At 42.0% G+C, this 69,046-nt stretch overlaps 4 protein-coding genes across 6 annotated transcripts in view; 3 read left to right on the plus strand and 1 right to left on the minus strand.

Moving 5' to 3' along the window:
* Positions 1–4,527, plus strand: part of LOC106589532 (zinc finger CCCH domain-containing protein 7B) — a 23,257-nt gene extending 18,730 nt beyond the window's left edge. The window contains 1 exon segment of the mRNA XM_045710329.1: positions 2,802–4,527. The gene's annotated coding sequence lies outside the window, so the exon portion shown is untranslated.
* Positions 4,528–12,452: 7,925 nt separating this feature from the next.
* On the plus strand, positions 12,453–32,736 carry LOC106589531 (thyrotroph embryonic factor). 2 transcript variants are annotated; one of them, XM_014179631.2, is made up of 5 exons: positions 12,453–12,707; positions 20,097–20,420; positions 21,628–21,848; positions 29,652–29,863; positions 30,343–32,736. In XM_014179631.2, the coding sequence occupies exons 1-5, from the start codon at positions 12,632–12,634 to the stop codon at positions 30,362–30,364; spliced, it is 855 nt and encodes a 284-aa protein (XP_014035106.1). In that variant the 5' UTR covers positions 12,453–12,631; the 3' UTR covers positions 30,365–32,736. The 2 variants fall into 2 exon arrangements, with proteins under 2 accessions (XP_014035106.1, XP_014035105.1); XM_014179630.2 differs by lacking the exon at positions 12,453–12,707 and adding an exon at positions 18,449–18,887.
* A 262-nt stretch (positions 32,737–32,998) lies between these two features.
* On the minus strand, positions 32,999–39,532 carry phf5a (PHD finger protein 5A). Of its 2 annotated transcripts, none has more exon segments than NM_001141840.1 (4): positions 32,999–33,188; positions 35,081–35,247; positions 38,857–38,880; positions 39,266–39,348. In NM_001141840.1, coding segments are annotated over 4 exon segments (333 nt in total). In that variant the 5' UTR covers positions 39,318–39,348; the 3' UTR covers positions 32,999–33,098.
* A 175-nt stretch (positions 39,533–39,707) lies between these two features.
* Positions 39,708–58,288, plus strand: LOC106589533 (aconitate hydratase, mitochondrial). Its single transcript, XM_014179633.2, has 17 exons — positions 39,708–39,812; positions 41,034–41,176; positions 41,515–41,773; positions 42,914–43,006; positions 43,226–43,384; positions 43,514–43,664; positions 43,906–44,010; positions 44,252–44,343; positions 44,431–44,536; positions 44,742–44,899; positions 45,176–45,249; positions 53,579–53,690; positions 53,811–54,092; positions 54,261–54,452; positions 54,743–54,875; positions 56,073–56,194; positions 56,368–58,288. The coding sequence occupies exons 1-17, from the start codon at positions 39,777–39,779 to the stop codon at positions 56,497–56,499; spliced, it is 2,349 nt and encodes a 782-aa protein (XP_014035108.1). The 5' UTR covers positions 39,708–39,776; the 3' UTR covers positions 56,500–58,288.
* Positions 58,289–69,046: the final 10,758 nt, after the last annotated feature.

The raw sequence follows: 69,046 nt of genomic DNA on the forward strand, positions 1-69,046 counted from the left end.
TGGAGCTGTGGCTAAGTGACCCTGCTCCCACTACACCAGAGACCAGCTACAGTACCTACCGCCTGTGACGAGAGTATGAATGCTAACACACGCACACACCCCCTTACAGTACGACAAACTGCTGATGCAACAGGCACCGCCATGTGCGACTCACACACAGAAAGTAATGTATAAGAAAATGCACGCCCATAATCTGAGGGGTTTGACTAAGGTTTGGCTGTTATTAACTTCAATCTGAACCTCATTGCATTTCTAGCACGCTGCAGATGTCACTGTACTGGACGTGTCTGCCCTTCCCCTATATTACAGCCCTCAAAGTCGCCCCTTTACAAATACGGAGTGGCTGCATGGCCGAATTCTCATGACGCCTCTTCCCGATCGCTAAACAACCAAACAAATTAGGCTACAAAATATATATATTTTTGAAATGTTCTTTCAAATCGCTGCAGGGTTTTTATTTCAGCTGTTCAGAAATGAGGCAGAGAAATGCACAGAACGTGTTCAGGTTGTTTAGCTCTGGGGAAGAGGTGTCTAGGGGGGTGAAACCGGGCGCTCACTCATCCTTACAAATAAGCCCCCTATATATGTTGCTAGGGACAGACGTCTACAACCAAATCCTACCCTCCTTTCCTTGTAGGAACGTAGAAAGATGGAGAGTGAAATAGGACAGAAATTGTGAGTACGCCATTTTGTTTGTCCATGGTAGTTAGTGCTTCACTCTATTTGTCTGCCATATCGGTAGAGGACTATGAATGTAAAGCCAGTCAATGCCATAATGAGAGAGCCATCAAATGATATATGGTTGTGGAATGTATTCGGAATACCCAAGACAAATCTTATATAACATTTAAAATGAACCCCTACCCCACCTATCCTCCCCTTTATTGATAGAAATTGCATGGCAGTCTTTTGGTTACACAAGCAAGCCAGGCAGCCCAACCTGTGGTCAGCACTGACATGTACACGCATTCACATACGTATGCACTGAGCAGGCTCAGAATGGAACAGTGTTTCATAATATGGCATTGATATTGGAGGACTATAGGGGTCAAAAGTGACACTAGCAGCTGTCTTCAGCTTCAGTACTCGCAGACTCTTCACTCGGACCCACTCAAACATACTGTGCCGTATGCTTAGAGCTTGAGTTTTCGTGGACCACATGAACAAGTCCTGGTTTGTCCTGGTCCGTAGGGCTGGCACAATTACAGCATAATCGTGAAACTGACGAACCATTGTTATTATTTCTCATAACCGTTTTCTTTTTATTTACGAACAACTGACTGAAGACGGGACAGTCGGTTATTCGTGCGGTTGAGTTCGTTTCTGTGGTAACATGGACTCTTCACAACGTGATGAATCTTTGTTGCTCCTTGCTGAAGCAAGCAAGTTGTTGTAGCAAACAAGTATTTGGTTGCCTAGGCAATGCCCCCCCACCCTGCGGTCGGGAGAGGAGACAACTTGCAGTCAGGAGGAGAGGAGAAAATGTGCATCTTAAAACCCCCCAAAAAGACCAATAACCATCATCCAAAATTCCATGACTGTCACAGCCCTACTGGTCAGGTGACGTGGCTTCATTGGCATGTCGACCACCAGTTTAACAAGGATAATGTGAAGTTACCCTTGCCCCATTAGCCCTCAAATGTAAATCTTTGCTGATTCATCAAGGGAAAACTGATTGTCTGGGATGTGTCAGAGGTCATGAAAAGATGTTACGCACAATATCAATGAAGACATAAAAAGTAAATGAAAGTAAAATAGGACTACCCATAATTTAGGCTTAAAAGGTACGTTTTTAGCCTAGTCTTAAATTTTGACGTGTGTGTATATACATGTACACACTGTGTGTGTGTGTGTGTGTGTATGTATATGTACGTACGCACGCACGCATGCATACATTCTTAGGCTGCGGTAATACAACTTTTTTTTTTTACTAGAATAAATGCATTTTCTGAACACCTCACAACATTACGTACATATTAAACCTTCAATCATTTTTTTCCCCCACATCAGGTATTAAAGCCATTGTATTATTGTCCATTTTTGTCTGATATGGACACCATTTATCTTCAACCCCGTCACAGACAATATGGAAGTTGTCTGAATATGATTGTAAAAGATGCTTGTTATAAAATCAACATGTACCTAATGCTCATATGTCCCCTAAACCATTTATTTTATTATAAATATAAAATGTATGTAGAGTCTCAGAATTTTGCTATATTAAACCCTGAAATAGACATTGTCAGCGAGTCATCATTTAAATAAAAAAATGCTTTCAATTCAGAATTATAACATGAATCTAATCTTCTTGGGATTGTCCTTAACATTTCAGACTGAGCTCAGAAAACATCAAATTCATCTTTCATCTTTGCCATTTTATTTTATTGTAATGTGATGGGGTTGAGACTAGGGTGACCGTTGAATACTGTAACGGGGTTGAAGAGACACATCCGTTTCCATTTAAACTAGTTTAGTTTACTATCAAACTCCTGCATTTCATTTTTATGTAACCATGTAATAAGGACATTAGATATATTTAGAATAATCTGGGTTTTATTAACCGAACTGCAGTAAATATCGCAACATATAAAAAAACATCAGGCATTAGGTTAATTAATAACATTCAACAGGTTTCATCAGTAAAGTTCAACGTGTCATCAAACTGAACATTTTCCAAGAGCATTTAGAATGCTAGAATAGCTGTAACTACAGCACTAGTGTCAGTATGACGATCCTTCTTCTCAGGAGCACCATATTCATTCATTCATTCATTCATTCATTCATTGTTTTCTTCCTGAGAGTCTGGCCAACACAACTCTCAACGTCTAGGTGGCGGGATGTCACACGCTGTGGGGGTGGAATCATCTCAAGGACTTCATCAAACTGATACCAGTGGATGTCGTCTCGATAGAGACCAGTGAAATCTGCCCAAGAAGACCTGCATTTCCCACACTGGATTTCATCCACAGGTTGTGGATTTTCCTCATTTGCTGGCTGTTCTTGAGCAGCCAGGACCTTCTGCCTGAAACTGAAGTGCTGTGTGTTAAAGCATGCACAGTTTAGGTCCTTCTTTGTTGAACAAAGGCTGCTGACATCACGAGACATCAGCTCACCAAGAGCAAGGGTGATGACCTGGTGGATTCTCATGGTGGAGGGCACCGCTTTTATCGAGCTTGGCATCATCTCCATCGCATGTTCAACATCTGTACTTTGTGGAGGAGTGGTCAAGTTCCTCAGTGCTCCTTTCCTGTCCTTGCTTCTTTTGTATGCTGTTCTGTACTGTTTACGCTTCTGACGCTGGTGTCTCACTTAAATCACTGATATTTTTATTTTTCCCTGCTTCAACATTTTCTTTTCCATCTCTGACCCTTTCTCTCAAGGTATTGTTCCCTTTTTCCTCGACACTGCCTTTCTCTTTCTGCTGCTGATGTGGGTGCCATCATTCCCTAGATGTTTAAATGGAGAACGTTAAATCAAAGATTCTTAGAATATACATGTCTACACTATAATCAGAGTAATTTATGATCTAGAGTGACTTAAAGGAACAACTGAAGTTAAGAGCCTTGCCTAACTCTCCTACCACTAGGCTACCTGCCTTATTATATATTTTTTGCTCACATGGAACACATTACAGCATGTTTCATAAGTGAATATAAACAATGTATAATATATTGATTAATTCATTAATTTAGATGCTGTAAGTAACTCAACCCTGGTTTACAGCCCCGTTACAATGAAAAGTGATGGTTTTTGGCTCAAAATGGCCTCTGCTCCTCATGTGAAGGACAAGAGACCACATGGTGTGCATGAAATTAATAGATTGTATATTTTTATGGGTTAAAGTCTAATTTTGATAGGTACTAGTTTTCCATGTTTATTTAATGTAATGGGGTTGAGTTGTTCAGGTCGACGATCCCCACCTGACTTTAAAAAACAAAAAATACAGATATAAAAGGTGATTACTTGCCTGTTTCTGTACCATGCAGTTGAAAATTGTTCAATGATGTCAGTTCCTGTTAATGATGGCACATAAGGGTGGACTGACCTTTTTTTTTTTTTATAGGCAGAGTTTGGTTGGCATGACGGGGTTGAGTGTAGACTGACGGACAGAGCTAAATTGTGTGATTTTAATCAATAATCATGCATTTATTTGATAAATACTTTTTCAACAAAAGAACACAAATATATATGTTTGCATTAATGGCAAAAGTGATTAATTATGTGCACATTTTAATATTAATTTCCCAAGTAAACATTCTGTGAAACGCCTGGGGTACATGGCACAGTTCTTAGTCAGTTAAAAAATAAGATTTTTTAAATAATAAAGTTAAAATGAATGCTATATTTATTTAAATTCATTATACTGGACATTTCAATTTATATACAAAATCTTTTAACATTTTTATTTTGGTGACCCAATACTTGAAATATAATATAAAAAGTTAGAGGCAATATTACCCGAGGCCAAGAATTTCCCATATAAACTAAGCAAAAAAAAAAGAAACGTCCTCTCACTGTCAACTGCGTTAATTTTCAGCAAACTTAACATGTGTAAATATTTGTATGAACATAAGATTCAACAACTGAGATGTAAACTGAACAAGTTCCACAGACATGTGACTAACAGAAATTGAATAATGTGTCCCTGAACAAAGGGGGGGATCAAAATCAAAAGTAACAGTCAGTATCTGGTGTGGCCACCAGCTGCATTAAGTACTGCGGTGCATCTCCTCCTCATGGACTGCACCAGATTTGCCAGTTCTTGCTGTGAAATGTTACCCAACTCTTCCACCAAGGCACCTGCAAGTTCCCAGACATTTTTGGGGGAATGGCCCTAGCCCTCACCCTCCGATCCAACATGTCCCAGATGTGCTCAATGGGATTGAGATCCGGGCTCTTCGCTGGCCATAGCAGAACACTGACATTCCTGTCTTGCAGGAAATCACGCACAGAACGAGCAGTATGGCTGGTGGCATTGTCATGCTGGAGGGTCATGTCAGAATGAGCACCACATGGGGGAGGAGGATGTCTTTCCTGTAACGCACAGCGTTGAGATTACCTGCAATGACAAGCTCAGTCCGATGATGCTGTGACACCGCCCCAGACCATGACGGACCCTCCACCTCCAAATCGATCCCATTCCAGTGTACAGGCCCTGGTGTAACGCTCATTCCTTCAACGATAAACGCGAATCCGACCATCACCCCTGGTGAGACAAAACTGTGACTCGTCAGTGAAAGAGCACTTTTTGCCAGTCCTGTCTGGTCCAGCGATGGTTGGTTTGTGCCCATAGGCACAACGTTGTCAGTGATGTCTGGTGAGGACCTGCCTTACAACAGACCTACAAGCCCCCTAGCCCATCCTCTCTCAGCCTGTTGCGGACAGTCTGAGCACTGATGGAGGGATTGTGCGTTCCTGGTGTAACTTGGGCAGTTGTTTCCATCCTGTACCTGTCCCGCAGGTGTGATGTTCAGATGTACCGATCCTGTGCAGGTGTTGTTACACGTGGTCTGCCACTGCGAGGACGATCAGCTGTCCATCCTGTCTCCCTGTAGCGCTGTCTTAGGCGTCTCACAGTACGGACATTGCAATTTATTGCCCTGGCTATATCTGCAGTCCTCATGCCTCCTTGCAGCATGCCTAAGGCACGTTCACGAAGATGAGCAGGGACCCTGGGCATCTTTCTTTTGGTGTTTTTTCAGTGTCAGTAGAAAGGCCTCTTTAGTCTCCTAAATTTTCATAACTGTGACCTTAATTGCCTACCGTCTGTAAGCTGTTAGTGTCTTAACCTGTTAGGGCTAGGGGGCAGTATTGACACGGTCGGATAAAAAACGTACCCGATTTAATCTAGTTACTACTCCTGCCCAGTAACTAGAATATGCATATAATTATTGGCTTTGGATAGAAAACACCCTAAAGTTTCTAAAACTGTTTGAATGGTGTCTGTGAGTATAACAGAACTCAAATGGCAGGCCAAAACCTGAGAAGATTCCATGCAGGAAGTGGCCTGTCTGACAAGTGGTGTTTCATCTTGGCTCTTTTTATTGAAGACTGAGGATATTTGCTCTAACGTGACACTTCCTACGGCTCCCATAGGCTCTCAGAGCCCGGGAAAAAGCTGAACGATATCGAGGCAGGCTCTGGCTGAAACACATTATCGCTTTTGGCAAGTGGCCGATCAGAGTACTATGGGCTTAAGCGCGTGCCCGAGTTGACCGAATGCTTTATTTTCTTTTGTCTGTTTACCTAAACGCAGATTCCCGGTCGGAATATTATCGCTTTTTTATGAGAAAAATTGCATAAAAATTGATTTTAAACAGCGGTTGACATGCTTCGAAGTACGGTAATGGAATATTTAGATTTTTTTTGTCACGAATTGCGCCATGCTCGTCACCCTTATTTACCCTTTCGGATAGTGTCTTGAACGCATCGAACAAAACGCCGCTGTTTGGATATAACTATGGATTATTTTGAACCAAACCAACATTTGTTATTGAAGTAGAAGTCCTGGGAGTGCATTCTGACGAAGACAGCAAAGGTAATAACATTTTTCTTATAGTAAATGTGACTTTTCTGAGTGCTAAACTTGCTGGGTGTCTAAATAGCTAGCCCTGTGATCCCGGGCTATCTACTGAGAATATTGCAAAATGTGCTTTCACCGAAAAGCTATTTTAAAATCGGACATATCGAGTGCATAGAGGAGTTCTGTATCTATAATTCTTTAAATAATTGTTATGCTTTTTGTGAACGTTTATCGTGAGTAATTTAGTAAATTCACCGGCAGTGTTCGGTGGGAATGCTAGTCACATGCTAGTCACATGCTAATGTAAAAAGCTGGTTTTTGATATAAATATGAACTTCATTGAACAAAACATGCATGTATTGTATAACATAATGTCCTAGGGTTGTCATCTGATGAAGATCATCAAAGGTTAGTGCTGCATTTAGCTGTGGTTTGGGTTTATGTGACATTATATGCTACCTTGAAAAATGGGTGTCTGATTATTTCTGGCTGGGTACTCTGCTGACATAATCTAATGTTTTGCTTTCGTTGTAAAGCCTTTTTGAAATCGGACAGTGTGGTTAGATTAACGAGAGTCTTGTCTTTAAAATGGTGTAAAATAGTCATAGTTTGAAAAATTGAAGTTTTTGCATTTGAGGTATTTGAATATCGCGCCACGGGATTACACTGGCTGTTACGTAGGTGGAACGATTTGATGCCCTCTACCCTAGAGAGGTTAACGACCGTTCCACAGGTTCATTAATTGTTTATGGTTCATTGAACAAGCATGGGAAACAGTGTTTAAACCCTTTACGCTGAAACCAAAAAACCCAGATGTACTGGATCTACAATGATCCTAGAATTCGAACCCAGACTCAGATCCCAGCCTAGAAGTATGACCTTGCAAGAGGTCTCCATGGCTATGACTACTCCTATATAACATGGCTGAAGTTGACTGAAATGAAATGTTTTTTTTTTTTTTTAACTACATGTGCCCAAGATAGGACAGGGTGCCATCCGAAAGGGATGCATGAGATCTATGGGTGTCAGAGTGTTTGAGCGGAGCGTGCCCAATTTGACTTGAGCGTGGAGCGAGATTCCGAAAGGCTGGAGCATCAGCCTTCTCGCCCGCTCATATTTCGCTCCATTAGCGCTCCACGGTCTCAGGGCATGCCCGCCCCAGCATGCATTTGTAGTCTACCTGTGTGCTGCTAATAGACTCTTCCTTTAGCTGCTGTCATGGAGTTGGCTAAATATTTTCATAAAGAAACTGATAAACACACAGGTTATAAATCAAGTTGGCTTACAGAGATGAGGACCAAGGAGGGAGTGCAGTGATGTCCACAACTAAAGAATCATTGTGGAATCTAAAAAGACTCTTATACCAAAATTATGATGGTTTACTTGGCTACTATGTGGACATGCTAAAAGAAATGAATGAGGTGGGTAGATAACTGTCATTGTAGCAAAGTATTTATAAAGTAAATATCAGATATCTTAAATGTGTAGTTCATTTTCGTTCTAGTATCTATACAATAGGCCATAATTGATTTTGGCCCAATAAACCTGGCATATTCCCACGTTAGGGAGTTTTCTGTTTTGATTTTGTTTTTTTGCCTAAAAATCTTTTACCTTACCAATAGAAAAATCAAAAAACAACACTGCATCTCTGCCCAGCCTGGCAAGAGTGGCCAAACGGGTGTTTAGCATTCACTGTGGCTCTGCAAGTGTAGAGAGGACATTATCCGCTGCTGGCCGGCTATCCAGGCTCCATCGCACTCATGTCATTTTTCGTTTAATTTGTATATAATTCTAAGTCACAGCCTATTTGCGCAATTTATAGACTAATTATTTAATACATTAATACAACGAATGTGTTGAAATGCTGCGCGCTTTATGTCCTTACAAGCCTATTGTGTCGTACTCGCAAATGCTTCACAATGTATTTATTTGTAGGCTATAGCCTTGAAATAATTTAAATTAATATAGACTAAATAATTAATTTTCTTTCCTTCTTAGGCTCCCTGTCTTGACCTATTTACTGTTTATGTTCTGTTTAATATGACATGTAGCCTATTTGAAATTTTGTTCGCTTCTTACAGTACATTCACCTTTTCATGTTTATTCAAAACTTTTCATTCAAATCCACGTGGTTTGGTTTCAGTACTTAAAAACCAATTAGTAGGTCCAGGTAGTCACAAAATAGATTCTCTGTGAGAATGGAGCGGTTTTTAGCGGAGCAAAAGGAAAGGAGCGCTGGAACGGTGAGCGTGATTTCCAACCGCTCAACTCCGCTCACATACTCTGATGGGTGTGGACCAGTGGCGGTTTTAGCATGTAAATCTAGGTGGGGCAACAACAAAAAAAAGTGGGATGCATGCCAGCAAAGCCACAACACTAAAAAATACATTAATTTAACTATTAATGCTGACAAACGGTGCCCACAAACTGTTAGGGCCTACATAAAGCTGTCCCAACATCTTACTACTGCTACACCTGGCTATCAGCAGCGCCTTGTCTGGCAGCGAAACAGTTAATTCGGCTTCATTTAATGCCTTTAAAAAAAACATAGCTGATATGGCTGACTCGCTTAAACAAATGTGGTTTCTACTAACAATTGAGATGTACAAACTATGGCATATGGGGAGACAAGTGGATCAGTGGCAATCCTTAATTTCGATTAAGACATTAATGAGGTGCTAGGACTTTTGCAATGTACTGCAACAGAATTCAGAACAAGGGCAGTTCTTAGTGTTCTCCCTGTACACCAAGTCAGAACCGTAGGATAAATAAAGGGGCCATATAAGCAGACAATGAAAGCTCTTACAATATTCGACGATTACATTTCTCAAAAACAGGTTATAGGCTACATGTGCACCACCAAGTAAGAACAGTAGGCAAAATTAAGAGGGGTAAATATACCAAGTGATTAGGGTGAGGCACATGGGCTACTAACATCTTACGGCACAACATACACTTCGTATTACTTTCTTAGCTCCAGTATACTTATCTCCCTGGCATATTACATAATTTATGCAGCAGCATACAATACATTTTTGGACTCATTTGAGCATGAATGTGGTGCGGCGGTCCTTCGTGGGCAAATTTTGTCATCAAAGTCTGGCATTCTCTGGATGTATTGTGCTTTCAAAACAACTGGAGGCCGGATTTACAATTTTGAGTTGGATGACCGTTGAAAACGTATTTTTCCAGTCGGAGCTTGTTTATTCCCAACTTCCCAGATGTCTTGAACTTACTGAAGTCAAGTTTTCGCAGTTTCGAGTTAAGTTGTTTTGACTGCGGCACAAATAATGCTTCATTGACAACATGGCCAATGTTGAATGTTTATCATTTTAAACTTGGAAAAGAGCTCCTTAATCCCAGATTTGAGACCACACAGCGACTGTCACTGATTCTTTCCAAACCACTCATCGTTGAATTTGGTATTTCCAATAGTTGTGTAATGTCCAATGGCCGATGAGCACCAATCCGTTTTATCTATAATTTCTCTTCATTATTTCTCTTCATATGACAAGGATAAAAAAAAAAATAGAGTAGATTGTCTATTTGATTCGTGATGACTGCTAGCTAAGATTTTGAAAGTAGGATGTTGACATGATCAGTCCAATCAAAGCTATTGTACATAACGTGATTTAACATTTTATCTGTGGCCAATGACCTTGAGCCTTCTTGGATGGGCACTTGTAATGTACAGTGGGGGGAAAAAGTATTTGATCCCCTGATGATTTTGTACGTTTGCCCACTTACAAAGAAATGATCAGTCTATAATTTGAATGGTAGGTTTATTTGAACAGTGAGAGACAGAATAACAACAGAAAAACGCATGTCAAAATGTTATAAAATGATTTGCATTTTAATGAGGGAAATAAGTATTTGACACCTCTGCAAAACATGACTTAGTACTTGGTGGCAAAACCCTTGTTGGCAATCAGAGGTCAGACGTTTCTTGTAGTTGGCCACCAGGTTTGCACACATCTCAGGAGGGATTTTGTCCCACTCCTCTTTGCAGATCTTCTCCAAGTCATTAAGGTTTCGAGGCTGACGTTTGGCAACTCGAACCTTCAGCTCCCTCCACAGATTTTCTATGGGATGAAGGTCTGGAGACTGGCTAGGCCACTCCAGGACCTTAATGTGCTTCTTCTTGAGCCACTCCTTTGTTGCCTTGGCCGTGTGTTTTGGGTCATTGTCATGCTGGAATACCCATCCACGACCCATTTTCAATGCTCTGGCTGAGGTTCTCACCCAAGATTTGACGGTACATGGCCCCGTACATCGTCCCTTTGATGCGGTGAAGTTGTCCTGTCCCCTTAGCAGAAAAACACCCCCAAAGCATAATGTTTCCACCTCCATGTTTGACGTGGAGATGGTGTTCTTGGGGTCATAGGCAGCATTCCTCCTCCTCCAAACATGGCAAGTTGAGTTGATGCCAAAGAGCTCAATTTTGGTCTCTTCTGACCACAACACTTTCACCAGTTGTCCTCTGAATCATTCAGATGTTCATTGGCAGACTTCAGACGGGCATGTATATGTATTCTTGAGCAGGGGGACCTTGCGGGCGCTGCAGGATTTCAGACCTTCACGACGTAGTATGTTACCAATTGTTTTCTTGGTGACTATGGTCCCAGCTGCCTTGAGATCATTGACAAGATCCTCCCGTGTAGTTCTGGGCTGATTCCTCACCGTTCTCATGATCATTGCAACTCCACGAGGTGAGATTTTGCATGGAGCCCCAGACCGAGGGAGATTGACAGTTCTTTTGTGTTTCTTCCATTTGCGAATAATCACACCAAATGTTGTCACCTTCTCACCAAGCTGCTTGGCGATGGTCTTGTAGCCCATTCCAGCCTTGTGTAGGTCTACAATCTTGTCCCTGACATCCTTGGAGAGCTCTTTGGTCTTGGCGATGGTGGAGAGTTTGGAATCTGATTGATTTATTGCTTCTTTGGACAGGTGTCTTTTATACAAGTAACAAGCTGCGGTTAGGAGCACTCCCTTTAAGAGTGTACTCCTAATCTCAGCTTGTTACCTGTATAAAAGACACCTAGGAGCCAGAAATCTTTCTGACTGAGAGGGGGTCAAATACTTATTTCCCTCATTAAAATGCAAATCAATTTATAACATTTTTGACATGCGTTTTTCTGGATATTTTTCTTGTTATTCTGTCTCTCACTGTTCAAATAAACTTACCATTAAAATTATAGACTGATCATTTCTTTGTCAGTGGGCAAACGTACAAAATCAGCAGGGGATCAAATAGTTCCCCCCCACTGTAACTCTATGGCGGCACCCAAAGGGCTAGAATTTGTTATATCTCCCCATGGGGGTGACGTAGTGTCCCCATGAGTGACCGATTACTGAGCCAATCACGGCGCAACGCTCCGTATTTTCTGATGGCTTGCCCCACCACAGAAAGCAGTAAAGTTGGCTGAAACACCTGCATTTTGGAGCTACCTTACTCAAGAAAACAAAAAAAGAGAATGTTTGTATGTAGCTTTATTAACGCAATGATATATAATTTTTTACATTGTTTGCAAACTGATATGTGACATGTATTAATGCAAAACATGCAAGCCCCCCCCCCAACCATAAAAATGCTATGCCCTATAATCCTCTGCATATTTTCTGTGCAGAGAACAATCCGATAGCCAATTTAATTTACCGTTTACATTTCTATAGATCAGTGACCTATTTAGGAAAGACAAACGGTAAGAGGCAACTAATTCGTTTATTTTGTTGCCGAGCACGTAGACTTATTTCGTAACAACGTATTTTTGTTTCTTAGGTAATACTGTAAACGCTTCCGATTGGCTTTCCCTATTTTGTCGGACAACAGGAGAAACCTATCACGACTCTTTCCGTAGGTTTCTAGCAGTGATTGGCTAGATCAGCTAGGCATCATTGGGGAAAAAAGGCTAAGGGGCGGGATACAAACCTTGTGGTCATAAAAACGAGGTTTAAATTTTCCACATGACCATCAATCTCGTTTTACATGTGGATATTTTTTCTGCTGTTTAACTTGGAAGCGTTGATCAATCTTGTCAATTTCATATCTGCTCCAGTTTTTAATTGATAGTCAGACGAGGTGATCTTTAAAAACTTTTAGAAAAGATGTCTTCAGAGATTCCGGAGATTTTCAAAGCTCTGCTAGAGGACCCCTTCACTGTTCCTACATTTGATTACAACGGTAAGAAGAAGCGAAATAATCGTAATTTCTTTGTGAATATTGTCAATAAATTGCGCTGTGTCTGAATGATAACGAATGTTTCCCCAGCGCTATAGTAAACCACGCGCGACCCTATGTTCCAACCATAAAACGTATTTGATACATTTGTTGCAAGCATAAACAATGTCCTGTCTGTGAACACTCTTCGACTATAAATACAAAATGTTGGACTAATTTCTCACTGCATGTCCTATATATTGCGTAACCTCTAAAACCCTGGTGCCATTTTGACAGCGTCTTGGTTTAGTTAGCCGAGGCAATTTGATCACAAGATTGACCTCCGATTTAATCAACATGCCAGCATCATGTGGTGTGGGGGTTGTAGGGAGAAGTAGGATTGCGGTTTGTCATCGTTAGAGGGCTCTATTCACTAGTTCTGTTCTGGATATAGTTGTGAGCTGTCATTTGTGAGATTGGATTGGATGTGATTTATGTAAACTGTCCAAGCAGATGTTGGTAACACTAAACCAGATTGTAAAACAAGATTAGAGTAGATTTGATTTTTCACTTAAATTCATGAGACAATTAAAACATGCACTGTTGCAAAATGCATGTGGTGTCTGGTACTCCTAAACGTACTGATCACACTCAGGATACAAATTACTCAGGGCATTCACAACACTTGAACCACTGACATCAACTCCCAATAGCCAAATACCACTGGACAGGACTTGGCACCTAAAACCTAATGATGCAACCTGTCCAGATAAGTGCTGTCTGGTATGCACTTGGTAAGGAAATGCTGGTAGTCTAATAAAATGAAGTGTAAACACAGAGCCCACTAATCTTGTGATATCCTCTTCCCAAACCAATTGCTGATAATTAGACACATTCACACAAATGTTTGTAAAGCCGTGGGAGACACTTAAGTATTGGTGCCCTTGGCTGCGTAGTGGGATCAAAGCCAAGTGCGTCATAGAGGAACTCACACACAATCTTGCCCAATGTTTGAGCTGCTGCCCTGAGGAAGGAGATTAAGGGCCCCACTGTTAAGCAATAATATAAGCCAGGCGAGTTTCATTCCATCAGCCATCAGACTGCTGAACAGTGGGACATAGGACAGATGAATGCCCAATACAAGGTCGGAAAGTAGGTCGCAGAGGCTTTGAATAGGTGAAAATGTAAATGTGTGACTTGTGTACTAAACTTTCCAGTTTTCTGTACTGCATGTGTATTTATATAAAGTATATCAGATCGTATCTCACACACGAGGGGAGGAGGACAAAGTGTAAGGTCATGCTGGCAGCGCCAGTAATTCCCTAGAGGTCCATCCCCTCTTCTTCATGGTGACCGATACACTCTTGTCTCCTTCATACCATATCACCCCTTTTGGATGGACTTTTTTTATAAGGCCTTCATAGATGCTTCACAAATTATTCAGAAGCAAACATCCAGAGAGTGAAAAAAGGTGAAGACACATTTGGCAAAATTCCAGATGTAAGGAGGACCTGATACAATAGCTTTTATACTGTATAGTAGGCCAATCAATAGCTTTTAAATTTGTGAAGCATCTATGTAGGCCTTGTAAAGAATTTATGAAGGTGTCATAAAGACAGTAATGGATGGCATCTATATTTTCACCTCTTACTATGGTGAGGATGCTAGACTAGCTCTGTATACAGACAAAACAGCACACTCTGTACTCTTGCAGTAATGCCCCCTAAAAAAACTATCTTACTTCTCAGATTACAATACAAGAATGCTGTGTATGCCTCTGCTTGATCTGTAGAAAACAAATGTTTGACAACTTGTATATCATGTCTATCCCTATATCTAAATGTTTTGAGTAAGGGCTTAGTATGTTGTGCATTTGGCTGTTATGGAATATATGCATATGAAGGCCCATGTCTAAATAAACAGTAGCAGTCAAAAGTTTGGACACACCTACTCATTCAAGGGGTTTTCTTTATTTTTACTATTTTCTACATTGTAGAATAACACATGGAATCATGTAATAACCAAAAAAGTGTTAAACAAATCAAAATATATTTGACATTCTTTAAAGTAGCCTCCCTTTGCCTGGATTCTCTCAACCAGCTTCATGAGGTAGTCACCTGGAATGCTTTTCAAACAGTCTTGAAGGAGTTCCCACATGCTGAGCACTTGTTGGCTGCTTTTCCTTCACTCTGCGGTCCAACTCATCCCAAACCATCTCAATTGGGTTGAGGTTGGGTGATTGTGGAGGCCAGGTCATCTGATGCAGCACTCAATCACTCTCCTTCTTGGTCGAATAGCCCTTACACAGCCTGGAGGTGTGTTTTGGGTCATTGTCCTGTTGAAAAACAAATGATAGTCCCACTAAGCGCAAACCAGATGGGATGGCGTATCACTGCAGAATGCTGTGGTAGCCATGCAGGGTGAGTGTGCCTTGAATTCTAAATAAATCACAGCAAAGCACCATCACACCTCCTCCATGCTTCACGGTGAGAACCACACATGCGGAGATCATCTAAATCAAATTGTATTAGTCACATGCGCCGAATACAACAGGTGTAGACCTTACAGTGAAATGCTTACTTACAAGCCCCTAACCAACAAATGCAGTTTAAAAAATACCAATAAGAAATAAAAGTAACATAATTCAAGAGCAGCAGTAAAATAACAATAGCGGGCACCGGTTAGTCGAGATAATTGAGGTAATATGTACATGTAGGAGGAGTTAAAGTGATTATGCATAGATAATAAACGGAGCGTAAAGGGGGGGGGTCAGCAATCTGTTCGCCTACTCTGTGTCTCACAAAGACACGGCGGTTGGAACCAAAAAATCTCAAATTTGGACTCGTCAGACCAAAGGACAGATTTCCACCGCTCGTGTTTCCTGGCCTAAGCAAGTTTAATCTTATTGGTGTCCTTTAGTAGTGGTTTCTTTGCAGCAATTTGACAATGTTGGCCTGATTCACGCAGTCTCCTCTGAACAGGAGGAGAGATGTTGTTGACAACAGATGTTGTGTCTGTTACTTGAACTCTGTGACGCATTTATTTGGGCTGCAATCTGATGTGCAGTTAAAAAAGTGTCAAGGCAAAATGCCAGTTAATAAAATAGTGACATCTGTCTCAAATCGCACAGCTCCGTGCTTCCAGCAGAGCAGACCCGTCCTTCATGTGTTTCGAAAGTTGCAGCATAGGCGCTCATTGCGCAGTTTTCTTTGGTCTCCGTGTGTTTGGGACATACGTTGACGGCACGTGTTGCCATGTGAGAATGAACCGAATGAACCAGGCCAACTGGAGACAATGGGAACATTGTTTTTTTCTTTTGGCTCTATACTCCAAAAGTTTGGATTTCGAATCATACAATGACTGAGATTAAAGTGCAGACTGTCATCTTTGATTTGACGGTATTTTTATCCATATCAGGTGAAGCATTTAGAAATTTCTGCATTTTAGGGCACAATACGTATTGGGGCAAATTCACTTATGTGTAGTGAAAAGTTAAGTATTTGGTCCAATATTCTTAGCACGCAATGACTACATCATGCTTGTGACTACAAACAGATCCATTTTCTGTTTGTTTTGGTTGTGTTTAAGATTATTTTGTGCCCAATAGAAATGAATAGTAAATCATGTCTTGTGTAATTTTGGAGTCACTTTTATTGTAAATGAGAATAGAACGTTTCTAAACACTTACACCTTTAATGTGGATGCTATCATGATTACGGGTAATCCTGAATGAATCATGAATAATAAGTAAGAATGTTAGACTCTCAAATACTGTATCATATCTCCCTTGTTATTGTAATGGTAAGAGGTTAGCATGTCTTGGGGGTATGATGTGTGTGTGTGTGTGTGTGTGTCTAACTTTCTCACTTATCATTATTCATGATTCATTCAGGATTATCCGTAATCATGGTAGCATCCACATTAATGTACCCTAAAATGGAGGGACGGGGACGACTATGTACAAAAAGTGCTGCAGTTGTATACAGTTCACCCGATATGGACAAATAGCCTAAAATTAAAGCTGACAGTCTGTACTTTATAGTCATTGTTTGATTTCAAATACAAAAATGCTTCACTGTCTCAATAATTATGGAGTCGCAACAAAATAAAATATAATGTTGCGGATAAAGTTCGGAATGGCACAATTTCATGTGTTCAACATCTAAAGACCTGCATCACTATACTGAGAGCTTTGGCGTTTCTAAAAGGACACATTTGGGTGTTTTTGGAGCCTTTGTTCATGTTTTTTCTGGGGCCCCCATACTACACAACGAGGATGAGGAAGTGATTTGCTATTTGGGGTAAGTTTCTCAAAAACGTGAAATGACAAAAAGATGTCGGTACCCTTCTATAACATGCCATTTACATCAAAAATAGAGAGTTGGTTTTAAAAATAATAATTAAAAAAATCTCCTTTAACTACATTCATTGTCAATGCACAATATTTGTTCAACAGTTGTGAAAGGACTATTAGAAAATCCACTAGTACAGCTGTTAAATTGGACACGTATCACCACTTCATCCATGCTTATTAACATCAACAATGGGTTATCGTTTTTTTATAGAACGGGTGGGTCTAATCCTGAATGCTGATTGGTTAAAACCACATTCCAAACACTGTCTATTACACAAGTTACCACCAGATAAATCTAGGACGTTAAAATGCCTATTTACTCTATTCCATCTGTCTGTGCAGTCCACTGTTTCATTGGCCCAGCCAGGCAATTTATAAACTTGATCTCCACTATAAAAAGCATCCATACATTAACTCGCATTTCTTTTAGACTAACCTTTAGTTTTCAACAGTGGAGATTTGTTGAAACCTTGCTGTCTGTGTCTCGGATATTGGCAACATTGTTTAATTATTCAAATTCGATCTCAAACTGTCGCATAGTAATGAACTGGATGAGACAGACGGGCAGGCAGCTTTTCTCAGCCAGTCGAAATCATGAATCGGCAGCATATTTATGGATATACAGTAGCAGTCAAAAGTTTGGACACACCTACTCATTGAGTTTTTACTATTTTCTACATTGTATAATAATAGTTAAGACATCAAAACTATGAAATAACACATAATCATGTAGTAACCAAAAAAGTGTTAACCAAATCCAAATATATTTTAGATTTTTCAAAGTAGCCATCCTTTGCCTTGATGACAGCTTTGCACACAGTAAAAGTTTTAAAGTATTTGGTTTTAAATATACTTAAGTATCAAAAGTAAATGTCATTGTTAAAATATACTTAATAAGTATCAAAAGTTAAAGTATGAATGATTACAAATTCCTTATATTAAGCAAACCAGACGGCATCATTTTGTTTTTTATAATATACGGAAAGCCAGGGGCATGTTCCAACACTCAGACATCATTTACAAACAAAGCATGTGTTTAGTGAGTCCACTAGATCAGAGGCAGTAGGGATGACTGTGGATGTTGGTTGTCAGGAAAAACGTATGGAGTAAAAAATAACTTTTACTTTACTACATTCCAAAAGAAAATGGTCAAAATTATATAAATGGTAAAGTACCCTAAAAAACTAAAGTAGTATTTTTACTTAAGTACTTTACACTACTATTCTCAGGTGTTTTGAACGTGGCATTACCATTTTCCACGAGCACGTGAAGCTAGCAGAAGTCTAACAGTATGGAGATATCATTCGGGTTGCTCCCCTCTCCCAACAAGTTTTCCTCTAATTTATGCAGGGTTACAAGGGCTATATAATATTTTGTCAACCAATGGTGTCACGCCGTGCCTACGTCGCGCAAAGAATGTTAATATTCATAATGGCAGAGAAGATCCGGGCAGGGCTGGCAGTATATTTTCTACTCTACGAGGTGCGATTTCTCTTGACCAAGAAACGTTTGTTTTTTTTGGGATTATTTGGAGAATCGGTCAAAATCTGAAGAGGTAAACTAATGTCTAGTCGTTCGCTGTAACATAACCTTTAGCCTAATCTCGGTGTCACTATCTCTGAATTGATAGGCTACTTTTTTCACGGACAGGAGATTGTTAGGGTAGTCCAGGCTTCATTGTTGAAGTAGCCTGTCTTTAAATTTAGTTGTTGCGTAATTACCGGCGAAAATGTCTGGAGAGACGATCACCACTAAGACTGAAACCTTCAAGGGGTCACCGGGTGCGTTTCCCGTGGTATTGCAGAACATAATGGAAATGCCCCCACCGAATTTACTCGAGGGCGACGATGGTAAGTCTATATGCTTCTGTGTGGGGGTTACACGTACTGTTTGTTATAGGCAACAAACTGAGAAGAGGCCGAATTGTGCCGGGTGAAGCCGAATGCGAATACAATTTATGCAAAGTAGTAGCCTAAAATTGATAGGCTTACACAAAATCACATCCTGTCCGTTTGTTTCTATAGTGTTATGATCAACCAAGCATTCAGGTAACCCTTCATCAGAATTGTAACTAAAATTGGGTAGCTGCACTTCAGTCCTGTGGTTCTCAGACAGCATACACAGTTGACAGTAAATTCTTCTCTCCCCACTCCCTTCAACTCTGCTCCTCACCACTAACTAGGCAGGTTTCCATTTACTCGTCTCTATTCGACAAAAGCAATGTCGCAAAAAAGAAAATGCGACGCGTGTAAATGGAAATGGCAGATATAGTAGACATTTTGTAAAGATATACTTCCCCCCCTTCCGTTCGATGGGGGGGATTATTCTTTTGACGAACTTTATTTATTGCGACAAATGATGATTGAGACAGTGTTTTTCGAATAAACGATGATTGCCGAATCATTATGAAGGTATGCGGGGCGCTGTTGTCGTACAGGCTTAAGCCAATTTATTTGCTTAAATGGGTAATGGAAACACTCACACCACTACATTTTTATTCGATGCTGTACATTTTTGCGCAAAAAAAGTCCAGTTTTTTTTCATCCACACGAGTTGCATGGAAACGCACCCTAGCCGGCATTTTGTATGCGAACTTTATAAACGTCACAAAAAAAATCAATGGACAGGTTAATGGAAACATGGATAATGATTTTTCAGGTCACAAAGTCCGAGTTGGATGACCGTTGAAAACGATTTTCCCAGTCGGAGGTCGTTTCTTCGGGTTACCAGTGGTCTTGAATGCATTGAAGCAGGAGTTTTTCAGTACCCAGTTGTTTTGAAAACTGCATATATTAGAGGCTAGGTTACATATTCGTCTGGCTAGTGTCAAGTTCCCCTTTCCACCAAAAAGTGATGTAGGCCTAATATTTCATCATGTCTCTTCCATTGGTTGAAATATGGTGCTTGCATGATCAGATTTGTGGGTTTGGTTCTCACATGGACCACTTATATGGAATATGTCCTGAGTGTAAATAGATAAAACCATTTACTCAACTTGTTTTATCATACTTGCCATAATCCATAACATTAAGCAAGGCTCTTCTGTTTTGCTGCCACAGACAATGACAAGGATAAGCTTTTTACGGGGGACAATGTGGACCTTGGAGGAGGGAGCGGGATGGGTCCGTCGGCCGCCCTGACCCCCGCCATCTGGGACAAGACCATCCCGTACAACTTGGAGACCTTCCACCTGGAGTACATGGACCTGGAGGAGTTCCTCATCGAGAACGGCATCCCCACCTTGTCCCTGGACAAAAAGCCAACCAGCACCACGACAGCCCCAGCCGCCCCAATCTCCCTGCTGCCGGTCCTGGAACTAGACCAGTGTGAGGAGGAGGTGGTCACCATCACCCTCAACAGTGCTGATATCACAGCCAACACCGGTAGGCTACACTGTGAAATCATTAGAGCCTTATGCCCTAATGGTCTGTTAGTGTTATTACATAGAGAATTACCCTAGTAGTTACATGGTATAATACATAATTAATACAAAGCGTGACGCAAGTGTATTTAAGATCAAAGTAAACCAAGTAAGTTGTTCTTGGTTCTGCCATAGACAGTCAGACATGTCTGAGCACCAAGGGCACACATGGCACATGTACGGAGAAACACATACTGGTTTGTTTGAATGTCATTCAACGCTGTATGTACTGTTGTGTGTGCTGCTGTAGATGGTGGTAAAAATAGATCCTAGCTATGCTGAGTGGTCAAGACAACCTTGGTGTTTATTACGAGCTGACCAGCAGACTGGGCTGGGCTACATGAGGCCATCTTTATCGAATGTAGAAGCCTGGATTTATTTTAATATTCTCCAGTTCAGGATATAAACAGGTTAAAGCCAAATGTATGTTTCTACAGGAATTAAATGACTTACAGTCTCACCGAACAGAATGTTCCATTTACATTGGGAGCATTTATTTACCCTTAAAACTGATTGTAGCATTTGCCCATCAACCTGTTCTGAACAAATAGTAATGACTCAAACGGACGACTAGAAAAAGCTCAAGCCAAGTTTATTCATCCCATTGGGTCATACAGCTGAAAAGACAAGATATGAAGATACAAGTACATATATTTATAGCCTCCTACTAGGCGGGGTCAACTCCTTACACATCTAGACAGCCAATACATGTCTATTGCTAGGCAGGAACTTAATTGGTTCCTCTTACTGGTGTAGTCATGGCCCTGCCTGATGCTAGAACCTTTGTGGGCGTGGAAGTGTATGTGTGTGAGATAGGACTGTAAGAGGGTCGTTGTGGTGGGCCCCTCTGGACCCCTTTCAGAGGTTTCTTCTTTCTTCTTCTGCTGACTTGACCTCAAGCCAAATTCCTCGCTCCTCTTTAGTTCCGCAGCTGGCTTGCCTTATCAGAGATTAACTGTTGCCCTTTGCCTCCCTCAGTAAGTTTTGATACACATTCCTTATTCACCCTTAATTGACACAGAATATAAACAGTTATCATACATGTAATGAAATCCATATGTTCTTATATAGTGACAGGAATAAGTATATTTCAAGTTAGAACCCAACAAACCAAAACGGTATACTTGAAACCTTAACCTAATGCTTGGTCACCTGTATCTCCCCCACAGAGGTGGTGACGGACAAGGACAGGCTGACCCCTGAAACCATCGACCCGGAGGAGATTGAGGTGAACGTGAACTTTGATCCGGACCCTACAGACCTGGTCCTGTCCAGCGTTCCTGGAGGAGAGCTGTTCAACCCACGCAAACACAAGTTCTCAGAGGAGGAACTCAAACCACAGCCCATGATCAAGAAGGCCAAGAAGGTGTATGTACCTGAGGATTCTAAGGTAAGTCAGAGACATGGAGGTCGGAAACGAGGATAAGGGTGTGGTAGGTAGGTGTATACGTTTTCTTTTCAAATTCCAAGAAGAGAAATGGGATGTTTTAAAAAAGTGATTTAATTGTGGTTTACAGTACCATCAGTTAGTTCATAGAACAGTGGTCACCAACTGCGACTGGTCGATCTTCAAGGCATTCCTAGTCGATCACCAAACATTTCTGTAGAAAGCCAATGATTAAGGCTTGCTCCTTCTTTTTTTTTTTTGCCGCTGTTGGGAGATCTGTGGCTAAATCGAGTGTCACCGTGCCTACAGCTTCCAGCAAAGTTTGATACTAGCCTACGTGAGATTTCATAACTTTTAAAAACCATGACCTGAGAGAGACTAAAGAGCTGCTGTTTTTATGAGTGTGTTCATGTTTAAGTTTTTATTCAGCACTGTCAACACTGTTTTTATTCAACACTATTACACAACATAAAATGCGCTTCTTCGTACTACCACTCGCGCTGCAGCTGCTTTGAGTTAGTAGCCTAGTGTATCGATAGCCCTGCGTTTTTATTATTAGCAGCTTGCCGTGTCTATTTTAATATCGAAAAATATTTCACTTTCTCTGGTCATAGGAACAATGTGAATTTGTGCATGAGGCAGATGCTGATGCGGTGCGACTCGAGTTTCGCCATCAGGTGGAAGACCCGTGTCCGCTCTCTCTGGTCAGTCTCACCGTAGGAAAGGAAGGGAGAGATGGACCGAGAGAAGCGGACCCTCTGCTGCTCTCTCCCTCCCTCCGCTGAGACTAATGCCTTGTTCAAAACAACTGGAAACTCAGAACTTGGACATCTCTGACTTCAGTCTGTTCAAGACAAATGGGAACTCAGGGGGGGAAAAAACTAGATCTGGCTGGGGAAAAATCTTTTTGAACGGTCAGCCAACTCTGAATTCCAAGTCGGAAACTCGGGTATATTTCTAGCACTCCAACCTGAAGATCACTGACTTCATGATTTAACTTTTTTTCTTCTCCAGAGTTCCCAGTTGTCTTGAAAGCACCATGATCATCAGATGCAGGTACAAATTATTTCAATTTATGCTCAGCTGTGCCTTGCAAGTGCTACACAAACTGATCTATTTTGTTATCAAAGCTCAAGGGTTAAAATATACTGAACAAAAATATAAATCAGTCAATTGAAATAAATAAATTAGGCCCTAATCTATGGCTTGGGCAGGGGCACAGCCATGGATTGGTCTGGGATGGCATAGGCCCACCCACTTGGGAGCCGGGCCCACCCAATCAGAATTTGTTTTTTTCCAACAAAAGGGCTTTATTACAGACCGAAATACTTCTGTTTCATCAGCTACCCAGGTGGTTGGTCTCAGACGAAGAAGCCGGATGTTGAGGTCCTGGGCTGGCGTGGTTATATGTGGTCTGCGGTTGTGTGGCCGGTTGGACGTACTGCCGAATTCTCTAAAATGACATTGGAGGTGGCTTATGGTAGAGAAATGAACATGAAATTATCGGGCTACAGCTCTGGTGGACATTCCTGCAGTCAGCATGCCAATTGCACGTGCCCTCAACTTGACATCTGTGGCGTTGTGTGACAAAACTAGACATTTTAGAGTGGCCTTTTATTGTCCCCAGCACAGCTGCACCTGTGTAATCATGTTGTTTAATCGGCTACTTGATATGCCACACCTGTCAGGTGGATGGATTAACTTGTCAAAGGAGAAATGCTCCTAACGAGAATGTAAACAAATTTGTGCACAACATTTTAGGGAAATACGCTTTTTGTGAGTATTGAACTTTTCTGTTATCTTTTATTTCAGCTCATTAAACATTGGACCAGCAAACTACATGTTGCGTTTTTATATTTTTGTTCAGTGTATATAATATGGTCTGAGAAGAACAATATTGCCAGGCATATAGCTAATGTGCTGTGAGAATGTATTCGGCCTACCTACTGCACAAACCTAATTTCTACAGAACTGTTTTTATTAGGTTAATGTAAAAAAAAAAAAATCATGCAACAACAAAAAAGTAGGTAACAGCACCTCCACTTCGCTGATCCTCAACACGGGCCCCACAAGGGTGCTTCCTCAGCACCCTTCTGTACTCCCTGTTCACCAATGACTGCGTGGCCATGCACGCCTCCAACTCAATCATCATGTTTGCAGATGACACAACAGTAGTAGGCCTGATTACCAACAATGACGAGACAGCCTACAGGAGGTGAGGGTCCTAGCGGAGTGGTGCCAGGAAAATAACCATCTCCCTCAACGTCAACAAAACAAAGGAGCTGATCGTGGACTATAAATCACATCTTATTTGTCACATGCGCCGAATACAACAGGTGTAGACTAGAGGTCGACCGATTATGATTTTTCAACGCCGATACCGATTATTGGAGGGCCCCAAAAAACCTACGCCGATACCGATTAATCGGCCGATTTTATTGTTTTGTTTTATTAATTTATTTGTAATAATGACAATTACAACAATACTGAATGAACACTTATTTGAACTTAATATAATACATCAATAAAATCAATTTAGCCTCAAATAAATAATGAAACATGTTCAATTTGGTTTAAATAATGCAAAAACAAAGTGTTGGAGAAGAAAGTAAAAGTGCAATATGTGCCATGTAAAAAAAAAAAAAAAGCTAATGTTTAAGTGCCTTGCTCAGAACATAAGAACATATGAAAGCTGGTGGTTCCTTTTAACATGAGTCTTCAATATTCCCAGGTAATACGTTTTAGATTGTAGTTATTATAGGACAATTTCTCTCTATACGATTTGTATTTCATATACCTTTGTCTATTGGATGTTCTTATAGGCACTTTAGTATTGCCAGTGTAACAGTATAGCTTCCGTCCCTCTCCTCGCTCCTACCTGGGCTCGAACCAGGAACACATCAACAGCCACCCTCGAAGCAGCGTTACCCATGCAGAGCAAGTGACGTTTGAAATGCTATTAGCTTGCACCCCGCTAACTAGCTAGCCAGTTGATAGGCTTGAAGTCATAAACTGCGCAATGCTTGAAGCATTGCGATGTGCTGCTGGCAAAACGCATGACAGTGCTATTTGAATGAATGCTTACGAGCCTGCTGGTGCCTACCATCGCTCAGTCAGACTGCTCTATCAAATCATAGACTTAATTATAACATAATAACACACAGAAATACGAGCCTTAGGTCATTAATATGGTCGAATCCGGAAACTATCACGTTTATTCTTTCAGTGAAATACGGAACCGTTCCGTATTTTATCTAACGGGTGGCATCCATAAGTCTAAATATTCCTGTTACATTGCACAACCTTCAATGTTATGTCATAATTACGTAAAATTCTGGCAAATTAGTTCGCAACGACTCTGCGTGCAATGAACGCAAGAGAAGTGACACAATTTCACCTGGTTAAAATTGCCTGCTAACCTGGATTTCTTTTAGCTAAATATGCAGGTTTAAAAATCTATACTTCTGTTTATTGATTTTAAGAAAGGCATTGATGTTTATGGTTAGGTACATTCGTGCAACGATTGTGCTTTTTTCGCAAATGAGCTTTTGTTAAATCATCCCCCGTTTGGCGAAGTCGGCTGTCTTTGTTGGGAAGAAATAGTCTTCACAGTTCGCAACGAGCCAGGCGGCTCAAACTGCTGCATATACCCTGACTCTGTTGCAAGAGAAGTGACACATATTCCCTAGTTAGAAGAAATTCATGTTAGCAGGCAATATTAACTAAATATGCAGGTTTAAAAATATATACTTGTGTATTGATTTTAAGAAAGGCGTTGATGTTTATGGTTGGGTACATGTTGGAGCAACGTGTACCTAAGCGATTATATGCAACGCAGGACAGGCTAGATAAACTAGTAACATCATCAACCATGTGTAGTTAAATAGTGATTATGATTGATTGTTTTTTATAAGATACGTTTAATGCTAGCTAGCAACTGACCTTGGCTTCTTACTGCATTCGCGTAACAGGCAGGCTCCTCGTGGAGTGCAATGTAAAGCAGGTGGTTAGAGCGTTGGACTAGTTAACCGTAAGGTTGCAAGATTGAATCCCGAGCTGACAAGGTAAAAATCTGTCGTTCTACCCCTGAACGAGGCAGTTAACCCACCGTTCCTAGACCGTCATTGAAAATAAGAATGTGTTCTTAACTGACTTGCCTAGTTAAATAAAGGTGTAAAAATTAAATAAAGGTTTTAAATCGGCCAAATCGGTGTCCAAAAATACCGATTTACGATTATGAAAACTTGAAATCGGCCCTAATTAATCGACCATTCCGATTAATCGGTCGACCTCTAGTGTAGACCATACAGTGAAATTCTTACTTGCAAGCCCTTAACCAACAATGCAGTTTTAATTTTTTTAAAGTGTTAAAGTATTTACTAAAATAAACTGAAGTAAAAAAAAATAATAAAAAATGTATAATTAAGGAGCAAGAATAAAATAACAATAGTGAGGCTATATACAGGGGGTACCGGTACAGAGTCAATGTGCGGGGTCACTGGTTAGTTGAGGTAATTGAGGTAATATGTAGGTAGAGGTAAAGTGACTATGCAAGGATAATAAACAGAGAGTAGCAGCAGCATAAAAATGGGAGGGGGGGGGGGTGGACAATGCAAATAGTCCGGGTAGCCATTTGATTAGCTGTTCAGGAGTCTTATGGCTTGGGGGTAGATGCTGTTAAGAAGCCTTTTGGACCTAGACTTGGCACTCTGGTACCACTTGCCGTGCGGTATCAGGGAGAACAGCCTATGACTAGGGTGGCTGGAGTCTTGGGCATTTTTTTTTGGACCTTCCTCTGACACCACCTAATATAGAGGTCCTGGATGGCAGGAAGCCTGGCCCCGGTGATGTACTGGGCCGTACACACTACTCTTTGCAGTGCCTTGCGGTCGGAGGCCGAGCAGTTGCCATACCAGGCGGTGATGCAACCAGTTCGGATGCTCTCGATGGTGCAGCTGTGCAACTTTTTGAGGATCTGAAGACCCATGCCAAGTCTTTTCAGTCTCCTGAGGGGAATAGGTATTGTCGTGCCCTCTTCACGACTGTCTTGGTGTGTTTGGAACATGATAGTTTGTTGGTGGTATGGACACCAAGGAACTTGAACCTCTCAATCTGCTCCACTACAGCCCCGTCGATGAGAATGGGGGATGTGCTCGCTCCTCCTTTTTCAGTTGTCCACAATCATCTCCTTTGTCTTGATCATGTTGAGGGAGAGGTTGTTATCCTGGCAACACACTGCCAGGTCTCTGACCTCCCTATAGGCCGTCTCATCATTGCCGGTGATCACACTGTTGTGTTGTCGGCAAACTTAATGAAGGTGTTGGAGTTGTGCTTGGCCATGCAGTCATGAGTGAACAGGGAGTACAGGAGGGGACTGAGCACGCACCCCTGAGGTGCCCCCGTGTTGAGGATTAGCGTGGCGGATGTGTTGTTACCTACCTTACCACCTGGGGGCGGCCTGTCAGGAAGTCCAGGATCCAGTTGCAGAGGGAGGAGGTGTTTAGTCCCAGGGTCCTTAGCTTAGTAATGCGCTTTGAGGGCACTATGGTGTTGAACGCTGAGCTGTAGTCAATGAATAGCATTCTCACGTATGTGTTCCTATTGTACAGGTTTTTGGGACAATGGTGTTGTGAGCCATGACCAGTCATTCAAATCGGGAATTTCTTATAAGCGTCCGGATTAGTGTCCAGGTCCGTGAAAGCGGCAGCTCTACCCATTAGCTCAGTGCGGATGTTGCCTGTAATCCATGGCTTCTGGTTGGGGCACGTACTGTCACTGTGGGGATGATGCCATCGATGCACTTATTGATGAAGCCAGTGACTGATGTGGTGTATTCCTCAATGCCATCGGAAGAATCCCGGAACATAGTCCAGTCTGTGCTTGCAAAACAGTCCTGTAGCTTAGCATCTGTGTCATCTGACCACTACCTTGTTGAGCGAGTCACTGGTACTTCCTGCTTTAGTTTTTGCATGTAAGCAGAAGTCAGGAGGATAGAGTTATGGTCAGATTTGCCAAATGGAGGAAGCTTTGTACGCGTCTCTGTGTGTGGAGTAAAGGTAGTCTAGAGTTTTTTTTTTCCCCCTCTGGTTGCACATTTAACATGCTGGTAGAAATTAGGTAAAACAGATTTAAGTTTCCCTGCGTTAAAGTCCCCAGCCACTAGAAGCGCCGCCTCTGGATGAGCATTTTCTTGTTTGCTTATGGCTTTATACAACTTGTTGAGGGCCGTCTTAGTGCCAGCATCGGTTTGTGGTGGTAAATGGACAGCTACGAAAAATATAGATAAACTCTTGGTAAATAGTGTGGTCTACAGCTTATCGTGAGATGCACTACCTCAGGCAAGCAAAACCTTGAGACTTCCTTAATATTAGATTTCGTGCACAGCTGTTATTTACAAGTAGACACAGACCGCCACTCCCTTGTCTTACCGGAGGCAGCTGTTCTATCTTGCCAATGCAACGAAAACTCAGGCAGTATGTTATCCATGTTGTCGTTCAGCCACAACTCAGTGAAACATAAGATATTACAGTTTGTAATGTCCCGCTGGTAGGATCGTCTTGATTGGAGCTCACCCATTTTGTTATCCAATGATTGCATGTTGGCTAATAGGACTGATGGTAGAGGGGGATTACTCACTCGCCGTCAGATCCTTATAAGGCACACTGACCTACGTCCCTGATATCTTCGTCTCGTCTTCATGCGAATGACGGCGATTTGGGCCTTTGGAGCACGCCCCAATCCACATCGACGGGACCGCAGTGGAGAAGGTGGAAAGCTTCAAGTTCATCAGCGTACACATCACTGACAATCTGGTGAATGCGGCGCAACAGAAGGCTGAAGAAATTTGGCTTTGCCCCTTAAACTTTTTCAGATGCATAATTGAGAGCATCCTGTTGGGCTGTATCACTGCCTGGTACGGCAACATCACTGCCCGCAACAACAAGGCTCTCCAGAGGGTGGTACGGTCTGCCCAACACATCACCAGGGGCACACTGCCTGCTTTCCAGGACACCTACAGCACCTGATGTCACAGGAAGGCCAAAAAGATCATCAAACCACCCGAGCCACTGCCTTTTCACACTGCTATCATCCAGAGGGCGAGATCAGTACAGGTGCATCAAAGCTGGAACCGAAAGACTGAAAAACAACTTCTATCTCAAGGCCATCAGACTGTTAAATAGCCATCACTAGCTGGCTACCACCCGACTACTCAACCCTGCACCTTAGAGGCTGCTGCCCTATATACGTAGACATGGAATGACTGGCCACTTTAATAATGTAACAGTAGTCACTTTAATGTTTAAATACTGCTTTACTCATTTCATCTGTAAATACTGTATTTTAGTTAATGCCACTCCGACATTGCTTGTCTTAATATTTATATATTTCTTAATTCCGTTCTTTTACTATTAGATTTGTGTATTGTTGTGAATCGTTAGTTACTACTACACTGTTGGAGCTAGGAACAAGCATTTTGCTACACCCGCAACATCTACTAAACATGTGTATGTGACCAATAAAATGTGATTTGACTGCGAAAGTGATCTTGACTCAAACGTTGGTGACCACTGTCATAGAGCATTCAGTCATTCTGAAGGTCTCTTTAAATGACCTAGCGCCAGTGTGGAGAAAACTAGCTTTAGCTTTTTAACAAAGCTTTCAATAACTTAGCAGCGACATTGGACGCTTTCAATAACACAGCAGTGACATTGAATTGAAAGCATGCTCTCATCATCAAGGTCGCTTTCAATAACAACCTTGTTCTCTCTCTGCTCTTTCTCTTTCCCCCTCTCTCTCCCTCTCAAGGATGAGAAGTACTGGCAGAGGAGGAAGAAGAACAACGTGGCGGCGAAGCGTTCCCGGGACGCGCGCCGACTCAAGGAGAACCAGATCACGGTGCGGGCAGCGTTCCTGGAGCGTGAGAACACTGCGCTAAGACAGGAAGTGGGCGAGCTCCGGAATGACTTTGCCCGCAGCAAGAATGTTGTGGCCCGCTACGTGGCCAAATTCGGAGAGCTGTAAGGGACCAAACACAGACAACTGCCGGCCGTTGCAGACAGATTGCATCAGCTAGTCACTTCATTTTGGTCAGGTCACTAAGTAGCAACATCCTTTGTTTATTCATAAATCAATTGTGAATACCCACTGTTGCACTACTCACATTAGCTGCATACGAAACAATGAGAGACAGTGATAAGCAGTAAATATGAGCTCCTCAGTGAGACAGATGAGGAAAAGGAAACAATGACATCGCGTTGAGGTAGAGAAAGGCAGGCATATTATTGCAATGAATACACTACAAAATGTTCAAATACAAAATAACCAGTGAGACATGACCTTGTGTTTCACTCCTTTATAACACAATACTCCCTGTATAACACAAGTTTGATGGGTAGAATTGATGAATAATGTGGTAATGAAACGTTAACCTCCCCTCATGTTAACTCCCCGTCTTCCTTTCCTGGTAAATAATCTACTTTTTCTTTTCTCTTTCAAGTGCATTGCTGGAAGACCAGTAGACTATTATTGATTTATTTGTGGCGTGGGTGAAGTAATTGAATCAAATACAATGGATAGATGGATCAGAAGATGGAGTGTGGAAGAGAGTGAATGATGTTGCCATGTAGATACTGTGGAATTGTATTAGTGACCCCTGCTTATTGTTTTTATTTGACTTTTTATTAAAACATTTTAGGGGGTAGATCAGCTTTAACATTGCAAATAGATTGTAGCTTCCATCAATGTAATTGTATGCATCATTACTAATCCCCCATATATTTGTTTTGTAAATATATATATTTTCCTTTTATTTTCCCCTAACCCTACCACCACTCCCCTAATGTGAGTAAACTAATGGACAACAACATTTGGACCTTTTACGGACACAGTGTATTTTACAATAGTTATATTTTGTTTGTTTTTAGTCCCATCCTTCAGCTCCCCTCAACCTCTCCCATCTCTGAAGACCATCCAGTTTTAATTTCATTTTACCATATTTTTAACTGTGCTGTTTCACAAAAGTTCTGAACCTATATACATTTTATGGACACAGTATATTTTACATTAGTTATCTTGTTTTTAGTTCCACCCTTCAGCTCCACTCAACCCCTCCCATCTATCTCTGAACACCATCCAGTTTTGATTTCTATTTGCCCTATATTTTTCTGTGCTGTGATGTTTCTGGACCTTTCTATTCTCATAGTTTCTACAGATTGTAAATTTAATTATTTTTTTTGCTAAAAGTATTATATTATTGATGGATTGATTGACTTTTCAAATCACCCAGCAGTTCTATTTGCAGAGTTAGATCCAGGTAAATGTTGCTATTCTTCAGCCATTTATTTAACTTTCTGTTTTAACTTGTGGGAGTGCAACTTTCAATACACTACAATGAGACTGTGTATTCTGATCATGTTTTGTACAACATTTGCTGGTAAAGAGATTGGGATTGGTGGGATAAGGGTGGGTGACATTTTAGGAAACTGAAAAGGGCTTTTATTTTGGGGGGATTTTAGTCTAAACTAGCATGGCTTGTCCATATGAAAACCAGAACTGCCTAAGTTTGCTTCCAAGTCTCCCGTTTAATGTCAAAGGTTAATTAAAATATAATACAATAACTCAAATTAATCTGGGGACTAATACTGCTTGGTAGTGGTTTTAAGACCTTCAATACAAGTCAACACTTGCTTAAAACTGTACATAATGCTTGGTAATATTTCAGTCTCTCTGTCTTGTCTATTGTCTTGGATCATTGTCATTTCCAAGAAACTTCTTTCTTCAGGTTCTGTGTTATAAAGAAATGCTTAAAGTGAGCTTTATTTTCAAATAACTCCGTACAAAAACAACCTGTTGATTTAGGACATCACTGTGCAATTTCCAAGTTTTCTGCAATTGTGTTCTCAACCAAATGTAAAACTCCAACCTTTCTCATGTTTACTACTATGCAAAGTGGTTTATCCAACTTCTCTGGGACCTTGATCATATATGGACAGTTGCCACACAATGTAAAAAGGTGACCGATTCTGTGCTGTCTGCAATGAGTACAATACATTGTAGTTACCTCATGAAACTGGAAAACAGGCTACATCAGAACTATGGGGAAGTTTGTATGTTGCAGTTTAATTCCTTTTGTCAAAACCAGGATTTAATTATTATTATTATTTTTTTAACTCTGTGGCTTGATCTGGGCCTGTTTCAACAAGGACCTTCAAGTGTCTTCAGCTGACTCAGGGCAATACCATATCATACACTGAAATTCAAGCCTCCTTTCAGGGTTTCTGTCTCCTCAGTTTTTTCCCCTTTGACCATGTTTCCTTGTTATCAAGCCTGCTTGTCACTTTCCTAATTCCTGCTGATGTAACTAGAGGAAAATAAGTGATTGCAGTGCTTTCAGTTCGTTTTGGAATTTATCTGAAGAAATACATTGAACGTAGTCTGGATGTGTTTTACATTTGGTTTTGTGAGTTGAGGTGAGAATCTTGTTCAAATTGACAGCTTCATTTATTGGTTGTTTACAAAATCTGGAGACAAGACTTGTGTGGTAGTGATTGTAATTCTTCCAGTCCTTTGACGATAACTCAACAATAGATCAGTGCTCAAAGTGATCTAACATGTTGGGAAGTAGATGATTGAGAACAGACAAATCAAGAATTTGATTGATATACATTATATTCCATATAGTTTCTTGATTGAACGATGTCAGTAAGGGAAACCGACTGGAGTGGGTGCTCCCTAAACACTAGCACAATTACTTTCTCACGCTACAACCAAGAAAATGTTATACAACTGGTGCAGGGGAAATTCTTAACTGTTTGAGAATTAGTTTCTACATAATGTTGCATGTGGCTACTGTATGTCCTGTATATATAAATAAAGCATTGTTGAAAAAATGTTTTGGACTGAAGTACCTGCCTGTGTAAATATTAGACAGGACAGTTAACCATCCAGAGAAAAGGAACACACCAATAGCTTTAGGACAAAGCTTTCTCAACTTAGCCATTGGATAAACTGGACTCTTTTTTTTTGTTTTGGCCATGCCAGGGGTGTAATCATCAGTCCACAACCTTTTGCAATAGCAACGGTTGACTCAAACCTTTCACAGAAGTGTGAACACTAGATCATTACCCCTATAACTAAAGGGAAAAACATACATTGCAGTAATATAAAAGAAAGCTTTATTGTATTGTCAAAACATGTTTACAAAAAGAAGAGTAAAAACAAAACTGAAGCAAAGCATGTTGGACTGTCCTGTCTTCACCTCTTCTTGAAGCCATACTTCTTCCGTTCATAAAACAGGTCAGTTTTTGAGCTGCCCAGGTTCACAATCTTGGGGCATCCGTCTCTCTGTAGGGTCAAACCAAGAAGTGTAGAGAGAGTAGCAAAGAGTTAGTGCAGGTATAAACCAGAGTGGCGGTATTGAAACCTAGACACCTCATATAGTGTGAATAAAATGAGCTTAACGGGTAGTACATATTGGGAAGATTTTATGACAAGGCGAACAAGTACAGTGACTTCAGAAAGTGTTCACACCCCTTGACTTTTTCCACATTTTGTTGCATTACAGCCTGAATTAAACATTTAGTGAAATTGAGATTGTCATCACTGGCCAACACTCAATACCCCATACTGTCAAAGTGGAATTGTTAGTTTTTTATGTTTACAAATTAATAAAAAAATAAAGCTGAATTGTCTTGAGTCAATAAGTATTGAACCTCTGTCATGGCAAGCCTACACAAGTTCAGGAGTAAAAATGTACTTAACAAATCCCATAAGTTGCATGGACTCACACTGCAATAATAGTTACATGATTTTTTAATGACTACCTCATCTCTGTACCCCCCCCACACACACAATGATCTGTAAGGTCCCTCAGTCCAGCAGTGAATTTCAAAAATACATTAAATCACCAAGACCAGGGACATTTTCCAATCCCTCAAAGGGCAGTTATTGGTAGAGGGGTGAAAACATTTTATTTAACTAGGCAAGTCAGTTAAGAACAAATTCTTATTTACAATGACGGACGACGCTGGGCCAAATGTGCGCCGCCCTATGGCATCCAATCACAGCCGGTTGTGATACAGTCTGGATTCGAACCAAGTTGGCTGTAGGTACACCTCTAGCACTGAGATGCAGTGTCTTAGACTTGGGCAATGAAATTATACAATGTATCAACATTGCACGCTGCTCCAATCGAACAAAATGTACATATCTAATAACAGAAGACTCATCAGGGTCTGCATCCCCACTAGCCATCGCAAATAAATAATATTTGAAAAAATAAAAAATAAAAAAAGACAGAGGAATAGCTGTGTGTGAAGAGCGGACGGGGAGAAACAGATGAGTGAGGGCTGGTAGGGATGCGGCTAGCTGATTACAGCTGCCACATCTGATATGTGAATGAAAGTGAAGTGGATATTATTGAACCTGCATACAATAGACTCGTGGCTGTTGTTTAAATTCAACTGACTTTATAAAACACTGTATAACAGGAGCCAGCAGGTTGTTTAGATCGGTCTGGCAGAAAAAGTCTCTAGTATCATATTAAACGGTATTAGGGTATTCTAAAATGTTGGTATCATGACGTTTTGGTACCGGTATACCTGTGCAACACTATTAGAAAGCATGACCACTTGACAGACAGGCATCTTTATCATTTCCTTCCATGGGAAAATGCTTTCTCCTTTCCTCTAATATTTATGGTATACCATTGTCTTCTGACAGGTGGTGTCACTCCTATGCGATGCTCATCCCTCAACCGACAGAATCGTTGCGCTATCTGACGTGAGACAATGGGTATAAACTGGATTGCTGAAAATTACTCTAAATTATAGAACCACTTTCATTTCAATTTCCTGCTTAGACGTCTATAAATTGCTTACAACATTAAATGTTGTGAAAGGAGTAGAAATCTAATTAAATCTCATTGGTCACATACACATGTTTAGCAGATGTTATTGAGGGTGTAGCGAAATGCTTGCGTTTCTAGCTCCAACAGTGCAGTAATATCTAACAGTTTCACAACAATACACACAAATCTAAAGTAAAGGAATTAAGAAATAAATAAATATTAGGTTGAGCTTGTAAAAGAAGTACCTGCACACACTGTTGAATTATCCCATATAGTTTATTCCAATGTAGTTTATATTAAGTATACAGGAGCATTCAACAGTGTGCAGATCTTCCTACTCCTTTTACAAGCCAAGTGTGAGAAAGGGGTGAGAGGGTAGGACACCTACATCTTTCTCCTGGATGGTGCACTCCTTGCAGTAGTAAGCGTCAGACACCCCGGGGCCTCCACAGATGACACAGCGCCCCTGGTACGACCCGTAGTTGCATTCGTCACAGATGCGCACCAGAGTGCACGGCCTCACATACGAATCACAGATCACACACTTTCCATCGCCTGGGAGAGTGGGATGAGTGTGTTAATGCAATTTTGAACTGAGCCATGCACATAAAGCCATCAAAGTGTTGAAATATATAACCGTTCAAAAGTTTGGGGTCACTTAGAAAGGTCCTTGTTTTTTTCCATAAAAAAAAACAAAAAAAATACATCAAATTGATCAGAAATACAGTGTAGACAGTTATTGTTGTAAATGAATATTGTAGCTGGAAACAGCAGATTTTTCATGGAATATCTACATAGGCGTACAGAGCCCCATTATCAGCAACCATCACTCCTGTGTTCTAATGTCACGTTGTTAGCTAGTAGCATTGAATTCAAGGGAAGCCAGCGAGCCCCCCCCCCCCCAAAAAAACTAAAATAATAGCCAATCAGCATTGAGCTAAACCGAGTGAGCTCAGCTGTGAGTAGTCCTGGCGCACAAAAAAAACAAACATCAAGGGAAGCCAGTTCGAATTTGGCTTCAGACCAATCAGCATCATAAGCCAAATGTAATTATTGGGGGGGGGGGGAAATTGGCCTCTCCGATGATTTTACCCACACACCGCTACTGCAACCAACAGCACTAGACTAAACTTCACTTACGTATTGAGAGATAAACATGGTTGGGTAACCCGGTATTTCCCGCCAAAACCAGAAGTGTCATTCAAAAGCATTATAAAGCATATAAATGTCTGGATTTGATTAGAGCGTTAAGCGGCATGTAAATTCAAACCCGATGCTACCTGAGCCGCCATATATAAAATACATTTTATGAACCCTACATTAACAACATTTAATGAGCCCAAGCCCAAATGATTGTGCCATTATCCAATACATATATGATATAGGCACATTACACACGACAGAAAAAACATTAATGCCCATAGATGTAGCTAGCTATATGCTCTCTTGGGTAAATAAATTAAACTAGCTCCAGTAGGCAAATCTTTGAGAGTGAAACCTATTACTGAATTGTACTATACTGTTTTATATGGACTGGAATTACACACATCGTTTAAACAATGATAAAGCAGAAGAGAACATGTGATTCTGGTGCAGCACATGCGGCCTACAAAGTTATAAGTATAGGCTAGCTAATTTGATTTTGAAATAATAGGGCCTCTTTGTATAACTAGTATGCTGACTCATATATACTGTGGATGAAAAGCGAGCCCCGAGTAAACTGCCTGCTACTCGGGACCAGAGTCAAATATTTTGCATATTAGTAGATTTGGATAGAAAACACTCTGAAGTTTCTAAAACCGTTTGAATGATGTCTGTGAGTATAACAGAACTCATATGGCAGGCAAAAACCTGAGAAAAATCCAACCAGGAAGTGGGAAATCTGAGGGCTGTAGTTTTTCTTTCTAATCCCTATTCAAACTACAGTGTCTGTGGGGTCATATTGCACTTATTAAGGCTTCCACTAGATGTCAGTCTTTAGAACCTTGTTTCATGCATCTACTGTTACTGGGCAGAGAATAAGAGCCCAGTCAATCAGTGGACTGCCTGATAGCAGTGAGTTGTTTACTGCGCGAGCACACTGGCGCGCCGCTCCTTTTTCCTCTGTAATGAATACGCTATTTTCCGGTTGGAATATTATTGAAGATTTATGTTAAAAAGACCCTAAGGATTGATTGTAAACATCGTTTGACATGTTTCTACGAACGGTAATGGAACATTTAGACTTTTTGTCTCTGGTTTTACAGTCGCGCATTTTGCCTTTGGATAGTGATCTGAACGCGCGAACAAAAGGAGGTATTTGGACATAAATATGGAGTTTTTCAAACAAAAATAACATTTCTTGTGGAAGTGGGAGTCCTGGGAGTGCATTCCGACAAAGATCAGCAAAGGTAAGTTAAGATTTAAAATACTTTTTCTGAGTTTAGTTGACTCCAGAACTTGGCGGGTAACTGTATAGCTTGCTTTGATGGCTGAGCTCTGTACTCAGAATTTTGAAAAATGTGCTTTCCCGTAAAGCTATTTTGAAATCTGACACAGCGGTTGCATTAAGGAGAAGTATCTATAATTCTTTCAATAACTGTTGTAAATTTTATCAACGTTTATGATGAGTATTTTTGTAAATTGATGTGCTCATTCACCGGAAGTTTTGGGAGGCAATACATTTTCTGAACATCACGCGCCAATGTAAAATGGGATTTTTGGATATAAATATGAACTTTATCGAACAAAACATGCATGTATTGTATAACATTGAGTCCTGGGAGTGTCATCTGATGAAGATCGTCAGAGGTTAGTGATTCATTTTAGCTGTATTTCTGTTTTTTGTGATGCCTCTCCTTGCTTGGAAAATGGCTGTGTGGTTCTCTTGTCAAGTTGATGTCCTAACATAATCTAATGTTTTGCTTTCGCCGTAAAGCCTTTTTGAAATCGGACAATGTGGTGGAATTAACGAGAGTTATCTTTAAAATGGTGTAAAATAGTTGATTGTTTGAGAAAATTTAATTATGGTATTTTTGTTGTTTTGTATTTCGCGCCCTGCTATTCCATTGGCTGTTGGCTAGGGGTTCCACTAGCGGAACTCCTGTCCATAACAGGTTTTAAGTGTACAGAAAAAGAGTGGGAGTCTGTACCTGAACAAATGTCTCTATGATTTGACATTTGTTCAGGTACAGACTCCCACTCTTTTTCTGTACACTTGATTTAGATATGTTGATTGATGTTGTAAGTTCTGTTCAAGATCAAACATTCGTGACCAACTATATTCATTGGGTTTGGCTCATCGAACCCGTACTACTGCTCCTGCAGTCAGCCAACAATGATTTGCAATTTGCTGCTGACGTCACTCACAATGCACTTTTGCAGCGACTGAGTGTGACAGAAAATCGTTTTTGTGTTGTTTTATAGGGAAAATGTGTGCATTTTAGCGTTTGAGTCACTTCAAAAGTTGCTAAAAGTTCCAAGCAAATTTTTAAAAGTAGCTAAATTTGTTGCTAGTTGCTGTTTGAAAAAAAGTTGCCAGGGTAGTCTGAAAAGTAGCTAAATATAGCAACAAAATTGCTAAGTTGGCGTCACTGTATGAAAGGTTTTATTTAGCCCAATATTTGACTAAATGAGCCTGACGTTACTCCTTAGTGCAAGGACCTTATATGTTATGTTTAAACGGCGAATTGGCTCTGGAAGCCAAACACTCAATCTAAACGTGAATAGATTCTCAATTGCGATACGGCTCTAGAAACAAAAAACCCTCTACTTTCATATCAAATCAAAATAATTTCACAAATGCAAAATACACACTGTTTTAAGACAGCTGCAGCCAGACAAAACGTTTGTGGCGTCTGTCTTCCATTTACACACAGGTGTTCGGAGATGCAGATAACTAACGTTAATTAGCACAGGTAGTGAGTGCACTGTCTTCATTCTGTTTTCCTTAAACAAGCTCTGTAACATGGAAATATGTCCGCTTGGGGAACCCTATACCTATAAAAATGTGTATCAATTAAACCTTTTATTTATTGCCAATATGAAAAATAAAGCCCTTATGCTTTCAAAACCGTACCGCAAGCGATGTGTTAATGTTCAAACCGAGCGTCGCGGCCCTTAACCCCCAAGACATGACCCTATTTGAGACAGACATAGATGTAAACGTTTTATACTGAAACTTACATTTCTCGCACAATCTTCCAATAGCTGAAAAGTAAACAGAACAAATCAGTTATTGAACATGATTGTAAAGTAACTTGGCCAACAAATAATTGTTTCATGAAGCTGGCTACGCGAGTAACGTTATGCAATCAATAACAAAGTTGCTTCAATATAGCTAACTATAACGTTAGAAGGCAAGTCAAAGGGTTGACGAAGAAGAAAGTTATGGTAACGTTAACTAGCTAAATGAATGAACAACATTTGCTAACTGCTCCTACTAGCATGTTAGTTACTGTACTAGCTTAGCTAGCTAGCCACCATCAACAAAAGGCTTGAGCACAGCAATAACCCATTCACAGCACGGATAATTGCTGACAAGAAGTTAGTACTAATACAATCATATGCAGTGAAAATAAAACGAACAGCTTACCGACACCGGCTTGTTTTCTACAAAAAATCAAATCTGGATGATGTTTAGCCATTATCGTCGAACGCAGGGCATGCGATGGCTATGTTGAACTTTGACCCTTTCTTCTTTTCTTTTGGTTTAGTTTCTTTTTCGGATCATATTATTTTAGATTATTTCACGTTAGTTAAAAATATTATGACTATGGATATGTTAGTGAATTAATCTGCCTAAATTCAAAGGGAGAATATTAAATATGAACTGCACAAAATTCATCCCTGGGTCCTTGCAGCTAGGTGTACAAAATATTAGATACAAAATAGCAGGATTTAATGTTTGGCATTCATGTCGCATATTAGTTAAGAAAATATATTATATATACATTTCTGAATTCAAAATTAGAGTAGGACACAGAAAAGCTATATTTCTAATACAACTTTACACGTGCGTTCTATTTTTCTGCAAAGACACGCGACGTTGAGGGCTACAAAACCTGACGTCACCTTTGCTCGACACATCTTTGTCAGTGAACAAAATGGCGACATACTGTCTTACGGTTGCCCGGCTCCAGGTAAGTGGCAGTTTTTCCACACATTTTGTCGCATTTACGTACCATCGATGTGTGAGAGTTCACCTTCAAATACAAGTGGATGTGGACCTGATGTCTATATAAGATGTTTGTCTAAGAGAATACGATCAGTCTTGCCGACTACCCAGGTCATCTTGTCCTGAGTCAAAGCTTCGTCATGAACTCAAGTTTGTCATTTCCGCACAAATATGGCTTTTTAAAGCCATTTGTAATGTTGAAAATTAGATGAAGGTGCCCTAATGTACGATGTCATTGCGCTCTATATGTCATTTTAACCGAGGACACGTTTGTTGGTCGCAAGGTTAACGCAAGGTTAGTGCGCATAGCAACCGCACAAGGCGCTGGCAAGCACGATGCAGCATGTCCAGTGAAAACACGGTTAGACTAGTGTCCGGAGAGAGTGCTGTCACTAGAAAGCAGTTTGTCATACGATTCTTGACTTTCTGGTCTTTTTTTAAATATTTGTTTTTTAAAATCTCAAATCAAAATGGATTTATTTGCGTTATGCTAAGGTGTTTTTTTTTGTTTTTTTTATCTTATATCTAGAGCTGTTTTGATCATAGATCTGGTTTCCTCCCCATACCTTTTAGTGACAGCACCTCTTTGGTGACACGGAAAGACAACAATACCTGTTTATTGCTGTATGTCTCAGCTGTTGTCGCTGTCAGTTGTATGCCTGGGTTCAGGGAATTTAATTGAAGGACTCATTTAGTGCTGATTAGTGACTAAACATTAGAATTTTCCCGATAACTGTGTCTTTATTTGACGTTGGCATGCTGGAAGACACATGCATACATATTCGAATGCTTGTTTACCCCACATTGTTCCTATTATATGATCTCATCTGGTTCCATAAAATGAAAGGCCTTAAAGCCATACAATTCCACTGCTCCCACCTAGAGGCACAGGAAGAGTTGTTTCACCTTGAGCTAGAATGAGTCTTCATGTGCTCAACAAGAAAATGTAAGGTTTTATTGGCAACTCCCACCCACATACTTCTCTCTATACACACACTTGTGCATAACTTTGTGTAATAAACCCACCCTTTTTTATGGTTTATTTCTTATTTCCTTGCAGGTGCAGGCACACTTTTTCATCCAAGTTGTTTACTCATGGGCTACAGTACAGCAACCAAAGACTTATTTAAGGGCCCAAATTATTTAGATGTTCACTTTTTTAAATTATTATTATCTCTGTCCCCAGCTTGCCCTGGGCCAGGGTGTGCGGCGCCTGCACGTGTCTGCAGCCTTCAATGCCAAGGCCAAAGTGTCAATGAGCCGCTTTGAGCCCAGCAACTACATCAACTATGAGAAGCTCAATGAGAATGTCAACATTGTGCGCAAGAGGTCTGTATGCCCCTCTGTTTACACTAGAACATGTGCCTGTTTACACTAGAACATGTGCCTGTTTACACTAGAACATGTGCCTGTTTACACTAGAACATGTGCCTGTTTACACTAGAACATGTGCCTGTTTACACTAGAACATGTGCCTGTTTCAGTGAGATGGGTGGCAGGCCTGTTCTAGTGTGGTGCCATTCTGTTTCTGACTTTGCCTACGCAAGAAATTGAAGTTGGCTATGATGGGACTGTAACGCATGCTTTATGTTCAGTGTCAGCTGTACAATTAGAGCTACTTGTATCCCTTTACAGTAACTCTGCACACTCTCTGCCCTCCCTTTCAGACTCAACCGTCCCCTCACCCTCTCAGAAAAGATTGTCTACGGCCATCTGGATGACCCTGTGGGGCAGGACATTGCCAGGGGCCGTACGTACCTGCGTCTGCGGCCGGACCGCGTGGCCATGCAGGACGCCACAGCCCAGATGGCCATGCTGCAGTTCATCAGCAGTGGCCTGCCCCAGGTGGCCGTGCCCTCCACCATCCACTGTGATCATCTGATCGAGGCCCAGATTGGAGGAGCCAAGGACCTGGCAAGGGCAAAGGTGAGAGGTCAGGGACAGGCCTCGATTTTCCGGGCGACAGCGATGGCCGTCTCCCCCCTTGTGTGGCCGTAATGCCCCCTAAAAAAAATCCATGCCTTGCGGCAAAAGTGGCTGAGTATAATAATCTCCCGACTGCCAATCGCTGTACTTCTAAGCACCTCCCTCATATGGCTCTCTCATATCTCAATTCTTATTGGCCAATGTCCATCACGTCATCTGGTCCTTATCACATGCCTCGCAGCTCTGAAGTAGGCTACAAGTGAAGATCCACACATTGGGGAAAGGTTGGGCACAGGTGTGTGTCATTCTTATCTAATGTCGAGGCACACATTGAATAAGTTAGAACTGTCCACATTTACTTTTCCTCAGTCAACAAGATGAGTAACGTATAGCAAAAGCACTAGCCTATGTCAATCTACTATCCCCCATAGTACAAAAATATACCTTTTCTATTGGTCAGCTTGTCGTTCTGTATGATAAATAAATATTCCAAACAGAATCTGGAACAGTTGTGGGACGATAGATCACAAATTTATTAAAAAAAAAACTGTTTTAAAAGCAGTTGGGCTGGTGCAACAGATCAGAATTTTTAGCTTAATATGTTGATAAACTGTTAACTCTTCACAGTATACGTGCATAAGGCAGTAGGCTATATGTGTGACTCTTCCAAAATGCAATTAGTGGAAAATGTGGCAAATGACAATATCCTTTAGAAAGAGGGAAGATATTAAGCTGCAACTAGGATTGTGTCTGGCTGCTGGACAATGAAAGTTGATTGAGCGACATGGCCTACTGGTTTCAATGATATGAGGAAGGGTTTATAAAATAATTCCCTCAACAGTCCTATGGCCAGAATTTGACTAGGCTATTTTGAAGTAAGGTAAGACATGCCTCATAAAATAAAAAGTCCAGGTTTGAACCATTTTATGGTTAAATGGCTTCAAAATACTGACTGACTCCGCTTAGATTGCAAGGTGGGTGACGTTGTGGTGCGCTTAACCCTAATTGTTCATGTAAGTCGCACTGGATAAGAGCGTCTGCTCAATGACTAAAATGTAAAATCATCAGTCCTGGGGGATGGATGCAGGACTAGGGAATAGAGTACCGGTAATAATAATGTCCTTTTCTCTTGGTCCTTAGGATATTAATGCGGAGGTGTATAACTTCCTGGCCAGTGCTGGAGCTAAATATGGAGTGGGCTTCTGGAAACCAGGCTCTGGCATAATCCATCAGGTACAGTAACAAGGCTAATCTGAAATTACACTGTAAGGCACTATTTTTCCTAGTGTTGATTTATGGTAATGCATTCACTTGGGAGTCTAGAATTACATTCCAATACAATGTTTATGAATGCATGTCCAGAATTCCATTACATGTTAATGTTATGTTAACAAGATATTGCACATTTTATAATGAAGTACCATATTTGACTACCATATTGCATCATTTCAGATCATCCTGGAGAACTATGCCTACCCAGGGGTGTTGCTGATTGGCACAGACTCTCACACACCCAATGGTGGCGGACTGGGCTCCATCTGCATTGGAGTGGGAGGGGCTGATGCTGTTGATGTCATGGCTGGCATCCCCTGGGAGCTCAAGTGTCCCAATGTAAGTGTGACTCCCAGTTTATATTTAACACAAACCTTTTTCCTGAAGTCCCAGTAATATACTACAGTGGTATGTGTTTCTACAACTGATACTACATAAACCTCACTTAACCATGTTCTCCAACGGCAGGTTATTGGGGTGAAGCTGACAGGCAAGCTGTCAGGATGGACATCCCCCAAGGACGTGATCCTTAAGGTTGCTGGGATTTTGACCGTGAAGGGAGGTACTGGAGCCATTGTGGAGTACCACGGACCTGGGGTGGACTCCATCTCCTGCACAGGTCAGAGGGAGGACTTGGTTACCTCTGCACTCTACTGCACACTTCATAGGGGTTATGTAGTCAATAAGACAGTTCATAATCTATCTAGGATGGTGACCAGCTGATCTCTGGTCTAATATACTGTACTTCTGTTTTTTTTGTGCTCCTCACACCATACATAATCAAGTGTTTACTATCAAGCCACACTAATTTTGTGTTGTAGAAATGCCTATAGTAACCTACAGACCATTGTGGGTTTTAGGAATGGCCACTATCTGCAACATGGGGGCTGAGATTGGAGCCACTACCTCTGTGTTCCCCTACAACCACCGCATGAAGACCTACCTGGAGAAGACTGGCCGTGGAGGTCAGTCAGTTCATGTCGTCAAACAAGTCTATGTGTGAGATATGCAATGATGTCAGGTTATATGCTGAATATGTTTGTGGAAGTCCTGGGAATGCCTCCCAAATGGCATCCTATTCCCTATGTAATACACTATAAGGGGAATAGGGTGCCATTTTGGACGCTCCCCTGAAAGGGTTGTCATTTCTTTTTAAAGATATGTTTGATCCATTTATCTGACCCGTTGCCCTCCCTATCATCTCAGACATTGCTGCCCTGGCTGACGATTACGCTGACCTGCTGGTTCCTGACGCGGGCTGTGAGTATGACTCAATGGTCGAGATCAACCTAGATGAGGTGAGTGCCCTCCCCTGCTCTTTCTCTCTCTCACCCCCCCCCCCCCACACACCCAACCTAACCATGCTACTTTTCTGTCCCTCCTAGCTGAAGCCCCACATCAACGGGCCCTTCACCCCTGACCTGGCCCACCCCATGGCAGACATTGGGGCCACGGCAGTGAAAAATGGCTGGCCCCTGGAGGTCAAAGTGGGTTAGTGCAGCCTTCAGTTCCTTTTGACCTCACAGCTGGCCACTGGCTCTCACAGCCATGTCTCTGTTTAGAGCTATTTTTGTGCTATTACTATATTATTAACTATACATCTGGCTTTGGCCTTATATACTGATCTATAGATTTTCTATTGAGAAAGTAGACATGCAGCAGGTGGCTCCTTAAGCTCTCTGTCCCCTCCCCTCAGGTCTGATTGGCAGCTGCACCAACTCCAGTTATGAGGACATGGGCCGCTCTGCCTCCGTGGCCAAACAGGCCCTGGACAAAGGTCTGAAGTGCAAGGCTGCGTTCACCATCACCCCCGGGTCTGAACAGATCCGCGCCACAATCGAGCGAGATGGATATGTGAGTCAATGGGCACGGGCAGATGTCTAGTATAGGGGAAGGGGATATGATCAGGGATGTCTTGGGTGCTGGTCACTCTCCTAGAAAATCAGGGTAATGGGATAAAATATTGTTGACATCCTCCTAAGAATCAAGGATGATAACTTTGACACAGCTCTGCTCTAGTCTTAAGGGCATCATATGTAGCCAATTTGTAATTGGAGCCTTGGATGTTGATATCTTCAGCAGGAACTACTTCTACTAGCTGCTCCTAATTTGAAGCTGTATGTTCTGTAGTCCAAGATCCTTGGTGATGTTGGTGGAATGGTCCTGGCCAACGCCTGTGGACCCTGCATTGGACAGTGGGACAGGTAATAATTAGTTGACTTACTCATTTATGTTAAGAGCTGTTGGGGTGATCGTATTACTGGCAGTCATGAGTCATGACCGCAGTAAAATTCGATGTGACTGTTGAGTCATGGTAATCTCCTGTTATGCACTCTGGACATGCATTAGTAGTACGATCATCAGGTTGCTAATGGCCTGGTACTCAGGGCTCTACTGTCCTTCAAACCACTCTGACATCAATGCAAATATAATAGCTAATCGCATCAAAACAGTATACACTTTTAAAACTCACTTCACTGTGATTGATCAATTTGAAGCAAAGTTCAACAGGTTGAAACTGAGTGGGAAACAGTTGTGGATGTTTCAATGCCTAACAAAATGAAATGGACAGCGTTTTTCTAAGGTGGTGATTCATTCAAAACAGCCATATGCATATTAGAGCTTATGCATAGGCCTATATTTCAGCCCAAGCCCCCACCCCCCAAAAAACTGAATTAAAATAATGATTGTGTCTTTATACAATACATGGCTTACTGCATAATATACATGACAGGAAAACATGTATATAAAAAAAAATAGGCTGACACAATACCTTTTAGCTACAGAATCTCACCACAGTGAGTTAATCTCTATTCCTTCATTCCTTTCTCTAGTGTGCGGAGAGAGGGGCTGTCAATAGTTTAATCAAATGTTTCGTTGTGAAAATGTGTTACTGTTCACTTTCCCAAATTAAGCACTGGGTATCTGCAGGAACAGGTTTGGGTGAAATTTCACCTGTCGTGCAGCGAAATTACTCAAGTAGCCTATCCAACAGAGTGAAAAACATACCTGCAGGAAAGTGGCGTCTTCGCTATTCAAGTGTATACAGATGACGTCTTTTTGTTGTTGTCTTGCTCATTTAATAATGGGCCATTCTAAATCAAAACTAATTTAACGTATTAGTAAAGACTAGATTAAATGGATAATAGTCTGATGGGTGAAAATATGAGGAAGCGGCGTGTGCAGCCTGAGGCAAGGTAAAGAGCGGCAGCTTTCTTTTCTTTTCTTTGCAACTTTCTCAAGTCAATAGCCTGTAGCCGCATCATGCGGCCCGTAGAATACATTCGGAAAGTATTCAGACCCCTTGACTTTTTCCACATGTTACATTACAGCCTTATTCTAAAATTGATTAAATAAAACCAATTCCTCATCAATATGCCATAATGACCAGGCGACATCTATTTTTTTAGAAATGTTAGCAAATTTATTTTAAAAAAAGTGCCTATTTACATAAGTATTCAGACCCTTTGCTATGAGACTTGACATTGAGCTCCGGTGCATCCTTTATCCATTGATCATCCTTGATGTTTCTACAACAACTTGATTGGAGTCCACCTGTGGTAAATTCAATTGATTGGACATGATTTGGAAAGGCACACACCTGTCTAAGGTCCCACAGTTGACAGTGCATGTCAGAGCAAAAACCAAGCCATGAGGTCGAAGGAATTGTCCGTAGAGCTCTGAGACAGGATTGTCTCGAGGCACAGATCTGGGGAAGGGTACCAAAAAAAAATTCTGCTGCATTGAAGGTCCCCAAGAACAGTGGCCTCCATCATTCTTAGATGGAAGAAGTTTGGAACCACCAAGACTCTTCCTAGAGCTGTCCGCCCAGCCAAACTGAGCAATTGGGGGGGGGGGAGAAGGGCCTTGGTCACTCTGACAGAGCTTCAGAGTTCCTCTGTTGAGATGGTTGTCCTTCTGTTAGGTTCTCCCCTCTTAGCAGCACTCCACTAATCAGGCCTTTATGGTAGAGTGGTCAGATGGAAGCCACCTCAGTAAAAGGCACATGACAGCCCGCTTGGAGTTTGCCAAATGGCACCTAAAGGACTCTGACCATGAGAAACAAGATTCTCCGGTCTAATGAAACCAAGATTTAATTCTTTGTCCTGAATGCCAAGCGTCACGTCTGGAGGAAAGCTGGCGCTCATTACCTGGCCAATACCATCCCTCTGGTGAAACATGGTGGTGGCAGCATCATGCTGTGGGGATTTCTTTCAGTGGCAGGGACTGGGAGACTAGTCAGGATCGAGGTAAAGAAGAACGGCGCAAAGCACAGGGACGCCTGATTACAACCTGGTCAGGACATCAGACTGGGGCGAAGGTTCACCTTCCAACAGGACAACAACCCTAAGCACACAGCTAAGACATCGCAGGAGTGGCTTCGGGACAAGTCTCAATGTCCTTGAGTGGCCCAGCCAGAGCCCGGACTTGAACCCCATCGAACATCTCTGGAGAGATGTGAACATAGCTGTGCAGTGGCTCTCCCCATCCAACCTGACAGAGCTTGAGAGGATCTGCAGAGAAGAATGGGAGAAACTCCCCAAATACAGGTGTGCCAAGCTTGTAGCGTCATACCCAAGAAGAGTCGAGGCTGTAATCGCTGCCAAAAGTGCTTCAACAAAGTACTTGGTAAAGGGTCTGAATACTTATCTAAATGTAATATTTCAGTTTTTTGGGGGGGGGGTGACAATTTAATCCATTTTAGAATAAGTCTGTAAATTAACAGTGGAAAAAGTCAAAGGGTCTGAATACTTTCCGAATACACTGCATCTTTTGATTTCTAAGGTTTGTATCATTCTTTTCTAATGATCATTTTTACACTCAACATAGCCACTTATGTGTATGCTCCTGAATGGGGGAAAAATATCCTTTTTATTTTATTCAGCTAAGTTCAATTATATTCTTCTTACTATAAAATAATGGCACAGAATTTATAAGCATATCTTGTCTGCTAAATGAACAATCCTATGACCTGGTGCATAGCCAGATAACATGCAGTAGGCCAACACACATTCTGTTCTTCTGAAATGCATTATGATTCAAAGAAAATGTATCTTTAGACCTGCCTAAAATAAATTAATGGATATAGGGCTGACCCCATTTAGTCGATAGGCTTTTGGTCGACAAAGATTTCTTTAGTCACGCAAAAAGCAATAAATGGTGTACAAGACACTTGTCTGATTACACGCCTTTGAGTGGACTAATCCATTGTGGAGGCCATGGGGATGGCACGGTCCATCTCTAAGACGTGCTACTGAAGTTGTATATGGTTATTATATAACAACAATGGTGCAACACTATAACGAAGCGCTTTCTCCCGCGTTAGTGTTCGCTGTCCACGGTTCTGAAACATCAGTGTGCTTTTGAATTGGCACCTTTTCCTAGACCATGTTGCTATGTGCATAATAGCAATGTTACCCAGCATATTGGTGGTGAGAACCAATGCGGAGGCAGCAGTGGAGTTAGAAGACAGCATGGTTTACACAAGGTGCTTAAAGTGAAATTCAAGTACTGGAAGGCCTTAAAAATCTGAAATTTTCTGAAGTAGGTACATGAAGTGCTTTTAAAATTAAAACAGAAAATGATCGAATATGTTCTGAAAAATATTAGGAATGTATTGGTCTCGTGAATCAACTTTTAGGCAGACGACAGAGTTTGATTTCCTCAGGTGTTTCTACCCACACTGCCACTCAGCAAGGCAGGTACAGAACTAACTGACTTAGGTGATGCCGAACGTCACATCAATAGCTAAAATGCCGGGCAAATGTAGATTCAACCCTGCCTGGCGGGATATTGATGTTTATGGAGGGGTTTTACCAGACTCAACCAGGGACGTAGTGGAGGAAAACTCCGCCCACGACACAGGCAGAGAGGACACAAACTACCTCAGCCCAGACCTACAGTGGCAGAGAGACTCCGCTGACAGTCAACTTTTTTTTTTTTGAACATCCATCAACTCCTTCCGTGTCAAGACATCCCCCAAACAAACCCCCTGCCTGACTTTCGGAGAATTTACAACTAGTAAATAGTCGTTGATATTTCAGTCTGATGTCTAGGTAGCTCAAGGGCTCCGGCTATTAGCCAGGTAGCTAGCTATAACTTGCTGGCTACTAGGAAGTTAGAAGCTAACCTTACACGGCGCCTGACCTCAGCAGGAGCAGTTGACTGAAATTTAAGCTAGCTATAATTAAAAGGTGGGCTACTATAAGTTGTCATACCCAAATACCTTTTTTAAATGTTTTATAGAGAGTAGTGAGCCCGACTGTGGTGAGTCAGGTTCCAATGAAGGAGATCGAGCGAGGAAGCGTTGAAGCAAGCAGGGAGGTAGGTTAGTAGTTCAGGGGTCCCCAAACTTGGAGTCCCTAAAATTCTAAATAGGCTCCCGAGAGAGTCTAATCTTTATCAAACACATTCATAACTTGTTTCTTTTCAAATGGGTATAGAATGCAACATTTGAGTCAACTACGGGCCTTATACACTATCACTTTCATGTCATATTTTAAATATTAAGACAATTTAATATGTACACTGAGCAAAAATATTAACGCAACAATTTAAACGATTTTACTGAGTTACAGTTCATATAAGGAAATCAGTCAACATCCTCAGTCCTGACTTACCACTCATGTAGTAAATAAGTAATGAAACGTGTTGAGTAGAACTTGTAAGTCTTTTTTTTTTCATGAGGTTGTGGCGATATACTGCCATCTGTTTGCGACTAGAAACAATTGCATAATAGGAACTTACAGATTGATGGTCCTTTAAATATTAGTGCTTGAACAAGTACTTGAAAGTCCATGAATTTGACTTGCCACTGACTGTACGAACCCTGGAGACGAGAACAGCCATTGCTTTAAGAATAGTGAGAAAACCCTAACTTAATTAGGTCCATAATCAACAAACTAACTGTTAAATGTGCCTGGCTTAATATCTCTCTCACACGTGCCGGATCCTGCTTGTGTTGCCTGTTTGAGTGTTTGTTTAAACTTCTTATGGGCTAGCGTCCCACCTGGCCAACATCCGGTGAAATTGCAGAGCGCCAAATTCAAAATACAGAAATAGTCAAATTAAACATTCATAAAAATACTAGTGTTATACATCGGCTTAAAGATTTAACTTCTTGTTAATCCAGCCGCTGTGTCAGATTTCAAAAAGGCTTTACGGCAAAAGCATTCCATGTGATTATCTGAGGACAGCGCCCCGCTTACAAAAGCATACAAACATTTTCAAGCCAAGTAGAGGAGTCGCGTAAGTCAGAAATGGCGATAAAATTAATCACTTACCTTTGATCTTCATATGGTTGCAGTCACAAGAGTCCCTGTTACACAAATGTTTGTTTTGTTCGATAAAGTCCCTCCATGTCCCAAAATCTTTTGTTGCCGCGTTTTTGTTCAGTAATACACTGGCTCAAAGGCGGTCACGACATGCAGACGAATACATCCTAATAGTACCGGTAAAGTTCATCAAAACATGTCAAACGATGTTTATAATTAATCCTCAGATTGTCCATTGTCTAAATAATCAATAATATTTCAACCGGACAATAGTGTATTCAATAGAAAGGGAAAAGCAATGAATGGCGCGCAATCTGTCACGAGCGCAAATGAGCTCTGCTTCATTCTGCATGCCACTTACAAAATGGTCTCATTCTTCCTCATTTTTCAGAATACAAGCCTGAAACTCTGTCTAAAGACTGACATATAGTGGAAGCCATAGGAACTGCAATCTGGGTCCTAACCATTTAGATACTGTATAGGCATTCAATAGAAAAGTACACACATCAAAAATATCCCACTTCCTGGATGGATTTTCATCAGGTTTTTGCCTGCCATATCAGTTCTGTTATACTCACAGACATTATTTTTTAACAGTTTTGGAAACTTTAGTGTTTTCTATCCAATACTACCATGCATATGCATATCCTAGCTTCTGGGCCTGAGTAACAGGCAGTTTACATTGGGCACCTCATTCATCCAAAATTCAAAATACTGCCCCCTACCCAAGAGGTTAATAGCCTACTGATTCCATGAGCCTCAAGTAACCATAGATAAACAAATTTGGGTGTTTTTTAATCTTTGCTATTCTGTAATAAAGGCTTTACACGTTGTTTCATTAGCGTATTACTTGTTTATTTTGTGTTTACACTGTTTGAAATTGTCTCAAATAATATTTATAATAATGACCCATTTCTTGGTCTTATTGTTATTATAATGATCATAACTGTCATTGACATTAGTAGGCTTAGTATAGCAGCCTTAACCACCATCGAGCTGTAGGCCTAAGAGTGCGTCCTGTTTAGACTTAATACCATAACTTCAATACTTATAAGCTACTGTAATCAAGCAATCATTCAGTCGTTCATGTCATTACACAGCATAAGTCATTCATGATTTTAAATGCAATCAAGCGTTTTAGTTTTTAAAATAACAAAGCTAACTATGAATATTTTGCGTAAACAATAAATAAACCATTCCATGTCATTCACGAATGCATGCGACTGTTTTTAGTCTTTGCTGTAATAAAGGTCTGCATCCCCCCCCCAAAACAAGTCTGGTACACTTATTTATTTAGTGTTTACATTGTTCCAAACCATCAGACAAATTATATTGTAATCTAACAGCACTTGTTTGGTACACATGCACACAGCGCTTGCTCCTTTTTTCTTGATCGCCAGTATTTTCCACAACTAGTGAAATTTATTCCACACATCTTACTTCCCTTTTACCTCCTGAGCAAGCAGTAAACGTTCCCCCGTTCAAGTTTTTGTCATGTCCTCTGCATCCATTTTGCGACGCATACGAGAGGAAGGGTTGCGGGAATGTTTTTCTTAACCTCTCTAGGGGGTGTGGGAGGCTACCGTCCCACCTGGCCAACATCCAGTGAAATTGCAGAGCGCCAAATTCAAAAACAGAAATGCTCATAAAAATTCATACAACATACAAGTGTTATACATCGGTTTAAAGATGAACTTCTTGTTAATCCAACCACTGTGTCAGATTTCAAAAAGGCTTTACAGCAAAAGCATACCATGCGATTATCTGAGAACAGTGCACAGCAGACAAATCATTACAAACAGTTACCAGCCAAGTAGACGAGTTACACAAGTCAGAAATGGTGATAAAATGAATAACTTACCTTTGATCTTCACATGGTTGCACTCACAAGACTCCCATTTACTCAATAAATGTTTGATAAAGTCCCTCTTTATATCCAAAAACCTCAGTTTTGTTCAGTAATCCACAGGCTCAAAGGCAATCACAACAAAGTATCTGTAAAGTTCGTAGAAACATGTCAAACGATGTTTATAATCAAACCTCAGTTTGTTTTAGTCATAATAATCAATAACATTTCAACCGGACAAAAGCTTCGTCAATATAAAAGGAAAACAAGGAAGCTCTCGGTCGGGCACATAGAAAAACCTCGGACACTGAATGGTCCACTCATTCAAAGTGGTCTTACTCCCTCATTTTTCAGAATACAAGCCTGAAACAATTTCTAAAGACTGTTGACATCTAGTGAAAGCCATAGGAAGTGCAATTTGGATAGATATTTTTCAGGTTTTCGCCTGCCATATCAGTTCTGTTATACTCACAGACATTGTTTAACATTTTGGAACCTTTTTAGTGTTTTCGATCCAAATCTACCAATTATATGCATATCCTAGCTCCTGAGCAGCAGGCAGTTTACTTTGGGCACGCTTTTCATCCGGAGGTGAAAATAGTACCCTAATGAAGTTAAACAAATGGGGGATTCTGTAACACAACTTTTGTGAAATGGCTGTAATTATTTTGCAGGTTCAGTAACACGGACAGCACAGTAAACACTGTTCTGTGCTGGTCGCTGCAGTAGGGAGGAGAGGGAGAGACGACGGGTGCTCGTCAGTCACTCGATGTCTCGATTTATTTAACACTGCGCAGGAAGTCTGAGCCCGCCCAGCACAATCAAATCAACTGCGGTCGGACTCCCTCATGTCCTTTTTAATTATTTCATCAAACAGTGCACTCAAAGCATAAGACAAGCTCAGTGCATATAGTTGATTAGGTTAAAACGCATAGGATGTGTCTAAAAATGAAAAATACACTTTTTTAAATTTCTACCAATATATTGGTAGAACAGATTACTCAGTCACCCAATATTCATATTATTATTTTTTTGTTTAGGATAGTCCTAAAGGGATATATTGTGATGATTTCGTTCCAAAGGCGCAAAGACCCGCATCAGCAGCTTGTGTGGCGGCCTGGAGATGCTAAACGTGTTTGTTAATTAACATCAATTACTGTGAGAGCGGCAGAATTTGCATGACAATAACCAACTGACGAAATTTCATGACTGCTACAGCCCTATTCATGTTCATTCTGTTATTCATTTAGACTTAAATGTGTTAAGATATTGGGTGTGTTTCAAATAGCATCCTATTCCCTGTGTAGTGCACTGCTTTTGACCATGGCCCATAGTGCTTTGGTCAAAAGTAGTGCACTATATAGGGAATTAGGGTGCCATTTGGGATGGTGTTAAGTTGATGTTTCTGTTCAGGCGTGATGTGAAGAAGGGAGAGAAGAACACCATCGTCACATCTTACAACAGGAACTTCACCGCCAGGAATGACGCCAACCCAGCCACACACGCCTTTGTCGCCTCCCCTGAGGTACTTTTAGGATGCTAAATGCACCTTATTTTCTGACTTTCTCTTTTCTCACTCGCATAGAAATATTATACACTTGCGCACACACACCTTGCCTCTCTCCCTTGTCCTCTGCGCCTCCAGATCGTCACAGCCCTGGCCATCGCAGGAACCCTGGATTTCAACCCCGAGGTTGATTACCTTACGGCTGCCAATGGAGAGAAGTTCAAGCTGAAGCCCCCCAGTGCAGACGAGCTGCCCAAGTTGGACTTTGACCCCGGTCAGGATACCTACCAGCACCCCCCTGCCGAGGGTGGCTCAAAGCTGAGGGTGGACGTCAGCCCCACCAGCACCCGGCTGCAGCTGCTGGAGCCCTTTGACAAGTGGGCCGGAGGTGACCTGGAGGACCTGCAAATCCTCATCAAGGTCAGGGGTCAAAGGACAAACTGGGGTCTGTTCAGGAGGGTGCGACATTATAGAATGTTCAGATAGAAATGTATTCTGTAACTGAAGACTCCTTTTTAAAATGTGATCCTTTCCAGTCAACCTTACTCTTCTCCTTTTCCCATTCCACCATTCATGCTCTCTCTCCAGGTGAAGGGGAAATGCACCACAGACCACATCAGCGCCGCTGGTCCATGGCTCAAGTTCCGTGGTCACCTTGACAACATCTCCAACAACATGCTAATTGGAGCAGTCAACATCGAGAACGACGGCGTCAACAAGATCAAGAACCAGCTGACAGGAGAGTACGGCGGTGTGCCTGACGTCGCCCGCCATTACAAGGTAAGCGCCCCGGATGATGAACAATGACCCTTGACCCCTAGCTCAAACCACATCCTCACTTGAGATCAACAAGTGTACTTTTTGCTCAAATTTCCCTTTGAAAGTCTCTCGTTAAGATTCAGACCCTCTTTTTTTAATCCTTTTTTTATAAATTTTTCTAAGAGGGATTGATATCTATTAGGCATTCCCTTAAACATTTGGCCATCATTGTAAGAAACGGCAATTGATTAGGGATTTTAATGGTTTCCCTTATTATTTTTTTTACTCTCCTCACCTTCCTCCTCTCCCAGGCCAACGGTCTGTCGTGGGTGGTTGTGGGAGATGACAACTACGGTGAGGGATCCAGCAGAGAGCATGCAGCCCTGGAGCCCAGACACCTGGGAGGAAGATGCATCATTGTCAAGAGCTTTGCCAGGATCCACGGTAACTTACTACAAAATCCACGTAGGGCTGGGCGGTATACCGTATTTTACAATATACCGGTATTGATGCACGGACCGGTTTGGGTTTTTGCTATACCTTCTGTAACGGTATTTGAATGTTTGTTAAATGGTCAATGCAGCACATGCAACAATGTTGATGACGACGATGTTTCCACTTTGATCTTAATATAAATCCACAAGCGTTCTATAATTACAATATTCGTTTTGATTCTTAAATCTGCAAATGGCTAGTTTGTATTTTCTTAGCAAGTTAAGCTAAATTGTGTTAGCCATTAATGCTAATCGCTAACTAGCTAATAAAAGTACTGAGTCAGAGCAAACGTAGCTAGCTAATACAGCCTGATACCAGTGCTGGTGGAGGCCTAAATCCACATGTTTGTGCAACAGTATCTTCTAAATCAAAGAGGAATAGGTGAAGCATGAATATGTTGACTACATGAATAAAGACTTAATGTAGCCAAAGATTATGGGGTCGCCTAGGAAACACTGAACATCACTTTGGTTACTACCCTGTCACAATAACTAGTCGACGGCATTTTCTTTCGTTGTTATGTCAAACAACACTGTATTCAAAGTGACCACTATTATTTATATTCTAACTATAAAATAAACATTCTATTACCATGATTCCAAAAGTTCACCCAAGTGTTTTGATCTAAATCGCAATTGCAACATTTGGTTAAATGAGGCTTTTTTCATATTATTTTTTTCATATTGTGGATATTCTCAAATGAGTGCAGAAATTGATGTAAATGCAGGAAATTATTTTTGTTGAATTGAACAGTATAAAACGATCAGAATGGAGAAAGACCCATTGAAATAATTTGGAATATATGTGTTGACACCCTAGGGTCACGCACTACTCAAAGAAAATGTAGAACGTTTTTATTAATCAAATACCATCCAACATTTTAAATACCATGTTATGTTTGGCCATATCGCCCAGCCCTATATCCACGGTAACTTGCGTACAGGATCCACGGTAACTTGCGTACAGGATCCACGGTAACTTGCGTACAGGATCCACGGTAACTTGCGTACAGGATCCACGGTAACTTGCGTACAGGCTAACTGGGACAGTTTCTGTGTAAGCAGAACATTGCATCTACATTGCTTCCCTCGCCAACTTCATTTTCAACATCCACCCAACTAACCTTTTTTTCTTTCCTCTCTGCAGAGACGAATCTGAAGAAACAGGGAATGCTGCCCCTGACCTTCCAGAACCCTGCTGACTACGACAAGATCCGCCCAGACGACAAGATCTCCATCAAAGGACTTGCAACCTTCACCCCAGGAAAGGTGAGTTGCACTTACACCAATCTGTAGGCTTTTGTTCCAGCCTATTATGAACTAATCATAGTCTAAATGAGACTGTCCGATCAGAATAGCCCACCTCCAGATTAGGGTCTGGGACTTTGTTTCCAGATGGTTCACATGTCTGAATCTCTAATGGTGTATCCCTGCCCCTCCAGCCCCTGTCTACAGTAGTGAAGCACAGTGACGGCACCAAAGATGAGTTCCAGCTAAACCACACCTTCAACGAGACACAGATCGAATGGTTTCAGGCCGGCTCGGCCCTCAACAGAATGAAGGAGCTCCAGTAACTTGAGAGAGGGAAGAGCTACGGCGACAGGGGGAGGGGTTGAGAGGACAGGGGACATGCTGTGTTTTAAAGATTTGGGAAGTCTCGATAGTCTTGAATGGCTTCCTCCCTCTCCTTATGTTTATCACTGATCTGTAAGGTAAAAGTACTTTTTAATATGAGCTCTGTTTAACCAATCAGTGATGAGGGAGAGGAAGCGACTTAAGAGTTTTGAGATGTGGTAAAGAGTAAAAGCCACACCCCTCCAATATGATGATTCAGGTCCAGTACAATCATCAACCATTGCATGTGACATCCACTGCCCTGCACTGTATAGACAAGTCAAACACAAACCACAGAACTTTTCATATGTAAGAAACACATCAAACTTTGCAGTACAGGAGTGCATACACACAGATGGGTACTACTGTAGTTGTTTTAAGTTACTGTGAGTTACTGTGGTAGACAGAGAATTAACTGTCTGTCAGGCATGAATGTTGTCTCGCAGATACTGTATACAAAGGGACACTTACCGTTAAGTGTCATACGTACACACCAACACGCTCTACTTTGAGAGGAACGGTAACCTAATACGCTGCCAACTGCAGCTCCTCCTGTTATCAGTTGTTCAAACCGATTGGTGAGGCTTGAAGTCTGTTTCAGTCAGTCCTGTAGTCGCTCACCTTGCCTCTGAGTTGCACCAGTCTAGCACTGTATCTGTTGCAGGCGGCACGATCTATCTGCGTTAGTGATCGAGTGTCCGCTTTGTCCTTTCTGCTCTATCCACACGCCCCGATGTGTTGTTAATTTTGTTGTAGATTCTCCAAAATACAAAGAATAGAATATACATACTGGTTAATACGAGGCAAATGGATTTATCTATGTGTATGTTAACTCTTTGTAACAACATCCCACCACTGAATAATACAACACAGGTCAAAGCTTCAAATATTTTAGTGATTGTATTTTCTTCTCTCTCAAAGCTTGGATGTGCATTGAAATGTTTAATGCGGTCTCCTCATAGAGAACAGTGTTGATTGGACTACCAGACTCTTTCGCACTGTCCTGTGTATTTAAAAAATGTTGCGCTCTTTTATCTAATCTTACATGTTAGTGCCCAGAGTTTGTCCGAGTCAGGTTACGTGGCCAGGAAAAAAATCATTGTCTTTACCACCGAAGCGAACCTGGTGTCAGACACCTAAAACACTCCATTGCTTAGCAGTGTATGGGAACTCTCTCAAACATGCTAGCTAAGTCTGCCTAGAAACATATCCGCAAGGAATTATACATTTTATGAATTTTTCTGTATTTTTATAAAACACATTTAAACATCGAATCCCAACTGCATTAAAGTTGAGTGACGATGTGCAGCAGCTTTCCGAGTCTGTGCTGTGTTCTGCTTTGCAATGGAAGAAATGGTACCATGGCCTCAATGTCTGTTCGATATAATTCCCTCCCCCCCCCAGACAGGTCATGGCTAGAAGGGATGCAGCTTTTGTCAAATTAACATCAGATTTGACTTTTCGTAGCAGGTTAGGACATACGCAGCAGGTTCTGAGAATTAGGTTAGGAATATGGATTTGACAAAAACTGGATCCCTTCTAGCCTTGACCCCCTAGACAGCATGTACATGCCAAACAATCGCAATCACTCATACTACCACCACCCCCTTCCTCCTGTCTACAGTATGGAAAGTGTCTGTATCCATGTATATTTAAATGTATTTTTCGGTGTTCTTTTTCTGTATTGCAGAAATGAGTGCTACCCAGTCGCAATGGGTTGTAAAATAAACTGACATTTCAATGACTATAGTCACTGCCTCTGTGGTCTAAGTTGTGCTGTCTGGAGTAACTATTATTATTTTTTTGTCTGTGTGAGGAAGGGAGACAACCCTCGGACAGGGTTTTTTGCACCATGTGATTATCTATTGTATTGGTCACAATTCTCCAAATCCGCTGAGCCTAGAAGGGTGTAATTGCAGACCGCAATTCGGGGTGTTTTCTGGTATGGGCGTTTCTTAATATCAAGTTATACCCATTGATGCTAACCATTTGGACAGCTGACGAAGAAAGCTGCAGTCATTAGATTTTGACACTGTCGGTACGTTCTTCCATATAGCAACCCCTATCTTTGTTCTCAACGTGTTAAAATAGATGCATTGCCTAACCAATTATTTATTTGAAGGTGACAATTTGATGGCTACAGATAACTGGGAAGCTGTAGCTAGCTACTTGAAATTGACATTAACGTTCCCGACGAGTATAAGTGAGAAGCTTTCAAATTAGCATAAACAAAATGCCACGATGCTGTAATAGTTGCTAGCCATCTCCAGCCAGTCAGCTGATGTACTCTGGAACTTTTAAACTGGTTTCAACTGTAGCTAATTATAGATGAAGTTGTTTTGTGCCGACTGTACTTTGTATTCGCTACAAGTTAAACGTATGGAATGCTAAGGCATTTGTTGTATGCATAATTCTGAATGATTTGACGTGTGCAAATTGGTAATGTTTACATCCCTCAAGTCACTCGGCAGGACTAAAGTCGGAACACAGGACTGTACAGCTGCAACTTCTGTGAAGAAATCGTCAGCAGACTGACTAAATATTGTGACTCATTTACGTAGTCACAAAACAGTGGTGAGATTTTGAAAGTATGTGATCACGTTACATAATATGATCATGTGTAGGCCTAAAGCATTTTTACTGTGTTTATTTAAAGGGACAATATGGATTGGTACTACCAATTTGTGGACTGTAAAATGATATACACTGCTCAAAAAAATAAAGGGAACACTTAAACAACACAATGTAACTCCAAGTCAATCACACTTCTGTGAAATCAAACTGTCCACTTAGGAAGCAACACTGATTGACAATACATTTCACATGCTGTTGTGCAAATGGAATAGACAACAGGTGGAAATTATAGGCAATTGCAAGACACCCCCAATAAAGGAGTGGTTCTGCAGGTGGGGACCACAGACCACTTCTCAGTTCCTATGCTTCCTGGCTGATGTTTTGGTCACTTTTGAATGCTGGCGGTGCTTTCACTCTAGTGGTAGCATGAGACGGAGTCTACAACCCACACAAGTGGCTCAGGTAGTGCAGCTCATCCATGATGGCACATCAATGTGAGCTGTGGCAAGAAGGTTTGCTGTGTCTGTCAGCGTAGTGTCCAGAGCATGGAGGTGCTACCAGGAGACAGGCCAGTACATCAGGAGACGTGGAGGAGGTCGTAGGAGGGCAACAACCCACCAGCAGGACCGCTACCTCCACCTTTGTGCAAGGAGGAGCACTGCCAGAGCCCTGCAAAATGACCTCCAGCAGGCCACAAATGTGCATGTCTGCTCAAACGGTCAGAAACAGACTCCATGAGGGTGGTATGAGGGCCCGACATCCACAAGTGGGGGTTGTGCTTACAGCCCAACACCGTGCAGGACGTTTGGCATTTGCCAGAGAACACCAAGATTGGCAAATTCGCCACTGGCGCCCTGTGCTCTTCACAGATGAAAGCAGGTTCACACTGAGCACGTGACAGAGTCTGGAGACGCCGTGGAGAACGTTCTGCTGCCTGCAACATCCTCCAGCATGACCAGTTTGGCGGTGGGTCAGTCATGGTGTGGGGTGGCATTTCTTTGGGGGGCCGCACAGCCCTCCATGTGCTCGCCAGAGGTAGCCTGACTGCCATTAGATACCGAGATGAGATCCTCAGACCCCTTGTGAGACCATATGCTGGTGCGGTTGGCCCTGGGTTCCTCCTAATGCAAGACAATGCTAGACCTCATGTGGCTGGAGAGTGTCAGCAGTTCCTGCAAGAGAAAGGCATTGATGCTATGGACTGGCCCGCACGTTCCCCAGACCTGAATCCAATTGACCACATCTGGGACATCATGTCTCGCTCCATCCACCAACGCCACGTTGCACCACAGACTGTCCAGGAGTTGGCAGATGCTTTAGTCCAGGTCTGGGAGGAGATCCCTCAGGAGACCATCCGCCACCTCATCAGGAGCATGCCCAGGCACTGTAGGGAGGTCATACAGGCACGTGGAGGCCACACACACTACTGAGCCTCATTTTGACTTGTTTTAAGTACATTACATCAAAGTTGGATCAGCCTGTAGTGTGGTTTTCCACTTTAATTTTGAGTGTGACTCCAAATCCAGACCTTCATGGGTTGATAAATTGGATTTCCATTGATTATTTTTGTGTGATTTTGTTGTCAGCACATTCAACTATGTAAAGAAAAAAGTATTTAATAAGATTATTTCTTTCATTCAGATCTAGGATGTGTTGTTTAAGTGTTCCCTTTATTTTTTTGAGCAGCATATATATATATATATATATATATGACATTGATTCATGAAAGATGTAACGTATACGCTTATCAACCGTCTTACCCCATCAACCCAAAATAGAAGCTTGTTTACACCATTGTAATCAATGTAATTGTGAACGAACGCTGTATAGCTTCAAAACATGGTTAAAACTATAATTTTGATATCATGGATTGTCAGTCCTTGTATCCATAGCTCTGTCTATGAATTTGAGTGGTTACATTTCTCCAGGCTCATCCCTCATCTGACAGAGGCAAGGTTATTGTATCAATTAAGGACTCTGGCTTTATGGTTAGGATTTAGTGAAGATACTGTACATTCTCACTCTGAAGACTACATCCTCAGTGTGTGTGTGTGTGTGTGTGTGTGTGTGTCTACAGGTTCCATTGGGAGTAGGTGTGGCCCTAGCCTGTCAGTACTAGGGCAACATCCAGGTGTGTTTGATGCTGTACTGAGATGGAGCAGCCAACCAGGTGACATTTGTTCTATTTACACTAAACCAAAATATGAACGCAACATCTAAAGTGTTGGTCCCATGTTTCATGAGCTGAATTCAAAGATCCCAGAAATGTTCTATATGCACAAAAAGCTTATTTTGCTCCGATTTTGTGCACACATTTGTTTACATCCCTGTTAGTGAGCATTTTTCCTTTGCCAAGATATGCCACACGTCAGGGTAATGGATTATCAAGAAACTGATGAAACAGCATGATCATTACACTGGTGTGCCTTGTGCTGGGGACAATAAAAGGCCACTCTAAAATGTGCCATTTTGTCACCAACACAATGCCACAGATGTCTCTAGTTTTGAGGGATAGTGCAATTGGCATGCTGACTGCAGGAATGTCCACCAGAGCTGTTGCCAGATCATTTAAAGTTTATTGGTCACATACACATGGTTAGCAGATGTTATTGCGAGTGTAGCGAAATGCTTGTGCTTCTAGTTCCGACTATGCAGTAATATCTAACAATTCATCTAACAAATTCACAACTACCTTATACACACATGTAAAGGGATGAATAGAATATGTACATATAAATATATGGATGAACGATGGCCGAACGGCATAGGCAAGATGCAGTAGATGGTATAGAGTACAGTATATACACATGAGATGAGTAATGTAGGGTATATAAACATTAAAGTGGTGTTATTTGAAGTGACTAGTGATACCTTTTAAGTCCATTTATTTAAGTGGCCAGAGATTTTAGTCTTTATGTTGGCAGCAGCCTCTCTATGTTAGTGATGGCTGTTTAACAGTCTGATGGCCTTGAGATAGAAGCTGTTTTTCAGTCTATCGGTCCCAGCTTTGATGCACCTGTACTGACCTCACCTTCTAGATGATAGCAGGGTGAACAAGCAGTGGCTCGGGTGGTTTTTGTCCTTGATGATCTTTTTGGCCTTCCTGTGACATCGGGTGCTGTAGGTGTCCTGGAGGGCAGGTAGTTTTCCCCCTGGTGGTGCGTTGTGCAGACCGCACTACCCTCTGGAGAGCAATGCGGTTGAGGGCGGTGCAATTGCCGTACCAGGCGGTGATACAGCCCGACAGGATGCGCTCGAGTGTTTTTAGGTGACAAGCCAAATTGCTTCAGCCGCCTGAGGTTGAATAGGCGCTGTTGCGCCTTCTTCACCACGCTGTCTGTGTGGGTGGACCATTTCAGTTTGTCTGTGAACTTAAAACTTTCCACCTTCTCCACTACTGTCCCGTGGATGGGGTGGTGCTCCCTCTGCTGTTTCCTGTAGTCCACGATCATCTCCTTTGTTTTGTTGACGTTGAGTGGAGGTTATTTTCCTGACACCACACTCCGAGGGCCCTCACCACCTCCCTGTATGCCTTCTCGTCGTTGTTGGTAATCAGGCCTACCACTTACTTTATCCTATCCTAGGTATTCCTTAAAGAGGTGGGGTTTCAGGTGTCTCCGGAAGGTGGTGATTGACTCCGCTGTCCTGGCATCGTGAGGGAGCTTGTTCCACCATTGGGGTGCCAGAGCAGCGAACAGTTTTGACTGGGCTGAGCGGGAACTGTGCTTCCTCAGAGGTAGGGGGGCCAGCAGGCCAGAGGTGGATGAACGCAGTGCCCTTGTTTGGGTGTAGGGCCTGATCAGAGCCTGAAGGTATGGAGGTGCCGTTCCCTTCACAGCTCCGTAGGCAATCACCATGGTCTTGTAGCGGATGCGAGCTTCAACTGGAAGCCAGTGGAGAGAGCGGAGGAGCGGGGTGACGTGAGAGAACTTGGGAAGGTTGAACACCAGACGGGCTGCGGCGTTCTGGATGAGTTGTAGGGGTTTAATGGCACAGGCAGGGAGCCCAGCCAACAGCGAGTTGCAGTAATCCAGACGGGAGATGACAAGTGCCTGGATTAGGACCTGCGCTGCTTCCTGTGTGAGGCAGGGTCGTACTCTGCGAATGTTGTAGAGCATGAACCTACAGGATCGGGTCACCGCCTTGATGTTAGTGGAGAACGACAGGGTGTTGTCCAGGATCACGCCAAGGTTCTTAGCACTCTGGGAGGAGGACACAAGGGAGTTGTCAACCGTGATGGCGAGATCATGGAACGGGCAGTCCTTCCCCGGGAGGAAGAGCAGCTCCGTCTTGCCGAGGTTCAGCTTGAGGTGGTGATCCGTCATCCACACTGATATGTCTGACAGACATGCAGAGATGCGATTCGCCGCCTGGTTATCAGAAGGGGGAAAGGAGAAGATTAATTGTGTGTCGTCTGCATAGCAATGATAGGACAGACCATGTGAGGATATGACAGAGCCAAGTGACTTGGTGTATAGCGAGAATAGGAGAGGGCCTAGAACAGAGCCCTGGGGGACACCAGTGGTGAGAGCGCATGGTGCGGAGACAGATTCTCGCCACGCCACCTGGTAGGAGCGACCTGTCAGGTAGGACGCAATCCAAGCGTGGGCCGCGCCGGAGATGCCCAACTCGGAGAGGGTGGAGAGGAGGATCTGATGGTTCACAGTATCAAAGGCAGCAGATAGGTCTAGAAGGATGAGAGCAGAGAGTTAGCTTTAGCAGTGCGGAGAGCCTCCGTGACACAGAGAAGAGCAGTCTCAGTTGAATGCCCAGTCTTGAAACCTGACTGATTAGGATCAAGAAGGTCATTCTGAGAGAGATAGCAGGAGAGCTGGCCAAGGACGGCACGTTCAAGAGTTTTGGAGAGAAAAGAAAGAAGGGATACTGGTCTGTAGTTGTTGACATCGGAGGGATCGAGTGTAGGTTTTTTCAGAAGGGGTGCAACTCTCGCTCTCTTGAAGACGGAAGGGACGTAGCCAGCGGTCAAGGATGAGTTGATGAGCGAGGTGAGTTAGGGGAGAAGGTCTCCGGAAATGGTCTGGAGAAGAGAGGAGGGGATAGGGTCAAGTGGGCAGGTTGTTGGGCGGCCGGCCGTCACAAGACGCGAGATTTCATCTGGAGAGAGAGGGGAGAAAGACGTCAAAGCACAGGGTAGGGCAGTGTGAGCAGGACCAGCGGTGTCGTTTGACTTAGCAAACGAGGATCGGATATCGTCAACCTTCTTTTCAAAATGGTTGACGAAGTCATCCTCAGAGAGGGAGGAGGGGGGAGGGGGAGGAGGATTCAGGAGGGAGGAGAAGGTAGCAAAGAGCTTCCTAGGGTTAGAGGCAGATGCTTGGAATTTAGAGTGGTAGAAAGTGGCTTTAGCAGCAGAGACAGAAGAGGAGAATGTAGAGAGGAGGGAGTGAAAGGATGCCAGGTCCGCAGGGGAGGCGAGTTTTCCTCCATTTCCGCTCGGCTGCCCGGAGCCCTGTTCTGTGAGCTCGTAGTGAGTCGTCGAGCCACGGAGCAGGAGGGGAGGACCGAGCCGGCCTGGAGGATAGGGGACAGAGAAAATCAAAGGATGCAGAAAGGGAGGAGAGGAGGGTTGAGGAGGCAGAATCAGGAGATAGGTTGGAGAAGGTTTGAGCAGAGGGAAGAGATGATAGGATGGAAGAGGAGAGAGTAGCGGGAGAGAGAGAGCGAAGGTTGGGACGGCGCAATACCATCCGAGTAGGGGCAGAGTGAGAAGTGTTGGATGAGAGCAAGAGGGAAAAGGATACAAGGTAGTGGTCGGAGATTTGGAGGGGAGTTGCAATGAGATTAGTGGAAGAACAGCATCTAGTAAAGATGAGGTCAAGCGTATTGCCTGCCTTGTGAGTAGGGGGGGAAGGTGAGAGGGTGAGGTCAAAAGAGGAGAGAAGTGGAAAGGAGGCAGAGAGGAATGAGTCAAAGGTAGACGTGGGGAGGTTAAAGTCACCCAGAACTGTGAGAGGTGAGCCATCCTCAGGAAAGGAACTTATCAAGGCGTCAAGCTCATTGATGAACTCTCCAAGGGAACCTGGAGGGCGATAAATGATAAGGATGTTAAGCTTGAAAGGGCTGGTAACTGTGACAGCATGGAATTCAAATGAGGAGATAGACAGATGGGTCAGGGGAGAAAGAGAAAATGTCCACTTGGGAGAGATGAGGATTCCAGTGCCACCACCCCGCTGGCTCGATGCTCTAGGGGTATGCGAGAACATGTGGGCAGACGAAGAGAGAGCAGTAGGAGTAGCAGTGTTATCTGTGGTAATCCATGTTTCCGTCAGCGCCAGGAAGTCTAGGGACTGGAGGGTAGCATAGGCTGAGATGAACTCAGCCTTGTTGGCTGCAGACCGGCAGTTCCAGAGGCTGCCGGAGACCTGGAACTCCACGTGGGTTGTGCGCGCTGGGACCACCAGGTTAGAGTGGCAGCGGCCACGCGGTGTGAAGCGTTTGTATGGCCTGTGCAGAGAGGAGAGAACAGGGATAGACAGACACATAGTTGACAAGCTACAGAAGTGTTGTTTCTTGTATTATTGTCTCTTGTGTCTTTAGAGAACTGTTTCACTTTGATATCCTTTTTCTTCTGTCCTGATTTTCTCTTTCTTTTCTTCTGTTAACTAGATATTCTTTGTTGTTCTTCGTTAGGGAGCTAGCTTCTTCCAAAAGAGTCCCTAGCAACTGCTTAGCAACTGGTAAACAATTCAGCTAGCTAAGATAACTACAATTTTATGAAAAATAGTTATTTTTCAAAAGCCTATCTTCTTTGTTTGTTGCTTGTTTTTTCTCCTCTTCAGTCTTGCAGTTTTCTTTTGCTTTTTTCCAATGTACTTCACTCTAAAAACCATGTAAATTTCAATATTTGTAGGAGCTCATTTTTCAGCTGCTGCTGCTCAAATTGGAGTTCCGGAACATTTAATTCATTTGAATTAGAGGTGAATTGCATTGGGCAGGCTTTTGTTCCAGCCCAGCACTAACACACCTGATTCAACATATCAACCTCTCATCAAGACTTTGATAAGCTGTATCAGGTGTAATAATTCTGATATGTAACTTACAAAGCTTGTACTCCCTATAGCTCTCCAGGACCAGGGTTGGGGGGTCTGGTTTAAACCAAGTATGTCTCTCTGTTTTTAAGGTTTATTACTGTTTGAAGGTATTATGTTCCTAGACTAGATAAACTTAAGAGACACCACCAGACTGCAGGTAATAATGTCATCATAGGGAATGGAAATGGTAGTCTATTTGTCTCGCATCCTGCTCTCTTCCTCTCCTTCTCTTTCTCTGACTCCCTCCCTCTCTCCATGAGGAGAGGATACTGATCCAAGCACTATGAAACTGAAGCATCTGTGTGAATTGAAAGATTGTAATACAGTTTGACGTGATTTCACTTGATCATTAAAGTTGGCTGAGACTTTGGGTGTTTTGAAAAGCTCTTAAAATAAAATGTATTATTTATTATAATAACAACAATAATAGTGCTTGTTTCTGACTCTGTAGAGGCCCGTATGCATGAGAGCTAATAATGTACCATGCCAGGTAGGTGAGGGCATTTTCCTGCTCCTGCGTCACCACAGATCTTAGTATTAGTCAGAAGTAGTGTTTATAATTAGTGTTTATATACAGTGCCTTCGGAAAGTATTCAGACCCCTTGACTGTTTACACATTTTTGTACTTGCCTTATTATAAAATTGATTAAATAAAAAGTCCTCAGCAATCTACACACAATACTCCATAATGACAAAGCAAAAACAAGTTTAGACATTTTTGCACATTTATTAAGAATTAAAAACAGAAAAACCTTATTTACATAAGTATTCAGACCCTTTTCTATAAGACTCAAAATTGAGCTCAGGAGCATCCTGTTTCCATTGATCATCCTTGAGATGTTTCAACATCTTGATTGGAGTCCACCTGTGGTCAATTCAATTGATTGGACATGATTTGGAAAGTCACACACCTGTCTATATTAGGTCCCACAGTTGACCGTGCATGTCAGAGCAAAAACCAGGTCGAAGGAATTGTTCGTAGAGCTCCGAGACAGGATTGTGTCGGTATAGATCTGGGGAAGTGTACCAAAATATTGAAGGTCCCCAAGAACCACCAAGACTCTTCCTAGAGCTGGCTGCCCAGCCCTGAGCAATTTGGGGACAAGGGCCTTGGTCAGGTAGGTGAAAGAGCTCCAGAGTTCCTCTGTGGAGATGGGAGAACCTTCCAGAAGGATAACCATCTCTGCAGCACTCCACCAATCAGGCCTTTATTGTAGAGTGGCCAGACAGAAGCCACTCCTCAGTAAAAAACACATGACAGCCCGCTTGGAGTTTGCCAAATGGCACCTAAAAGACTCTCAGACCATGACAAACAAGATTCTCTGGTCTGATGAAACCAAGATTGAACTCTTCAGCCTAAATATCAAGCGTTACGTCTGGAGGAAACCTGGCTCCATCCCTACGGTGAAGCATGGTGGTGGCAGCATCATGCTGTTGGAATGTTTTTCAGCGACAGACTGGGAAACTAGTCAGGATTGAGGGAAAGATGAATAGAGCACTCCTGCTCCAGAACACTCAGGACCTCAGACTGGGGCGAAGGTTCACCTTCCCAACAGGACAACGACCCTAAGCACACAGCCAAGACAATGCAGGAGTGGCTTCGGGACAAGTCTCTAAATATCCTTGAGTGGCTCAGCCAGAGCCCGGACTTGCACCCAATTGAACATCGCTGGAGAGACCTGAAAGTAGCTGTGCAGCGACGCTCCCCATCCAACCTGACAGAGCTTGAGAGGATCTGCAGAGAAGAATGGGAGAAACTCCCCAAATACAGGTTTGCCAAGCTTCTAGCATCATACTTGAAGACTTGAGGCTGTAATCGCTGCCAAAGGTGCTTCAAGAAAGTACTGAGTAAAGGGTCTGAATACTGATGTAAATGTGATATTTCCGTTTTAAATTTGTAATAAAATAGCAAAAATTTGAAAAAATGTCGTTTTACTTTGTCAGAATGGGGTATTGTGTGTAGCTCGATGAGAGAAAAAAAAACAATTTTATCAATTTCAGAATAAGGCTATAACGTAAAAAAATGTGGAAAAAGTCAAGGGGTCTGAATACTTTCCGAAAGCACTGTATGTATATTTCTATACAGTAGACATCAGTGGTGTAGTGGAGTTTACACACCTTTTTTATTTTGTGAGAGGTTTTAGCCACCTTTTGTGGAAAAATGCATTAAAAGTATAGGGACAGTTACTTAATTTAAACTTGACGGCAATCGGAATCTACCACTACATCACTGGTAGAGATCATGTTTTAAGATTTTGAGGTTTGTAGCTAGGGATAGCTGAAGAGTTATAACCTCTCACTTTGCCAGAAATTCACACACAGTCAACAGCCATAGACTGTTCACTCGGCTACCGTCTGGCAAACGGTACTGGAGCAACTGGTCTGGAGCATCAGCTCTCGGACCAATAGGCTCCGAGACCTCTTCTAGCCACAAGACTGCTAAATAGGAAATTAATGGTACCCAAACTATGTGCTCTATGACTCTATCTTGCACTGAACCTACACACTCTATACATACAGTACCAGTCAAAAGTTTGGACACACCTACTCATTAAAGGGTTTTTCTTTATTATGACTATTTTCTACATTGTATAATTATCTGAAGACATCAAAACTATGAAATAACACATATGGAATCATCTAGTAACCAAACAAGTGTTACAAAAATGTATTTTATATTCTTCAAAGTAGCCACTCTTTGCCTTGATGACATCTTTGCACACGCTTGGCATTCTCTCAACCAGCTTCACCTGGAATGCTTTTCCAACAGACTTGAAGGAGTTCCCACATATGCTGAGCACTTTTTGGCTGCTCAGCATATGCTCAACTCATCCCAAACCATCTCAATTGGGTTGAGGTCAGGTGACTGTTGAGGACAGTT

This window comes from Salmo salar, chromosome ssa28 (genome assembly GCF_905237065.1).
Source record: "Salmo salar chromosome ssa28, Ssal_v3.1, whole genome shotgun sequence".
Taxonomy (NCBI): Eukaryota; Metazoa; Chordata; class Actinopteri; order Salmoniformes; family Salmonidae; genus Salmo; species Salmo salar.

Bases quoted from the DNA above. Each gene is read 5' to 3' on its own strand.
- LOC106589531 (XM_014179630.2), top strand. From the start codon at position 18,767: ATGTCTGGAGAGACGATCACCACTAAGACTGAAACCTTCAAGGGGTCA. The intron at 18,888-20,096 runs GTAAGTCTATAT...TTGCTGCCACAG, and splicing joins TTTACTCGAGGGCGACGATG to ACAATGACAAGGATAAGCTT. The intron at 29,864-30,342 runs GTAAGGGACCAA...TTCTCTTTCAAG, and splicing joins GTGGCCAAATTCGGAGAGCT to TGCATTGCTGGAAGACCAGT.
- LOC106589533 (XM_014179633.2), top strand. From the start codon at position 39,777: ATGGCGACATACTGTCTTACGGTTGCCCGGCTCCAG. The intron at 43,385-43,513 runs GTAAGTGTGACT...CTCCAACGGCAG, and splicing joins GGGAGCTCAAGTGTCCCAAT to GTTATTGGGGTGAAGCTGAC. The intron at 44,900-45,175 runs GTGAGTCAATGG...TATGTTCTGTAG, and splicing joins CAATCGAGCGAGATGGATAT to TCCAAGATCCTTGGTGATGT.
- phf5a (XM_045709924.1), bottom strand. From the start codon at position 39,317: ATGGCTAAACATCATCCAGATTTGATTTTTTGTAGAAAACAAGCCGGT. The intron at 38,881-39,265 runs GTAAGCTGTTCG...TTTACTTTTCAG, and splicing joins TAGAAAACAAGCCGGTGTCG to CTATTGGAAGATTGTGCGAG. The intron at 35,248-38,856 runs GTAAGTTTCAGT...CCACTCTCCCAG, and splicing joins TGGAAGATTGTGCGAGAAAT to GCGATGGAAAGTGTGTGATC.